Source organism: Cannabis sativa, chromosome 1, assembly GCF_029168945.1.
Source record: "Cannabis sativa cultivar Pink pepper isolate KNU-18-1 chromosome 1, ASM2916894v1, whole genome shotgun sequence".
Taxonomy (NCBI): domain Eukaryota; kingdom Viridiplantae; phylum Streptophyta; class Magnoliopsida; order Rosales; family Cannabaceae; genus Cannabis; species Cannabis sativa.
The window spans coordinates 72408691-72480779 of record NC_083601.1 but is presented as its reverse complement, the minus strand read 5'-3'; the positions used below and the strand labels follow the sequence as shown (position 1 = coordinate 72480779).

The window sequence follows — 72089 nt, the reverse complement described above, 5'->3', positions numbered from 1 at the left end:
ATCTTGTTCATAGTGGATTTGACAAGATCAATCTCTGCAAAGAGTTAATATGCCTATATCCACTGAAAGTAGTTCATCTCATTCGCAGATGGATGTACATTCAGGGGTGGATATGAGTTTTTCGTTGTATTCTTAAAACGATAACTCTAGATTATACCTTATGCAAAGAAATTTGAAATGTTTAAAAATTTCATTAATTTCTAGCAATGGTTAATACCATTAAGGTAAGTGGTTAAAGATCTTGCGAACTGATAGGGGTGGAGAAATAGTTAGTAGATATGCAGTTCAAAGATCATTAAATTGATTTTTGAATTATATCCAAACTTACCTCCCCAGAAATTTCGAGTTGCATATTGATGATTAGTTACTAGTCGTTGCCTAAATCCATCTATGGTAATACAATTTCAGAATGATGTAATGGTTGGGTACTTAATGTAAATCATTACTAGATTCATGGATCACCTAATCAAAATCTTAAGAAAAGCTAGAACTGTTAGCCATGGTTTGTTAGCTATTCTAAGTGATTAGGGGTGGACCATCCCATTGTCAATAGATAAGAAAGTGTTTGTTCAAACAAATACTACTTTTCTAAGAAAATGACTAAGTCTGAAAACAAGTAGCAAATAAAGGAGATATTTATTTCTTGATTCCAAAAGTGTTCTATCATCTTATATAACATATGATGATCCCACTGCCTCTGTTGTCTTGTCACAACCAAAGAGGTTAATACCATTTTCTTAGACATAATTCACGGTACCTTGTCGTAGTGGGAGAGTTTCTAGGAACTCACCTTCTTATGACTTGGGAGACACTAGTGATTAAAATCCATTGTGAGTTTAAACAAGCAATGGATTGTCGAGATAAGAAACTAAGAAGAAAGCCAATAGAACTATGGTTTAATCCATTCACATGGAATAACCTAAAGTTTTCTATTACAAGGACATAAAAGGAAATTTTAGTTAATAAGTCTATTCTATGGACTTAACAAAACTTCCTGTTCCTAGTATTATAGGTTTGAGTTTATCTAAACCTATGGCTTGTGGTATACCTGGTAATTACTTACTCAAATGCAAGCAACTTATTTTAGTAAGATGCTGAAGCATTTTCTTTCTAATGGCAATCTATAGAAGCTTCACAACTTCTTAGGTATAGATTTTATTTATCTAAGGAAAAGTCTTAACTATTCCAGAAAAGATAAAGCCATGAAAGAATTTCTTATATCAACAGTGAGAGGTCTTAGATATGCTTTTGTATGCCTTAGACCAGACACCTGCTGTTGAGTGGGAGTAATGAGTAGGTATCAGATTAATCCAGGAGAAGAACATTGGAAGACAATCAAGTAAATCCTAAGATTAAGAAGAGGAACTATATGTTAGTCTATAAGAGTGTGTTTAAAACTCTTAGACTACACCACATCAGATTTCGAAATTTGCCTATGTGCTAGTAAATATTTCTGATAAGATGGTGGTTACTCTGGGGGTGGAATAGTGATTTTGGAGAAGTGTAAAAACCTATCTGAAGTCTCTAGGTCTACCAGAGAGGGACTGAATGTTAAGGTTGCAGGAAAGGTACTTATTTAGCCTAAGGAAAGTTCTATACATTTTTGGCATCATTCCAAATTGCCTTAAACTACTAGTGTTAATTTCCTGATTAACCAAAAGTAGTTGCCAAAGATATAGAATCCAGTATCCCAAGAGAGTAGACATATAGAGAGGAATTTCACATTATCAATGATTTTGTGATTAAAGGAAGAGTGATGGTGGAGAAAAGGTTGTGTTTAATTCAACCTTTCACATCCTATTACGAGGAGTTTACTACTACTACACTTGATTTGTATATCAAGGTGTTGAGATTATTTGAAACGCACTTTTTGTTTTATATTAGTGCAAGTGGGAGTTTGTTGGGTTTTATGCCCTAAATAAAACTCATTTCAATATAATCAGATTTACTTATTAATATAGATCAGAAATAACATTTAATGTTGCATGGTTCACATGATTTATTTCATGATTATATGTACATAATGTATAAATTCATCTGAAACCCTTTTCACATACTTGATCCTGTTTATTGTGCCGTCAACACATTGGAAAGTAAACATGACTATGTGAATAAAGTTTCCTAGATTTATCAGACACAGGGTTTTACTGATATGATAATCTACAACAAGAGTTTACTTGTATTTGGAGAAATACTATGTTCTTTCCAGAACATTGGTTAAAGTAAAGCTCAGGTTGGATGCATGGAGTATGCATCGGAAGGGACCGATATTGAACTTTGACTTAGATTTAATTAAACTTACCGTAAAATCTATTCAAGTCAATATCGCCTAGTTGATCCTAGATCAAATGATCTTAATCCTGTTATGATTAGGCTCAATCTCGAAAGGCTATTCGTGTTCCTTGAATTGTTAGTTAAGCCTACTTTTAGGTCAGGGTGATACGTACTTTTTGGGAACACGGTAGTGCAATTGAGTGCGAGCGCTAGCATAAACATGGAATCTATAGCTTCTATCTGGCAAATAGTAAGCAAAGGAGGATCTCCTTCGAGCTTGACCAAACGAAAAATAAATGGTGGAGATCTCATTTCACATAAGCTGAAATATCATTTATACGGGGTCAAGTGTTTTAAGGATAAAATACATAGTAGGGTGTTACGGTAATTTAATCCCTTTACTGTGTAGATCATTCATATAGAGGATAATTGATCAAATTAGGATTATAACGATGGATAACTAATGATGTGTCTATATGGTGGAACATATAGAGCATTCTATATACTGAGAGTGCAATTCTAAGTTCTATGCGTGAATTCAACGAAGAATTAATAAGATAGTGAATTTTAGTGCTAAATTCTTGATCTACTTATTGGAAGCTCGGTTATATAGACCCATGGTCCCCCCACTAGTTGAGATAATATTGCTTGTAAGACTCATGTAATTGGTTTTGATTAATCAATTATAATTCTCAAATTAGACTATGTCTATTTGTGAAATTTTCACTAAGTAAGGGCGAAATTGTAAAGAAAGAGTTTATAGCGGCATATTTGTTAATTATGATACTTTGTATGGTTCAATTAATAAATATGATAAATGACAATATTATTTAATAATTATTTATAGTTATTAAATAGTTAGAATTGACATTTAAATGGTTGAATTAGGAAATTGGCATTTTTGAGAAAATCAGATACAAAAGGTGTTAAAATTGCAAAATTGCAAAACCCAAGGCCCAATCCATAAGGCATGGCCGGCCACCTATTGTGTGTGTTTTAAATTGATTTTTTCATTATTTTAATGCCATATAATTCAAACCTAACCCTAGTGGAATGCTATAAATAGATAGTGAAGGCTTCAGAAAAATAAGACTTTTCTTCTGACACTTCTGAATCAGAAAACCTGAGCCTCTCTCTCTACCTTGGCCGCCACCCTCACTCTCTCTTCTTCCTTGATAATTTCGACTTACCTTAGTGATTAGAGTAGTGCCCACACACATCAAGCAATACCTCAATCATAGTGAGGAAGATTGTGAAGAAAGATCATCAGCAAAGGAGTTTCAGCATCAAGGATTCAGAGAAAGAGATCCAGGTTCAGATATTGATAATGCTCTACTACAGAAAGGAATCAAGGGCTAGATATCTGAACGGAAGGAGTCATATTATTCCGCTGCACCCAATGTAAGGTTTCCTAAACTTTATATGTGTTTAATTTATCGTTTTAGAAAGTTCTTATTTAGGATGTTAATAAACATACTTGTGAGTAGATCTAAGATCGTGGTAAAATAATTTCCAACAGTTTCCCATTCTCCAAAATTGCCAATTAATAGATAATATGTTGTCATTTATTTTATTTATTAATAAAAACTAATCAAAGTTTCCCAATTAATAAATATACTCTTTAAACTCTCTATTTACTGTTTTACCCTTAATAAGTGATAAATTCACAAATAGACATAGTCTAATCTTGAGAAATATAATTGATTAATTAAAATCAATTAAATGAGTCTTACAAGCAGTATGGTCTCAACTAGTATGGGGACCACGGGTCTATATAACCGAGCTTCCAATAAGTCGAACCGAATTTACCAAGTAAATTCCCTAACTTATTAATTCCTTATTGAATCCACTCTTAGAACTTGGAATTGCACTCTCAGTCATATCAAAGGGTCTATATGTTCCACGATATAGATACGTCATTAGTTATCAATTGTTATAATCCTAATGTGATCAATGATCCTCTATATAGATGATTTACATTGTAAAGGGATTAAATTACCATAACACCCTACAATGTATTTTATCGTTAAAACACTTAACCCTGTATAAATGATATTTCAGCTAAGTGAAATGAGTACTCTCCCATTTATTTTCGTTTGGTTAAGCTCGAAAGAAATCATCCTTTACTTTCTATTCGCCAGATAGAAGCTATAGATTCCATATTTATGTTAGCGCTCCCACTCAATTGCACTACCGTGTTCCCAAAATGTACGTATCACCCTGACCCAAAAGTAGGCTTAACTAACAAATCAAATAACACGAATAACACTCATGAGATTCAACCTAATCATATCAGGATTAAGATCATTTGATCTAGGATCAACAGGTGATATTGAATTGAATAGATATTACAGTAAATTCTAATATATCTAATCAAAGTTCAATATCGGTCCCTTCCGATGTATACTCCATACATCCCATACTGTTAAACTTTGCCAATGTCCTGGAAAGGACATAACACTTTTCCAAGGTGTAAGAATACCTATCGCTGATTATACCATGTCAGTCTAAATCCAGTGTTCTGACAAATTAGGGAATAAACTTTCGAACATATAATTAAGATTATATTCCACTGTGCTGACAACACTATAATATTTAACATATTCATATGTTCTGGACTTAAATAGAATTCATACATTATATATATATAATCATGAAATAAATCATGTGAACCATGCAACATAAAATGTTATTTCTAATCTTTATTAATAAGTAAATCTGATTATATGAAATGGGTTTTATTTAGGGCACAAAACCCAATAAACTCCCACTTGCACTAATATAAAACAAAATGTGCATTTCAAATAATCTCAACACCTTGATATACAAATCAAGTGTAATAGTAGTAAACTTCTCGTAATAGGATCTGACAGGTTGAATTGACCACAACCTCTTCTCCCCATTACTCTTCCTTAATCACAAAATCCTTGATAATGTGAAATTCCTCTCTATAAGTCTACTCTCTTGGGATACTTGATTCTATACTTTTGGCAACTACTTCTTAGTTATTAAGAACGGTGCCACAAATGTATAGAACTTTCCTTAGACTGAATAAGTACCTTTCCTGCAACTTTGACATTCAGTCTCTCTCTGGTAGACCTAGAGACTTCAGATAGGTTTTTACACTTCTCCAAAATCACTACTCCACCCCCAGAGTAATCACCATTTTATCAGCAGACTTTCTAGCACAAAGGCAAGTCTTCAAATCTGATGTGGTGTAGTCTAAGAGTTTTAAACACACCCTTATTGACTAACATATAGTTCCTCTTCTTAATCTTAAGATTTACTTGATTGTCTTCCAATGTTCCTCTCCTAGATTAATCTGATACCTACTCATTACTCCCACTCAACAGTAGGTGTCTAGTCTAAGGCATACAAAAGCATATCTGAGACCTCTCACTGTTGATTTAAGAAATTCTTTCGTGGCTTTATCTATTCTGGAATAGTTGAGACTTTTCCTTAGATAAATAAAATCTATGCTTAGAAGTGGTGAAGCTTCTATAGATTGCCATAGGAAAGAAAGTGCTTCAGCATCTTATTAAAGTAAGTTGCTTGCATTAGAGTAAGTAATTACCAGGTATACCACAAGCCATAGGTTTAGATAAAGTCAAACCTATAATACTAGGAACAGGAAGTTTTGTTAAGTCCATTGAATAGACTTATTAACGAAAATTTCCTTTTATGTCCTTGTAATAGAAAACTTTAGGTTACTCCATGTGAATGGATCAAACTATATTTCTCTTGGCTTTTCTTCTTAGCTTCTTATCTTGACAATCCATTACTTGTTTAAAACTCACAATGGATTTTAATCACTAGTGTCTTCCAAGTCATAAGAAGGTGAGTTCCTAGAAACTCTCCCACTACGACAGGGTACCGTGAATTATGTTTTAGAAAACTTAATGGTATTGACCTCTTCGGTTGTGTCAAGACAACAAAGGCAGTGGGATCATCATATGTCAAATAAGATGATAGAACACTTATGGAATCAAGAAAAAAATATCTCCTTTATTTGCTACTTTATTTTCAGACTTAGTCATTTTCTTAGAAAAGTAGTATTTGTTTAAACAAACACTTTCTTATCTACTGACTATGGGATGGTCCATCATATGTCAACGACTAGTAACTAGTTATCAATATGCAAATTGAATTTCTGGGGAGATAAGTTTGGATATAATTCAAAAATCAAATTAATGATCTTTGAACTGCATATCTACTAACTTTTTCTCCACCCCTATCATTTTGCAAGATCTTTAACCACTTACCTTGATAGTTTTCACCATTGCTAAAAATTCATGAAATTTTTCAAACATTTCAAATTTCTTTTGCATAAGGTAAAATCTAGAGTGATCGTTTTAAGAACACATCGAAAACTCATATCCACCCATGAATGTACATCCTTCTGGAAATGAGATGAACTTACTTTCAGTGGATATAGCCATATTGACTCTTTGCAGAGATTGATCTTGTCAAAACCACTATGAACAAGATACAAAAGCCATAGATTTAATTGGTTGTGTCTTTTGATGACTTAAGTTTAGTTACATCAAAGAGTTCTTAGAATAGTGCAAGTGGATTCTGGTCACAGAATACTAAACTCATACAGTTTGAATCCATTGAAAGAAAATGGTTATTAAACACTTGCGAAAGTGTAACTGTATGATGAGTAATTCTTTCTTGGACCACCACTACTAATCTAACTCTAAGTTGATTTGCCCATACAAGTAAGAGATTTCTAAGATTGAGGATTTATATCATTTTGGGATAGAATTTCGGGAATATAATCATATGCGTCATTTAATATCTTAAGAGAAAATATAAAATGACATGAAATGATTTATAGACAATTCATCCAATGATATGTTATTGAGCTAATTCGAAATGAATAAGCTAAGAGGAATTAGGATAATTTCGTTTTAAATAAGAATCCAACGATGCTCCGATTAGCGAGAGTCGAAGTAATCTTATTTATACAATCTTCTTGTTTCATATTGTAAAATACTAGTCTAAGGTGTCATCAATTGACGAACATCTAGATGTTGCATAGACAATATTTATCTTTCGAGATCTAACACTATTATGTTTGTCTAATGGTGAAAATGTTGGAAATTCTTTTACCAGGATCTTAGATTTACTCACAAGTATGTTGATTAACACCCTAAATATGAACTTCTAAAACGATTATGAAATAAACACATATAAAGTATTAGAAACCTTACATTGGGTGCAGCGGAATAATATGACTCCTTCCGTTTAGATCTCTAACCCTTGTATCCTTTCTGTCGCAGAGTATTATCAAGATCTGAACCTGGATCTCTTTCTCTCCTTCTTTAGTGCTAAAACTCCTTCTTGTTGAATGTCTTTCTTCACGATCTTCCTCACTATGATTGAGGTATCACTTGCTGTGTGTGGGCACTACTCTAATAACTAAGTGGTTCAAAATTTCGAGCAAGAAGAAGAGCAAGGAGTGGCGGCTAGGGTTTAGAAAGTGAAGGCTCAGGTTTTTCTCAGAAGGAAAGTGTGAAAGTTAAGTGTAAATTTCGTGAAGCCTTCACTATCTATTTATAGCATTCCACTAGGGTTAGGTTTGAATTATTTGGCATTAAAATAATGAAAATATCAGATGAAAAAACCTATAAAAGTGGCCGGCCCAGGCAATATGGATTTGGGCCTCACTTTTTGCAATTTTGCAGTTTTAACATTTCTGCATCTCATTTTCTCAAAAACGCCAATTTTCAAATTCAACCATTTAAATGCCAATTCTAATTGTTTAATAACTATAAATAATTATTAAATAATATTGTCATTTATCATATTTATTAATTGAACCATACAAAGTATCATAATTAACAAATATGCCCCTAAAACTCTTTCTTTACAATTTTGCCCTTACTTAGTGAAAAATTCACAAATAGACATAGTTTAATTTGAGAATTATAATTGAGTAATCAAAACCAATTATATGAGTCTTACAAGCAATATCATCTCAACTAGTGGGGGGACCATGGGTCTATATAACCGAGCTTCCAATAAGCAGATCAAGAATTTATAATCTAAATTCACTGACTTATTAATTCTTCGTTGAATCCACGCATAGAACATAGAATTGCACTCTCAGTATATAGAATGCTCTATATGTTCCACAATATAGACACATCATTAGTTATCCATTGTTATAATCCTAATTTGATCAATGATCCTCTATATGAATGATCTACACTGTAAAGGGATTAGATTACCGTTATACCCTACAATGTATTTTATCCTTAAAACACTTAACCCTGTATAAATGATATTTCTGCTTATGTGAAATGAGTACTCCACCATTTATTTTCGTTTGGTCAAGCTCGAAGGAGATCGTCCTTTACTTACTATTCGCCAGATAGAAGCTATAGATTCCATGTTTATGTTAGCGCTCCCACTCAATTGCACTACCGTGTTCCCAAAATGTACGTATCACCCTGACCCAAAAGTAGGCTTAACTAACAAATCAAAGAACTTGAATAGCCTCTTGAGATTGAGCCTAATCATAAAAGGATTAAGATCATTTGATCTAGGATCAACTAGGCGATATTGACTTGAATAGATATTACGGTAAGTTTAATAAATCTAATTCAAAGTTCAATATCGGTCCCTTCCGATGCATACTCCATGCATCCAACCTGAGCTTTACTTTAGCCAATGCTCTGGAAAGAACATAGCATTTCTCGAAATTCAAGTAAACTCTGTTGTAGATTATCATATCACTAAAACCCTGTGTCTGATAAATCTAGGAAACTTTATTCACATAGTCATGTTTACTTTCCAAAGTGTTGACAACACAATAAACAGGATCAAGTATGTGAAAAGGGTTTCAGATGAATTTATAAATCAAATAAACAAGCAATTGATAACATGAACCAAAACATACACAAATGAATGAAAAATACTTCTGTTTCTTTATTGATGTTGAATAAAATGGATTACATTGAAATGGAGTTTTATTTAGGGCATAAAACCCAACAAACTCCCACTTGCACTAATATAAAACAAAAAGTGCATTTCAAATAATCTCAAGACCTTGATACACAAATCAAGTGTAGTAGTAGTAAACTCCTCGTAATAGGATCTGAAAGGTTGATTTAAACACAACCTTTTCTCCACCATTACTCTTCCTTAATCACAAAATCATTGATAATGTTAAATTCCTCTCTATATGTCTACACTTTTTGGGATACTGGATTCAATACCTTTGGCAACTACTTTTGGTTAATCAAGAAATAACACTAGTAGTTAAGGCAATTTGGAATGGTGCCAAAAATGTATAGAACTTTCCTTAGACTGAATAAGTACCTTTCCTACAACTTTAACATTCAGTCCCTCTCTGGTAGACCTAGAGACTTCAGATAGGTTTTTACACTTCTCCAAAATCACTATTCCACCCCCAGAGAAATCACCATCTTATCAGCAAGATTTTCTAGCACAAAGGCAAATCTCGAAATCTGATGTGGTGTAGTTTAAGAGTTTTAAATACACCCTTATTGACTAACATATAGTTCCTCTTCTTAATCTTAAGATTTACTTGATTGTCTTCCAATGTTCCTCTCCTGGATTAATATGATACTTACTCATTACTCCAACTCAACAGCAGGTGTCTGGTCTAAGGCATACTAAAGCATATTTGAGACCTCTCACTGTTGATTTAAGAAATTCTTTCATGGCTTTATCTTTTCTGGAATAGTTGAGACTCTTCCTTAGATAAATAAAATCTATGCCTAGAAGTCGAAAAGCTTCTATAGATTTCCATTAGAAAGAAAATGCTTCAGCATCTTACTAAAGTAAGTTGCTTGCATTAGAGTAAGTAATTACCAGGTATAGCACAAGCCATAGGTTTAGATAAACTCAAACTTATAATACTAGGAACATGAAGTTTTGTTAAGTCCATTGAATAGACTTATTAACACAAATTTTCTTTTATGTCCTTGTAATAGAAAACTTTAGGTTACTCCATGTGAATGGATCAAACTATAGTTCTCTTGGCTTTCTTCTTAGTTTCTTATCTTGACAATCCACTACTTGTTTAAACTCACAATGGATTTTAATCACTAGTGTCTTCCAAGTCATAAGAAGGTGAGTTCCTAGAAACTCTCCCACTACGACAAGGTACCGTGAATTATGTCTAAGAAAACTAAATGGTATTGATCTCTTCGGTTGTGACAAGACAACAGAGGCACTGGGATCATCATATGTCAAATAAGATGATAGAACAGTTTTGGAATCAAGAAAAAAATATCTCCTTTATTTGCTACTTTTCAGACATAGTCATTTTCTTAGAAAAGTAGTATTTGTTTAAACAAACATTTTCTTATCTATTGACTATGGGATGGTCCACCCCTAATCACTTATAATAGCTAACAAACCATGATTAACAGTTCTAGCTTTTCTTAAGATTTTGATTAGGTCATCAATGAATCTAGTAATGATTTACATTAAGTATACAACCATCACATCATTCTAAAATTGTATAACCATAGAAGGATTTAGGCAACGACTAGTAACTAATCATCAATATGCAAATCGAAATTTCTTGGAAGGTAAGTTTGGATATAATTCAAAAATCAATTTAATGATCTTTGAACTGCATATCTACTAACTATTTCTCCACCCCTATCATTTCGCAAGATCTTTAACCACTTACCTTAATGGTTTTAACCATTGCTAGAAATTTATGAAATTTTTCAAACATTTCAAACTTCTTTGCATAAGGTATAATCTAGAGTGATCGTTTTAAGAATACAAAGAAAAACTCATATCCACCCCTGAATGTACATCCATCTGCGAATGAGATGAACTTACTTTCAGTGGATATAGGCATATTAACTCTTTGCAGAGATTGATCTTGTCAAAACCACTATGAACAAGATACAAATGCCATAGATTAAAAATGTGTGGTTGTGTCTTTTGATGACTTAGGTTTAGTTACATCAAAGAGTTATTAGAATAGTGCAAGTGGATCCTGGTCACAGAATACTAAACTCATATTCCATACAGTTTGAATCCATTAATAGAAGATTGATATTAAACACTTGTGAAAGTGTAACTGTATTGTATTCTGGAATTAGAAATATAAGAAAATTTCTATTTGGATTCTAAAATTAAAGTCAAAGACTTAAATTTGTACCAAATATAATGAGTAATTCTTTCTTGGACCACCACTACTAATTTAAACTCAGATTTGCCCATACAAGTAGGAGATTTCTAAGATTGAGGACTTATATCATTGTGGAATAGAATTTCGGGTTATAATCATATGTCATTTAATTTCTTAAGAGAAAATAGAATGACATGAAATGATTTATAGACCATTCATCCAATGATATATTATTGAGCTAATTCGAAATGAATAAGCTAAGAGGAATTAGGATAATTTCGTTGTTTAAATAAGAATCCAACGATGCTTCGACTAGTGAAAGTCAAAGTAATCTTATTTATACAATCTTCTTGTTTCATATTGTAAAAATACTAGTCTAAGGTGTCATCAATTGATGAACTGCTAGATGTTGCATATACAATATTTATCTTTCGAGATCTAACACTATTATGTATGTCTAATGGTGAAAATCCATTAGGGATTTATCTCATTAGATAAACAAACCAAGTTAGATCAAAAATAAAGATTCGAAATTAAACTACAATTTAATAACAGAAAATAACTTAGTTCAATATAAATTCATACACAATTCAGAAATTATTAAACATATAGCAAGTAGGAATGACAAGTGAAAATACTAAAACGTACAACCCTAAATAATTTCCAAGGTTTTCAACAAACTGATATCAGTGTCCCGTTTAGGCGAGAGTCAAAGCTACCATCCATTGAAAAGAGTTGTCAGCTCATCTAAAATGTTAAACATTCTAGCAACCTTTTATTCGATCAAGATTGGAATCCAACGTTGTCCCGTTTAGGCGAGAGTCAAGGTTATTCTATCTTATGAGCTTCTACCATTGTTTCATATTTTGCAAGTCAATACAGTCGCCACCATTAGGGTGATCCATACAATATAAAACACATACAAACCTACTTATCTTTCGAGATTAAACGGTGCGAACTTGCTAATGAACGTTCCTCCATTAGGGAGGATTACTCACTAAAACAAACGCTATGTAAAACCAACAATGGAGATCGAATATCTTAATAATAAAGCTCATTCTTTAAAATGTATTTTCATTATTATTTATAATAAAATATATTCATTAAATGTCGAATTTAGAATTAAAATTCTAAATTAGAATTTAATTTAATATTTATAAAATTATACTTAGATGGTGATTGAAATAAATTGAATTATTTCCATCTCAGTAGTAATTTTGTTATATAAATATTAAGAAAATTATTTAAGTTGTATTAATTTAAATTAATTTGCAACTCAAAATAAATTTTCATGAGAATATATTTATTGTATTTTGAAAAAGAAAGTATAAAAACTTTATATTTTCGAAATACTTAAGTAATAATTACTTAGAAAAATACTTCAAGCAAAAATATCACCTATCTAGATTTTCCTTTGACTAATTAATTCAATTTCTAATAATATACTATAACTCATTTATTTTAAACTAGGAAACAAAAGCCGCGCGTTGCGCGGTCTTAAAAAAAATCATAAGCTATAATTACTATTGAAAAAAGTTTATTTTTTAAATGTGAATTTTTTACAAAGTTATATTATAGAAAAAACTGAAGTTTCTAAAAAATAATAAAAATGCATTGAAAAAATATGATTTATCTTATCATTCTTAGTCTTACATATATGAATTTTTTTAATTATTAACAATTAATTTATTAAAATATCTTTTGAGAAAAGTTTTTAAGGTGTATTTTTTCTTAAAAATCGACGATCACTATATTTTAAAACAAAATTAATAGTCACTAATAACACACATATTTTTTCACTGATAAATTAATAAAAAAATATATAAAATATTATTTAAACTTTCAATAATAAGTTACAATTATTAATATTAATTATTACTTAATTTTTTTAATAATAGACATACAACAACTTAATTAATTAATTAGCATTATTCATAATTTGTAATAAATATTAAAATTACTACAAAAATAGAGAGATTAGCAAAAGAAGAATATACCGCCACCTCTTTAATTAGTTTTTTTTGTTGTGGGAAAATTATTATCATATTATTGTTGCATTTATTTTTAAATAAATATTATAAGTTGAATGATCATATAACTTTACTTTTTACTTAATTAAATTATTATTATTATTATTATTTTAAGACAAATCAATTATTTAATTATATTATTTATGTGAAATTAAAAATTGAAATTATCAAAAATTATGAAAAATAAGATATTTGAAAAATAAAATATCATCTCACCTCTCTATATTATCATTGTTTTTTTTTTCACTTTCGAGAGTATTTTTTGTTTTTAACAATCCTATTAGAGATGAATTATTATTGTTCAATTAATTTTTTTAATGCTAAAAATGAGTATCATGATCACATAATCAATATTAAAATAATGTCAAGACATTTATTTTATTACAAATATAGAACAATTAGCATTTATTAACACAAAATATATTTTAAATAAATAAATTAAAAATAATATTTTCCATCATGTACTTGTTGTAGTTGCCTCTATTTTTAGGTATGATCATTATTATTTTGCATCATCTACACTATTGAGAGTGGTATAACATTCTCTATGCATTAATAAATCATCTCAATATTTAATGAGAAAAAATGTATTGTAAGACTAAAAAATTATACAAATAGTAGGAAAGAGAAAAACTGAGAAAGTATCTAATATTACACTATATATATGTAATATTTATACATGTGTATAAAAAATGGAGTAAAAAATGATAAAAAAAAAACACAAATGTATTGTTAAAATATTTACATAGAGAAGTGAAAGGTATGAATACTTGACATTATAAAATGATGAAAATAATAAAAAAAAAAATGAATAAATATAAAAAAAAAAATAGAGAAAACAAATAATTAGAAAGAAACCTCATATAAAATGCTATTTTTTTTTTAGCATATATGATCATCCATGGCAACTTGTTCCAATTTTTCTAATCCTCTTCTTAAAATTCTTTTCCCTTCCCATCTTCATATATGTGTCAAAGTGTTTGTATTTTTATATCTTCAACTCATCTATATATATTATATGGAAATATGAGGAGGTATAACCAAAGGTCTCTTAAAATAAATTTTGTAATTATAACATGAATTTATTGAATAATTTTTTTTCTTTTGAAGAATGCCAAAAGCTTTATTTATCATAAAATCAATGTAAATATTAATGTAAATATGAATTAACAGATAATTAATTAAAATAATTAGAAAATGAATAAAAATTTGAGAAAAAATGAGAGAATAGAAAAATTAGCTCTTTGAAAAGTTAAAGGATTACATTATCTATCCTAACATTAGAATTGTATAATTATATATATATAAATATATAGATAGATATATAAATATAGCTATATGTATATACTTTTTTGCAATATAAATATGTATGCATATATTTTGAATTGTTAAAGATTAATTAATTATATAAGTTTATAAAATTACTATACATATATCATATTTTTTGGGTGTAATAAAATATCTATATATATAGATGAGAGTATTAATAGTTTAAAAGAATACTAATAGATTATAAAAAATTAAGAATGGGGAGGTTACATTATTTTTTTCTTATTATTCAACAGAAAAAAATTAGAAAACATAACAAAATAGAGAAAATACAAGAAAATACAGATAGTTTAGCTTAGAATAAAATTCTTTAAACTATGGTTTTCTTAAATTAATTTCAAAATAAATGAAATTAATTATGTTGCTAATCAATTTTATTAGGTTAAACTAATTTAATTAACCTAGTAAAGTTATTCAAATCAGGCAAATAGGCCTTCACAATAGGGGTAGTTCATGTGAGAGGGTGCTGGGTTCAGTATGTCGTACCCACTACTATGGCTCCCAACTCTCACACAAGGCCCAAAAGAGAGGAATTTAACCTTAAAATGAACAACTGTTATTAATTGAATAGGCCCAAAAACTAAATGGGCCTAAATAAAAACTATCAAAAAGTATGGTATTTTATTTAGCAACAACCTATATGCATCTATAACAAAATTAAACATATAGGCTCACAAAGGCACACATTTGGATGGATCCTATCATATTGCTAGGTCATACACAGATGAAAGAAGATTGTAAATTTACCTGTTACAAATTATTTACTTGACCAATGGAGCCATGAGTTAAAATCAGATCATTGGATCTGTCAACAAGTTAACCATGGCTATTTGCAATCAAGCAATAATAGGTTTTATAAAACTTACAAACAAGCTAAAACACATATTCCTGCAACAAGGTTAGCTGGATAGTTAGATGTAGGATTTATTTAATTTTAAATAATTAAATTTCAAAAATAAATTAAATAAAAAAAAATATTTATTTTCAAAAAAAAATAATAATATAATAAAATTTATATATATTTTCGAAATTAATGAAATAATATCTAAAATTAAACCTAAAATTTTGAAAAGTTAGGTTTCAACTAACCTAAATATCATTCCAAAATTTGCTAACTACTTTTAAAAAATTAATGTTATTTTATAAATTAAATATTCAATAAAAATAAAAAAGATACATAAATATCTTTTTCAGATTTTATGATTTAATTTAAATAAATAAAATAACAAAATTTAAAAGTTAGCAAAATATCTTACTTCTATTTAAAATTACATGATTATAGTTATCTTATTTTAAATTTAAATAAGGTAAAATTATTTAAAAAAAATATTTAATTTAAAATTTAAAATCTGACCTTAAATTTAAAAATAAGATAGATAATTAAGCAAAAAAGATAGATATTTACTATTTTCAAATTCAAATTATACTAATATCATTAATTAATTTAAAAAAAATTAATTAATTTAATTATGATATTTAGAATTGAATTAGGAATAGTAAATGTCTAAATAAAAAACTACACAAAAAATCGGAAGTTAAATCCCTGAAATAGCATGAAAAATCGAAGAAAAACGAAAAAATTGCGAGCTGTACGGACAGTATGCATTGCATACTGTCCGCGCGCGCGCATTAGGGTGCTTGACCGAGAGACGACGGCGCCGGAGGCTGCATGCAGCCTATTCCGCGCGCGCGAACCTCAGTTTCAGACAAAATCTTGTCTGCGCGCGTGCTATCCGAGGGATGCCCCTCATGCGCGCACGTGGCTAGTTGCTCCACCCTCATATTTTTCGAAACTTCAAAAAATCATAACTAATTCAAATTAAATAGAAATTGAATTCTGTAAAAAAGTAAATTGCTTAATTTTTTCCGGAGTATCCAATAAAAATAATTCCAGAGACAGATATTCAATTATTTTTCACGAAAATTCAGAAACATCAATCAATCATCAAACAACACTCAAAACAACATGATACCATCCAAAACACAAACAAATCGTTTTAAGTCCAAATTTCTTGCAAGCAAATCAATTACCATGGCTCTCAGCCCAGTTGTTGGAAATTATTTTACCAGGATCTTAGATCTACTCACAAGTATGTTGATTAACACCCTAAATATGAACTTCTAAAACGATTATGAAATAAACACATAAAGTATTAGAAACCTTACATTGGGTGCAGCGGAATAATATGACTCCTTCCGTTCAGATCTCTAAACCCTGTATCCTTTCTGTCGCAGAGTATTATCAAGATCTGAACCTGGATCTCTTTCTCTCCTTCTTTAGTGCTGAAACTCCTTCTTGTTGAATGTCTTTCTTCACGGTCTTCCTCACTATGATTGAGGTATCACTTGCTGTGTGTGGGCACTACTCTAATCACTAAGTGGTTCGAAATTTCAAGCAAGAAGAAGAGCATGGAGTGGAGGCTAGGGTTTAGAAAGTGAAGGCTCAGGTTTTTCTCTGAAGGAAAGTGTGAAAGTTAAGTGTAAATTTCCTGAAGCCTTCACTATCTATTTATAGCATTCCACTAGGGTTAGGTTTGAATTATTTGGCATTAAAAAAATAAAAATATCAGATGAAAAAACCTAAAAGTGGCTGGCCCAGGCAATATGGATTTGGGCCTCACTTTTTGCAATTTTGCAGTTTTATCATTTCTGCATCTCATTTTCTCAAAAACGCCAATTTTTAAATTCAATCATTTAAATGCCAATTCTAATTATTTAATAACTATAAATAATTATTAAATAATATTGTCATTTATCATATTTATTAATTGAACCATACAAAGACTCATAATTAACAAATATGCCCCTAAAACTATTTTTTTACAATTTCGCCCTTACTTAGTGAAAAATTCACAAATAGACATAGTCTAATTTGAGAATTATAATTGATTAATCAAAACCAATTATATGAGTCTTACAAGCAATATTATCTCAACTAGAGGGGGGGCCATGGGTCTATATAACCAAGCTTCCAATAAGCAGATCAAGAATTTATAATCTAAATTCACTGACTTATTAATTCTTCGTTGAATCCACGCAGAGAACTTAGAATTGCACTCTCAGTATATAGAATGCTCTATATGTTCCACCATATAGACACATCATTAGTTATCCATTGTTATAATCCTAATTTGATCAATGATCCTCTATAGGAATGATCTACACTGTAAAGGGATTAGATTACCGTTACACCGTACAATGTATTTTATCCTTAAAACACTTAACCCCGAATAAATAATATTTCAGCTTATGTGAAATGAGTACTCCACCATTTATTTTCGTTTGGTCAAGCTCGAAGGAGATCGTCCTTTACTTACTATTCGCCAGATAGAAGCTACAGATTCCATGTTTATGTTAGCGCTCCCACTCAATTGCACTACCGTGTTCCCAAAATGTACGTATCACCCTGACCCAAAAGTAGGCTTAACTAACATATCAAAGAACACGAATAGCCTCTTGAGATTGAGCCTAATCATAACAGGATTAAGATCATTTGATCTAGGATCAACTAGGCGATATTGACTTGAATAGATATTACGGTAAGTTTAATAAATCTAAGTCAAAGTTCAATATCGGTCCCTTCCGATACATACTCCATGCATCCAACCTGAGCTTTACTTTAACCAATGCTCTGGAAAGAACATAGCATTTCTCCAAATGCAAGTAAACTCTGTTGTAGATTATCATATCAGTAAAACCATGTGTTTGATAAATCTAGGAAACTTTATTCACATAGTCATGTTTAATTTCCAAAGTGTTGACAACACAATAAACAGGATCAAGTATGTGAAAAGGGTTTCAGATGAATTTATAAATCAAACAGACAAGCAATTGATAACATGAACCAAAACATACACAAATGAATGAAAAATACTTCTGTTTCTTTATTGATGTTGAATAAAATAGATTACATTGAAATGGAGTTTTATTTAGGGCATAAAACCCAACAGAAAATCCATTAGGGATTTATCTCATTAGAAAAACAAACCAAGTTAGACCAACAATGAAGATTCGAAATTAAACTACAATTTAATAACAGAAATTAACATGGTTCAATATAAATTCATACACAATTCAAAAATTATTAAACATATAGCAAGTAGGAATGAAAAGTGAAAATTCTAAAACATACAATCCTAAATAATTTCTAAGGTCTTCAACAAACTGATATCAGTGTGCCGTTTAGGTGAGAATCAGTGATACCATCCATTGAATAGAGTTGTCAGCTCATCTAAAATGATAAACATTCTAGCAACCTTTTATTCGATCAAGATTGGAATCTAGCGTTGTCCTAGGCGAAAGTCAAGGCTATTCTATCTTATGAGCTTCCACCATTGTTTCATATTTTGTAAGTTAAATACAGTCGCCACCATTAGGGTGATCAATACCATATAAAACACTTACAAATATACTTATCTTTCGAGATTAAACGGTGCTAACTTGCTAATGAACGTTCCTCCATTAGGGAGGATTACTCACTAAAACAAAAGCTATGTAAAACCAACAATGGAGATCGAATGTCTTAATAATAAAACTCATTATTTAAAGAAAGTTGTATTTTCTTCTGAAACTTATTTTAGTTTATTTATTTTAAATATATATTTATTTAATTAAAATTTTCAATTTAGAATGAAAAATTCTAAATTTAAATTTTAATGTAATTATAAATTATACTTAGATGGATATGAAAATAACGTGAATTATTTCCATCTTAGTAATAATTTCCATAAATATTTAGAAAAATATGCAATTTAAGTTGTTTCAAAATTAATTTAAATTAATTTACAACTCAAATTTAATTTTCTATAAATATATATTGCATTTCGAAAAATGAAGTGTATAAGAATACTACTTTCGAAAATGCTTTAAAATAAAATAAAAATAAATCCTGGAAAAATTATCTTAATTTTATGTTAACCCAAAATTAATTAATAAAATTAATTTACAACAAAAATATAATTTTCCTATTTAATTAAATATTTAAGAAAAAATTTCAAATATTTAAGTATCATGATTAAGAATCAACTTAAATATTAATATTCTATTTAATTAAATATCACTAGAAAAATACTTCAAGCAAAACAGATAATAACTATCTAAACTTTCATAAACTAATTAATTCAATTTCTAATTATAATACATTTTAGTTCATTCATTTTAATTAATCATTAAATAAAAAAAAATCATTGATTTAAGTTGGTCCAAAATTAAATAAATAATTTTCAACTTTACTCTATTTTTCAAATAAAAATCGAAATTTCTGCATTAAAGAAATGCAATTTCGAAATTGTTGGAAAAAGATTAATAAAATAAAATAAAATATATTTTGAAAATTATTCAAATTTAGGTTATTCTGAAATAAGATTCCAAACTTAAAATAATTTTCCACTTTAATTAAATAACATGAAAATAACAATATTTAAGTATCATGATGAAAATCAACTTAGATATTGAAATTTTTAATTTAATTAAATGTATTAAATTCAAGAAATAAATAATTAAGTATAGAGGAAACTTAATTATTAATTCTAGTTTAATACTAGAAAAATATACTAAACTTAGATTGTACCAAAATTAATTATGAAACAATTAATTTCACAATCAATGATATTTTCCTAGAATATATATCATTAACTAAGTGTTTTTCTAAAATTAACTTTAAAATATTAAAATGAAAAATAAATTTCATATATTTTAAAAGTTAATTATGTTGCTAATTCAATTTTAATTAGGTTAGACTAATATAATTAACCTAATATAATTATTTAAATAAGGCAAATGGGCCTTCACAATTGGAGTAGTTCATGTGAGAGGGAGCTGGGTTCATTATGTCGTACCCACTTCTATTGGCTACCAACTCTCACAAAAGGCCCAAAAGAGAGGAATTTATCCTTTAAATAAACAATTGTTATTCATTGAATAAGCCCAAATCTAATTGGGCCTAAATAAAATTACTAATAAATTTTATTTTAGCAACCTAGTCCATTTACTTAGTAAAACTTAAATGGGCTTCCTATATGCATCTAAGCCCAATAGTAAACATAGAAGCTCACACAAGTCAAATAATTTGGATGGGCCCTATCATGTTACTAGGTTTACACAGATGAAAGAAGTACAAAATTTACCTGTTACAAATTATTTATAAGATCTATTGACAATTGAACTATGATTAAAATCAGATCATTGGATCTGTCAACAAGTTAATCATAGCAATTTAGATCAAATAAATAATAGGTTTGTTAAAAAAAAATTTGAATAAACAAACATTGTCCATGTAACAGATGTGAAATAAGATATTAATATAATTAAATTATTATTCTTAAACTAACCAACTAATTTAGGGTTGTTAAAACAAATCCTAAAATCTCAAAATAAAGAAACTAATTTTAAAATATCTAGGTTTATTTGAATCAAATTAAATTAAATATCTTGTAAGATCAATGATTTCAAAGAAAGAATCTTCAATATCACTTTTAAATCTTATAATTTAATAAAATAAAGTAATAAAATAAACCAATTTTTAAATAGATTTGGTTAGATAATTATTATTTTAGGAATAAAATAATAAATAAATAATGATTTCCATAATTATATGTCAAAATATCTTAAATTAAGAATATTCAAATTTCTACAAAAATATCTAAGTTATTTAAATATTTAAGATATGATTTATAAATTTCCAATAAGGAAAAAAATGATATATATATATATAGAAAAATATCATTTTTAAACTTATAATTTATAAATAATTAAATATTTAACAAAATAACAAATTTTGAATTTTGAAAATATAATGGTAAGTGTATTTATAAAAATATCTATGTTAATTTCAAATTTATTAATTATTTAATTTGTCATATAAAATAATTATAATATAATATTTTAAATAAAAAGACAATGTTATCTTTTAATTTAAAATATGTTAAATATCAAAATATTTAATCTTATAATTAAATAATAAATAAATATTAAAGAAGTTAACAAATTTTTAAATCTCACCATAATAGGAAATATTTAAAATTGGAAATATTCGAAAATGGAAATATTTAAAATTAGAAAAATTCCAAATTGAAAATATTTTAAAATTAGAAATATTTCAAATTGGAAATATTTAAAATTGAAAAAATCAATTTTTGGGAAACAATCCCATAAAAAATTGGATTTTTGGGGAAAAAATCTAAAAAATCGCAATATGGGGAAAGGCAGCCCAGGAGGCTGCACGTGCAGCCCAGGAAGGCTGCACGTAGCCTCCTACGCGCGCAAACAAGGGGAGCTGCAGGGTGCATGGGCGGCAATCGTGGGCGAATGCAGGGTGTATGGGCGGCAATCGTGGGCGGATGCACCTGTCACACGCGCGCGCAAGGGGGGGTGGTGACCGAGGGTCTGGTGCGCATGAGCACCACCCTCGACACCATTGTTTCCCGATTTTCCAAAATTCATAACTTTCTCAATTTTTATCGGAATCGAGTTCCGTAAAAACGAAAATTGCTTAATTTTTCACAAGGAATCCAAATAAAATATTTTTAATGGAAAAATTTCGTACAACACAAACTTTCATCACATAAACACATAAACCAACATGAAACCATCCAAATCAACACAAAACATATAAAATATCGTTTTAATTCATATTACATGAAAGTAAATCATTACCATGGCTCTGATACCAGTTGTTGGAAATATGTTACCAGGATCTAGATTTACTACCAAGTATGTTTGATTAACATCCTAAAATGAATTCTAAAATAATAAAATAAACACATAAGAGTTTAAGAAAACCTTATATTGGGTGCAGCGGAATATTATGACTCCTTCTATTTAGATCTCTAGCCCTTGATTCCGTTCTGTAGCAGAGCATTATCAAGATCAGAATCTGGATCTCTTTCTTTTCTTCTTTGATGCTGATTTTCCATAGTCTTACATACTATGATTGAGGTACCACTTGATGTGTGTGGGCACTACTCTATCACACAAGGGGATTTCAAAAACAGAGAAGAAAGAGAGAGAGGCAGTGGCGGCTTCAGAGTGTTTGAGTGAAAGAAAATAATGCAGTGATGTGTGTGTGAAACCTGAAGCCTTTACCTTCTATTTATAGAATACCACATAGGGTTAAGGTTGAATTACTTGGCATTTAAAAATGAAAAGGGCCGGCTATGGAAACAAGCCTCTCACTTTTGCAACTTTCCTATTTTATCATTCATAGTTTCCCATTCTCCAAAATTGCCAATTTTCTCATTCAACCACATAAATGTCAAATCTAATTATTTAATAACTATAATTAATTATTAAATAATATATTGTCATTTATTTTATTTATTAATAAAAACTAATCAAAGTTTCCCAATTAATAAATATACCCTTTAAACTCTCTATTTACTGTTTTACCCTTAATAAGTGATAAATTCACAAATAGACATAGTCTAATCTTGAGAATTATAATTGATTAATTAAAATCAATTAAATGAGTCTTACAAGCAGTATGGTCTCAACTAGTATGGGGACCATGTTGGAATTTATTTTACCAGGATCTTAGATCTACTCACAAGTATGTTTATTAACACCCTAAATATGAACTTTCTAAAACGATGAAATAAACACATATAAAGTTTGAGAAACCTTACATTGGGTGCAGCAGAATATAATGACTCCTTCCGTTCAGATACCTAGCCCTTGATTCCTTTCTGTAGCAGAGCATTATCAATATCTGAACCTGGATCTCTTTCTCTGAATCTTTGATGCTGAAAATCCTTTGCTGAAAGTCTTTCTTCACGATCTTCCTCACTATGGTTGAGGTATCGCTTGCTATATGTGGGCACTACTCATACACTAAGAATTTCGAAATCTCAATGAGGAAGAGAAAGAGTGGGTTCGGCCAAAGATAGGGAGAGAGAAGGCTCAGTTTTTTCTGAATGAAAAAGTAGAAAATTTAAGTGTAATTTTCCTGAAGCCTTTACTATTTATTTATAGCATTCCACTAGGGTTAGGTTTGAATTATTTGGCATTAAAATAATGAAAATATCAGTTTAAAAATTCAAACCAAGTGGCCGGCCATGTACAGTAATGGGCCTTACTTGGATTTTGCAGTTTTCTCAATTCTGCATCTAATTTTCTTAAAAACGCCAATTTTCTAATTCAACCATATAAATGCCAATTCTAACTATTTAATAACTATAAATAATTATTAAATAATATTGTCATTTATCATATTTATTAATTGAACCATACAAAGTATCATAATTAACAAATATGCCCCTAAAACTCTTTCTTTACAATTTCGCCCTTACTTAGTGAAAAGTTCACAAAATAGACATAGTCTAATTTGAGAATTCTAATTGATTAATCAAAACCAATTATATGATTCTTACAAGCAATATTATCTCAACTAGTGCGGGGACCATGGGTCAATATAACCGAGCTTCCAATAAGGAGATCAAGAATTTATCACTAAAATTCACTAACTTATTAATTCTTCGTTGAATCCACGCATAGAACTTAGAATTTCACTCTCATTATATAGAATGCTCTATATGTTCCACCATATAGATGCATCATTAGTTATCCATTGTTATAATCCTAATGTGATCAATGATCCTCTATATGAATGATCTACACTGTAAAGGGATTAGATTACTGTTACACCCTACAATGTATTTATTCCTTAAAATACTTGACCCCGTATAAATGATATTTCAGCTTATGTGAAATGAGTACTCCACCATTTATGTTCGTTTGGTCAAGCTCGAAGGATATCATCCTTTTCTTACTATTCGCCAGATAGAAGCTATACATTCCATGTTTATGCTAGCGCTCCCACACAAGTGCACTACCGTGTTCCCAAAATGTACGTATCACCCTGACTTAAAAGTAGGCTTAACTAACAAATCAAAGAACACGAATAGCCTCTCGAGATTGAGCCTAATCATAATAGGATTAAGATCATTTGATCTAGGATCAACTAGGCGATATTGACTTGAATAGATATTACGGTAAGTTTAATAAATCTAAGTGAAAGTTCAATATCGGTCCCTTCCGATGCATACTCCATGCATCCAACCTGAGCTTTACTTTAACCAATGCTCTGGAAAGAACATAGCATTTCTCCAAATGCAAGTAAACTTTGTTGTAGATTATCATATCAGTAAAACCTATGTCTGATAAATCTAGGAAACTTTATTCACATAGTCATGTTTACTTTTAATGTGTTGACAACACAATAAACTGGATCAAGTATGTGAAAAGGGTTTCAGATGAATTTATACATTATGTACATATAATCATGAAATAAATCATGTGAACCATGTAACATTAAATGTTATTTTTTATCTATATTAATAAGTAAATCTGATTATATTGAAATGAGTATTATTTAGGGCATAAAACCCAACAAACTCCCACTTGCACTAATATAAAACAAAACGTGTGTTTCAAATAATCTCAACACCTCGATATACAAATCAAGTGTAGTAGTAGTAAACTCCTCGTAATAGGATCTGAAAGGTTGAATTAACCACAACCTTTTCTCCACCATTACTCTTCCTTAATCACAAAATTATTGATAATGTGAAATTCCTCTCTATATGTCTACTCTCTTGGGATACTGGATTCTATACTTTTGGCAACTACTTTTTGTTAATAGGGAAATAACCCTAGTAGTTTAGGCAATTTGGAATGGTGCCAAAAATGTATAGAACTTTCCTTAGACTGAATAAGTACCTTTCCTGTAACTTTAACATTCAGTCCCTTCCTGTAACTTTAACTTTAACATTCTGGAATTAGAAATATAAGAAAATTTCTATTTGGAATCTAAAATTAAAGTCAAAGACTTTAATTTATACCAAATATAATGAGTAATTCTATCTTGGACCAGCACTACTAATACAAACTCTAAGTCAGATTTGCCCATACAAGTAGGAGATTTCTAAGATTGAAGATTTATATCAATTGGGAATAGAATTTCGGGATTATAATCATATGCGTCATTTAATTTCTTAAGAGAAAATATATAATGACATGAAATGATTTATAGACCATTCATCCAATGATATGTTATTGAGCTAATTCGAAATGAATAAGCTAAGAGGAATTAGGATAATTTCGTTTAAAATAAGAATCCAACGATGCTTCGATTAGCGAAAGTCAAAGTAATCTTATTTATACAATCTTCTTGTTTCATATCGTAAAAATACTAGTCTAAGGTGTCATCAATTGATGAACAGCTAGATGTCTCATATACAATATTTATCTTTCGAGATCTAACACTATTATGTATGTCTAATGGTGAAAATCCACTAGGGATTTATCTCATTAGATAAACAAGCCAAGTTAGACCAACAATGAAGATTCGAAATTAAACTACAACTTAATAACAGAAAAGAACACGGTTCAATACAAATTCATACACAATTCAGAAATTATAAACATATAGCAAGTAGGAATGACAAGTGAAAATACTAAAACTTACAATCCTAAATAATTTCCAAGGTTTTCAACAAACTAATATCAGTGTCCCGTTCAGGCGAGAGTCAAAGCTACCATTCATTAAATAGAGTTGTCAACTCATCTAAAATGATAAACATTCTAGCAACCTTTTATTCGACCAAGATTGGAATTCAGCGTTGTCCCGTTTAGGCGAGAGTCAAGGCAATTCTATCTTATGAGCTTCCACCATTGTTTCATAATTTGCAAGTCAAGTATGGTCGCCACATTAGGGTGATCCATACCATACAAAACACTTACAAACTACTTATCATTCGAGATTAAACGGTGCGAAATTGCTAATGAACGTTCCTCCATTAGGGAGGATTACTCACTAAAACAAACGCGGTGTAAAACCCACAATGGAGATCGAATATCTTAATAATAAAGCTCATTATTTAAAGAGAGTTATATTTTCTTTGATTCTCTTTATTTAATCTATTTATTTTAAATATATATTTATTTAATTAAAATTTCCAATTTAGAATAAAAAATTCTAATTGTAAATTTTAATTTAATATTTATAAATTTTACTTAGATGGATATGAAAATAATATGAATTATTTCCATCTTAGTAATAATTTCCAATAAATATTTAGAAAAATATTCAATTTAAGCTGTTATAAAATTAATTTAAATTAATTTACAACTCAAATTTAATTTTCTATAAATATATATTGCATTTCGAAAAATTAAAGTATTCAAGGATACAATTTTCGAAAAATGCATGTTAAAATAAAAAATAAATCCTGGAAAAATTATTCTAATTTAATGTTGGCCCAAAATTAATTAATTAAATTAATTTACAACAAAAAATATAATTTTCCTATTTAATTAAATATATAAAAAAAATTCAAATATTTAAGTATGATGATGAAAGTCAACTTAAATATTAATTTTCTATTTAATTAAATACACTAGAAAAATACTTCAAGCAAAAAAATATCACCTATCTAGATTTTCCTTTGACTAATTAATTCAATTTCTAATAATATACTTTAATTTATTTATTTTAAATTAATCAATAAATGAAAAAATCATTGATTTAAGTTGGTCCAAGAATTAATTAAATTAAATAATTAATTTACAACTTAATCAATTTTTCAAGATAAATTCAAAATCATCTTGAATTATGAAATGCAATTTCGAAAATTGATTAATTAAGATAAAGAAAACATATATATTTTTTGAAAATTATTTAAATTTCAGTTGAAAAAATAAATTTCAACTAAAAATAATTTTCTATTTAATTAAGTGTCATGAAAAAGAAATATTTAAGTATGATGATGAAAATCAACTTAGATATTTAATTTTCAAATTAATTAAATGTATTAAATTCAAGAAATAAATAATTAAGTGTAGAGAAGGCTTAATTATTAATCTCTAGTTTAATACTAGGAAAAATATACTTAAAATAAATTGTACCAAAATTAATTATATGAATAATTAATTTCACAATGTATAATATTTTCCTATTTAATATTAGAAATAATAAGTAGTCTAGAAATAACTATCTAGAAAATATCTTTTTTGACTAAGTATCTTTTCCACAAAATTTGAAAAAATATCAATTTAAGTTGTATTAGAAAAAATCTAGAACTTAAATATTTTCAAATTTCAATTTAATTAAATATCAAAAATTAAGTTGTAACCACTTAATTTTAAAAAAAAAAAAATATATTCCATTTTAAGTTAATATTCGAAAAGATATTAACTTAAAAAATATTTAAAATATTCAATTTTAAGTTAATATTCGAAAATATATTAACTTAAAAAATATCTAAAGAATCTTAATAACCAATGCCTAAAATTCCTTAACTTAATTTTGAAATTTTAAATCCAAAAGATATTCAGATTTAAGTTGGTTAGTTGAAGATAACTAAATATCAACTTAAATAGGAATATTTAATGAAAAATTTAAATTCAGCTCCAGAAAGAATCTAGATGGTTATAATTCTATATTTAATTAAATACAAGAAAATACACATAGTTTAGCTTAGAATAAAATTCTTTAAACTATGATTTTCTTAAATTAATTTCAAAATAAATGAAATTAATTATGTTGCTAATCAATTTTATTAGGTTAAACTAGTTTAATTAACCTAGTACAGTTGTTCAAATCAGGCAAATGGGCCTTCACAATTGGGGTTGTTCATGTGAGGGGGTGCTGGGTTCAGTATGTCGTACCCACTTCTATGGCTCCCAACTTTCACACAAGGCCCAAAAGAGAGGAATTTAACCTTAAAACTAAATGGGCCTAAATAAAATCTATCAAGAACTATGATAATTTATTTAGTAACATTAACCTATATGCATCTATAATGAAATTAAACACATAGGCTCACATAGACACACTTTGGATGGGTCCTATCATGTTGCTAGATCATACACAGATGAAAGAAGATTGTAAATATACCTGTTACAAATTATTAACTTGACAAAGGGAGCCATCAGATCATTAGATCTGACAAAAAGTAACCATGGCTATTTGCAGTCAAGTAATAATAGGTTTTGAAAACTTACACACAAGCTAAAACACATACTCCTGCAACAAGGTTAGTTGGATAGTTGGATGTAGGATTTATTTAATTTTAAATTAAATAATTAATTAAATAAAAAAAAATCGAAAAATAAAAAAAATTTAAAAAATAAAAAAAAAATCGAAATTTAATTAAATATTTAAATTTAAAATTAAACCTACAATTTTGAAAAATTAGGTTTCAACCAACCTAAATATCATTTCAAAATTTGCTAACTACTTTTAAAATTTAAATGATATTTTATAAATAAAAGTTAAATAAAAAATTAGAAAAGATAAATGAATATCTTTTTCAGATTTTAAATGTAATTTAAATAAATAAAATAACAAAATTAAAAGTTAGTAAAATATCTTACTTCTTTTTAAAATTACATGATTATAGTTATCTTATTTTAAATTTAAATAAGGTCAAATTATTTAAAAAAAATTAATTTAAAATATTTTAAATCTGACCTTAAATTTAAAAATAAGATAAGATATAATCAAATTTAAAAAATAAGATAGATTGTTAAGCAAAAAAGATAGATAATAACTATTTTCAAATTCAAATTACACTAATATGTTGAATTAAATTTAAAAAATATTAAATTAATTCAAAATGATAATTAGAATTGAATTAGGAATAATAATAGCATAAATACAGAACTACACAACAAATCGGAAGTTAATTCCATGAAAAAGCATGAAAAAATGAAGAAAAACGAAAAAAATTGTGAGTTGTACGGACAATTTTCGCGATTGCAGGAAAATTTCAGCACAACTCCGATTTTTTTGAAATTTCAAAAAATCATAACTAATTCAAATTAAATCGAAATTGAGTTCTGTAAAAAAATAAACTTGCTTAATTTTTTCCATACTATCCAATAAAAATAATTTCGGAAACAGATATTCAATTATGTTTAACGAAAATTTACAAACATCAATCAATCATCAAATAACACTCAATACAACATGAAACAGAATCAATTAAATCCAGATCATATGTTTATTCACAATTACAGTATCGTCAACACAGTGGAATGTGATTGTGATCATATGAATCAAAAGTCTTGGTCCCTGTTTCATCAGTGTTATTGGATTTACACTAATGTGATAATCAGCGATGATGTGTACTTACACTTGGAGTAAGTGTTATGTTCTTTCCAGGACATTAGTAAAGTATACTAGTTTCGAATGTATGGAGTATACATTGGACTGGACCGATATTGCAACTAAGTTAAGATATTACAAACTTACCGTTATACATATCTTTCCAAGTCAATATCAGTAGTTGATCTTAAGATTAAAAGAATCTAAATCCTGATATGCTTAGGCTCAACTCAGGAGTACTATTCATGTTCTTTGATTTATTAGTTAAGCCTACTTTTAGGTCAGGGTGATACGTATATTTTGGGAACATGATAGTATGATTGAGTGGGAGTGCTGAACATAAATATGGAATCTATAGCTTCTACTGGTGTATAGAAGTCAAGTGATGATTCCCTTCGAGCTTAGCAAATAGAAGTAAATGGATGAGCTCTTGTTTAACTGACTAATTATTAGATCACTAAACACCATTTACAGGTAGCTAAGTGTTTTAAGGGGCAAAATACATTGAGGGGTGAGAACGGTAAAGAAATCCCATCTCGATGTAGATCATCTATATAGAGGATCTTTAAATCACAATAAGATTATAACAATGGTTAAATGAGATAGCGTATTGATATCGTGGAACATACAATATGCTCTATATAAATCTGAGAGTGAAATTCTAAGTTCTAAGAGTGGATTCAACGAAGAATTAATAAGTAGGAATTTACTTGGTAAATTTGGTTCACTTATTGGAAGCTCAGCATATAGATCCATGGTCCCTATTCTAGTTGAGAACATTCTGCTTGTAAGACTCATTAATTGATTCGTGATTGATCAATTATAATTCTAAAGTTAGACTATGACTAATTTTATGAATTTTCACTAAGCAGGGGTGAAATTGTAAAGAAAAGAGTTTCTAGGTTTATTTATTTATTAATGGACTTTATATGTCTAATTAATAATTAAATTAAATGACAATATTATTTAATAATCTATTTTAGTTATTAAATAATTCGTTTTGGCATTTAAAAGGTTAGAACTGGAAAATTGGCGTTTTGGAGAAAATAGAGATAAAATTTGATAAAACTGCAAAATCAAGTGGGGCCCACTATAACACCATGGCCGGCCACTTAATGAAGTTTTTCAAATTAATATTTTCATTATTTTAATGCCAAATAATTCCTAACCTAAACCTAGTAGTTGCCTATAAATAGAAAGTGATGGCTTAGTCAAATAATATGCTTTCACACGCTTTCATTAGTAATCTGACAGAAAATTCTCTCTTCAGAAAAACTGAGCCTTCCTCACTTTCTATACCTGGCCGAAACCTATTCTCTTCTTTTCCCTTCATCAATTTCGAACCCTAGTGAAAGAGTAAGTGCCCACACACAGCAAGCAGTAACTCAATCATAGATTGGAAGACTGTGAAGGATCAAACTTGAAGAAGAAGGACATTCGGGCTCAGATCTTGATTATACTCTGCTACAGAAAGGATACAAGCGTTAGAGATCTGAGTGGAAGGAGACATTAATTCCGCTGCATCAATGTAAGGTTTTCTTAACTTTATATGTGTTTAATTTATCGTTTTAGAAAGTTCATATTTAGGGTGTTTAAACAACATACTTGTGAGTAGATCTAAGATCCTGGTAAAATAAATTTCCAACAACTACATCCTTATGTTTCTTGGTTTTCTTCCACCTGGACAGTGACAACTCATAATTTTGCAGGGACCGAATGAGTTCATCAAGATCAAGTTCCTCAATGTTTCTCATTTCTTCAAGTGAGGTTACTTTGGATATAAATCTTCTAGGGAGAACTCCAAGAACTTTTCGAACGCGTTTTGAATTTGAGTAGGGTTTCCCCAGAGCATAGGACTCATTGGAGATATCACACAACTTGGCATGAAATTCAACTACTGACTCGTCTTGCTCCATGGTCAGATTTTCAAAAGCCTTGACCAAGGCACGCAACCTTGATTTCTTGACAGCATATGTTCCCTCGTTTTTAATTTTCAGCTTCTCCCATGATTCCTTTACAATTTCACAGTTAGCAATGACATTTAACTGGTTCGTGGAGACAGCATTAAACAAAGCATGTAAGGCCTTTGAGTTGAAGTTAGCCCTTTCTATTTCGTTTGTGGTCCATTGGCTCATGGGCTTAGGGATAACTATTTCATTCTCCATTAACGTTGGTTTTGACCACCCTTCTTCAATGGACATCCAGACTCTTTCATCAACAGCTCTCAAGAAAGCCCGCATCTTCGTCTTCTAGTTTGGATAGTTAGCACCTTCCAACATCGGAGGTTTTGAGGTTGATCCTCCTTCCCTAAACATTTCCATTTTGCATAGAAGAAAAAAAAAAGCACACTCTTGTACTGTAGTTCTTCGAGAAGGAACTCAGTGTTGGAAATTATTTTACCAGGATCTTAGATCTACTCACAAGTATGTTGATTAGCACCCTAAATATGAACTTTCTAAAACGATGAAATAAACACTTATAAAGTTTGTTAAACCTTACATTAGGTTGATTAACACGTATGAACTTTCTACTCACAAGTATGTTGATTAACACCCTAAATTATTTTAATATGACTCCTTCCGTTCAGATATCTAGCCCTTGATTCCTTTCTGTAGCAGAGCATTATCAATATCTGAACCTGGATCTCTTTCTCTGAATCTTTGATGCTGAAACCTCCTTCTTGCTAAAAGTCTTTCTTCACGATCTTCCACACTATGATTGAGGTATCACTTGCTGTGTGTGGGCACTACTCATACACTAAGAATTTCGAAATCTCAATGAGGAAGAGAGAAAGAGTGGGTTCGGCCAAAGATAGGGAGAGAGAGGCTCAGTTTTTTCTGAATCAGAAGTGTAGAAATTTAAGTGTAAATTTCCTGAAGCCTTCACTATTTATTTATAGCATTCCACTAGGGTTAGGTTTGAATTATTTGGCATTAAAATAATGAAAATATCAGTTTAAATTCCCTACAAAAGTGGTTGGCCATGCTTAGTGGATTAGGGCCTCACTTTTTGTAATTTTGCAGTTTTACCTTTTCTGCATATGATTTTCTCAAAAACGCCAATTTTCTAATTCAACCATTTAAATCCCAATTCTAACTATTTAATAACTATAAATAATTATTAAATAATATTGTCATTTATCATATTTATTAATTGAACCATACAAAGTATCCTAATTAACAAATATGCCCCTATAAACTCTTTCTTTACAATTTCGCCCTTACTTAGTGAAAAATTCACAAATAGACATAGTCTAATTTGAGAATTATAATTGATTAATCAAAACCAATTATATGAGTCTTACAAGCAATATTATCTCAACTAGTGCGGGGACCATGGGTCTATATAACCGAGCTTCCAATAAGTAGATCAAGAATTTATTACTAAAATTCACTCACTTATTAATTCTTCGTTGAATCCACGCATAGAACTTAGAATTGCACTCTCAGTTATATAGAATGCTCTATATGTTCCACCATATAGACACATCATTAGTTATCCATTGTTATAATCCTAATGTGATCACTGATCCTCTATATGAATGATCTATACTGTAAAGGGATTAAATTACCGTTACACCCTACAATGTATTTATTCCTTAAAACACTTGACCCCGTATAAATGATATTTCAGCTTATGTGAAATGAGTACGCCACCATTTATGTTCGTTTGGTCAAGCTCGAAGGAGATCATCCTTTGCTTACTATTCGCCAGATAGAAGCTATAGATTCCATGTTTATGCTAGCGCTCCCACTCAATTGCACTACCGTGTTGCCAAAATGTACGTATCACCCTGACCTAAAAGTAGGCTTAACTAACAAATCGAAGAACAAGAATAGCCTTTCAAGATTGAGCCTAATCATAACAGGATTAAGAACATTTGATCTAGGATCAACTAGGCGATATTGACTTGAATAGATATTACGGTAAGTTTAATAAATCTAAATCAAAGTTCAATATCGGTCCCTTCCGATGCATACTCCATGCATCCAACCTGAGCTTTACTTTAACCAATGTTCTGGAAAGAACATAGCATTTCTCCAAATGCAAGTAAACTCTTGTTGTAGATTATCATATCAGTAAAACCCTGTGTCTGATAAATCTAGGAAACTTTATTCACATAGTCATGTTTACTTTCCAATGTGTTGACGGCATAATAAACGGGATCAAGTATGTGAAAAGGGTTTCAGATGAATTTATACATTGTGTACATATAATCATGAAATAAATCATGTGAACCATGCAACATTAAATGTTATTTCTGATCTATATTAATAAGTAAATCTGATTATATTGAAATGAGTTTTATTTAGGGCATAAAACCCAACAAACTCCCACTTGCACTAATATAAAACAAAAAGTGTGTTTCAAATAATCTCAACACCTCGATATACAAATCAAGTGTAGTAGTAGTAAACTCCTCGTAATAGGATCTGAAAGGTTGAATTAAACACAACCTTTTCTCCACCATTACTCTTCCTTAATCACAAAATCATTGATAATGTGAAATTCCTCTCTATATGTCTACTCTCTTGGGATACTGGATTCTATACCTTTGGCAACTACTTTTGGTTAATCAGGAAATTAACACTAGTAGTTTAGGCAATTTGGAATGGCGCCAAAAATGTATAGAACTTTCCTTAGACTGAATAAGTACCTTTCCTGCAACTTTAACATTCAGTCCCTTCCTGGTAGACCTAGAGACTTCAGATAGGTTTTTACACTTCTCCAAAATCACTATTCCACCCCCGAGTAATCACCATCTTATCAGAAAGATTTTCTAGCACAAAGGCAAATTTTGAAATCTGATATGGTGTAGTCTTAGAGTTTTAAACACGCTCTTATAGACTAACATATAGTTCCTCTTCTTAATCTTAGGATTTACTTGATTGTCTTTGTTGACCGAGATTTTCGGCAACTATTAAAATATGATTATAATAAAGAGCTGTAAGAAAGTGAGATGAAGGTTTTTACGTGGTTGGGGCGTTAATGAGCCTTAGTCCACGAGTCTCTGTTATTAATGGATGTATTTAATACAGATTCCACACTTGAGAGAATGTCTTTCTCTTAAATACAGAGAATGTTCTTGGTGAGTATTTTCTCTTTTTTGCTCTTTTGCAAACCAAGAATCTCCACACCATTAAATGAGCTTTGAGGGGGTATTTATAGTGTTTTGGTGGGGTAATCCCTGGAATTGTTCTTACACATGTATCTGTAAGTATCCATAAAGTTGGGCATTTCCAATGAATATACCATGGGTGATGCATGGTCAAATCCCTAGGTGCTGTAGGGTTTTTATGAAGAATGTCCTTTTTGCCTTGTGATTGACGTGACTCTTCACAGAGTAGCCGTCGCTAGACTTAAATGATCATTACTGTAGCGCTGCTGTTTGGGGGTTGTGCCGTCAGACTTTATTGCGTGTTACAGTCCCAACACGCTTCCTCCCATGCAGCATTAAATGCGACTTAATTGCTCGGGAGAGACCTGACATATCCCGGAGAGCCTTCACGCTATACTAGCTTCCCGGAGTACCTTGTACTCCGGGTGCCTCCTCCGGGACCCATGCTAACAGCGCTTCCTTGTGGCGCACAAAGACTTAGCAAATGTTTACAAGTTATCTGATCCACGTGTCCCCTCTCGACTGGTCCACGTATTTTGGGCGAATTCTGGAGCAACAGTCTTCCAATGTTCTTCTCCTGGATTAATCTGATACCTACTCATTACTCCCACTCAACAGCAGGTGTCTGGTCTAAGGCATACAAAAGCATATCTAAGACCTCTCACTGTTGATATAAGAAATTCTTTCATGGCTTTATCTTTTCTGGAATAGTTAAGACTTTTCCTTAGATAAATAAAATCTATACCTAAGAAGTTGTGAAGCTTCTATAGATTTCCATTAGAAAGAAAATGCTTCAGCATCTTACTAAAGTAAGTTGCTTGCATTAGAGTAAGTAATTACCAGGTATACCACAACCCATAGGTTTAGATAAACTCAAACCTATAATACAAGGAACAGGAAGTTTTGTTAAGTCTATTGAATAGACTTATAAACAAAAATTTCCTTTTATGTCCTTGTAATAGAAAAATTTAGGTTACTCCATGTGAATGGATTAAACCATAGTTCTATTGGCTTTCTTCTTAGTTTCTTATCTTGACAATCCATTACTTGTTTAAACTCACAATGGATTTTAATCACTAGTGTCTCCCAAGTCATAAGAAGGGGAGTTCCTAGAAACTCTCCCACTACGACAAGGTACCGTGAATTATGTCGAAGAAAACTAAATGGTATTGATCTCTTCGGTTGTGACAAGACAACAGAGGCAGTGGGATCATCATATGTTATATAAGATGATAGAACACTTTTGGAATCAAGAAAAATATCTCCTTTATTTGCTACTTTTTTTCAGACTTAGTCATTATCTTAGAAAAGTAGTATTTGTTTGAACAAACACTTTCTTATCTATTGACAATGGGATGGTCCACCCCTAATCACTTAGAATAGCTAACAAACCATGGTTAACAGTTCTAGCTTTTCTTAAGATTTTGATTAGGTCATCCATGAATCTAGTAATGATTTACATTAAGTATACAACCATTACATCATTCTGAAATTGTATTACCATAGAAGGAATTAGGCAACGACTAGTAACTAATCATCAATGTGCAAATTGAAATTTCTAGGGAGGTAAGTTTGGATATAATTCAAAAATCAAATTAATGATCTTTGAACTGCATATCTACTAACTATTTCTCCACCCCTATCAGTTCGCAAGATCTTTAATCACTTACCTTAATGGTTTTAACCATTGCTAGAAATTAATGAAATTTTCAAACATTTCAAATTTCTTTGCTAAAAGGTATAATCTAGAGTATCGTTTTAAGAATACAACGAAAAACTCATATCCACCCCTGAATGTACATCCATCTGCGAATGAGATGAACTACTTTCAGTGGATATAGGCATATTAACTCTTTGCAGAGATTGATCTTGTCAAATCCATTATGAACAAGATACAAATGGCATAGATTAAAAAAATGGTAGTATCTTTTGATGACATAGGTTTAATTACATCAAAGAGTTCTTAGAATACTGCAAGTGGATCCTGGTCACAGAATACCTAACTCATATTCCATACAGTTTTAATCCATTAATAGAAGATGGATATTAAACACTTGAGAAAGTGTAACTGTATTGTATTCTGGAATTAGAAATATAAGAAAATTTCTATTTGGAATCTAAAATTAAAGTCAAAGACTTAAATTTATACCAAATATAATGAGTAATTCTATCTTGGACCAGCACTACTAATACAAACTCTAAGTCAGATTTGCCCATACAAGTAGGAGATTTCTAAGATTGAGGATTTATATCAATTGGGAATAGAATTTCGGGATTATAATCATATGCATCATTTAATTTCTTAAGAGAAAATATAATGACATGAAATGATTTATAGACCATTCATCCAATGATATATTATTGAGCTAATTCGAAATGAATAAGCTAAGAGGAATTAGGATAATTTCGTTTATAAATAAGAATCCAACGATGCTTCGATTAGCGAAAGACAAAGTAATCTTATTTATGTAATCTTCTTGTTTCATATTGTAAAAATACTAGTCTAAGGTGTCATCAATTGATAAACAGCTAGATGTTGCATATACAATATTTATCTTTCGAGATCTTACACTATTATGTATGTCTAATGGTGAAAATCCATTAGGGATCTATCTCATTAGAAAAACAAACATGTTAGACCAACAATGAAGATTCGAAATTAAACTACAACTTAATAACAGAAAATAACATGGTTCAATATAAATTCATACACAATTCAGAAATTATAAACATATAGCAAGTAGGAATGACTAGTGAAAATACTAAAACATACAATACTAAATAATTTCCAAGGTTTTCAACAAACTGATACAGTGTCCCGGTAGGCGAGAGTAAAAGTATCATTTATTGAATAGAGTTGTCAGCTCATCTAAAATAGAAACCATTCTAGCAACCTTTTATTCGATCAAAATAAGAATCCAACGTTGTCCCGGTAGGCGAGAGTCAAGGTTATTCTTATTTTATGAGCTTCCACCATTGTTTCATGTTTTATGAGTTTATCTCTAAGTAGTCACCGTATGGGAGAGTCTAAATAGAGACGAAAACTCACAAAACACTTATAAAATGAAATCTTACGGTGTTAAATGCGTTCAACGAATAACCATCCATAAGGGGACGAAGTCTAGCGTCTCGAGGTTATATTGAAAACATTTAACTTTTGTAAGACCAACAATGGAGATCGAATATCTTAATAATAATCAAGCTCATTATTTAAAGTGAGTTGTATTTTCTTTGATTCTCTTTATTTAATTTATTTATTTTAAATATATATTTATTTAAAATTTCCAATTTAGAATGAAAAATTCTAAATATAAATTTTAATTTAATATTTATCAATTTTACTTAGATGGATATGAAAATAACATGAATTATTTCCATCTTAGTAATAATTTCCAATAAATATTTAGAAAAATATTCAATTTAAGTTGTTACAAAATTAATTTACAACTCAAATTTAATTTTCTATAAATATATATTGCATTTCAAAAAATTAAAGTATTCGAGGACACAATTTTCGAAAATGCATGTTAAAATAAAAAATTAATCCTGGAAAAATTATTCTAATTTAATGTTGGCCCAAAATTAATTAATAAAATTAATTTACAACAAAAAATATAATTTTCCTATTTAATTAAATATATAAGAAAAATTTCAAATATTTAAGTATGATGATGAAAATCAACTTAAATATTAATTTTCTATTTAATTAAATACACTAGAAAAATACTTCAAGCAAAAATATCAGCTATCTAGATTTTCCTTTGACTAATTAATTCAATTTTTAATAATATACTTTAATTCAATTTATTTTAATTAATCATTAAATGAAAAAATTATTGATTTAAGTTGGTCCAAAATTAAAATAAATAATTTACAACTTTAGTCTTTTTTTCAAATAAAATTCGAAATTCCAGCATTTAAGAAATGCAATTTCGAAATTTGATTAATAAAATAAAGAAAAATATATTTTGAAAATTATTTAAATTTAGTTGAAAAAATAAATTTCAACTAAAAATAATTTTCTATTTAATTAAGTGTCATGAAAAAGAAATATTTAAGTATCATGATGAAAATCAACTTAGATATTTAATTTTCAAATTAATTAAATGTATTAAATTCAAGAAATAAATAATTAAGTGTAGAGAAGGCTTAATTATTAATCTCTAGTTTAATACTAGGAAAAATATACTTAAAATAAATTGTACCAAAATTAATTATATAAATAATTAATTTCACAATGTATAATATTTTCCTTTTAAATATTAGAAATAATAAGTAGTCTAGAAATAACTATCTAGAAAATATCTTTTTTGACTAAGTATCTTTTCCACAAAATTTGAAAAAATATCTAATTTAGGTTGTATTAGAAAAAATCTAGAACCTAAATATTTTTCAAATTTAAATTTAATTAAATATCAAAAATTAAGTTGTAACCACTTAATTTGAAAATATTCCATTTTAAGTTAATATTCGAAAAGATATTAACTTAAAAAATATCTAAAGAATCTTAATAACCAATGCCTAAAATTCCTCAACTTAATTTTGAAATTTTAAATCCAAAAGATATTCAGATTTAAGTTGGTTAGTTGAAGATAACTAAATATCAACTTAAATAGGAATATTTAATGAAAAATTTAAATTAAGCTCCAGAAAGAATCTAGATGGTTATAATTCTATATTTAATTAAATACAAGAAAATACATATAGTTTAGCTTAGAATAAAAAATTCTTTAAACTATAATTTTCTTAAATTAATTTCAAGATAAATGAAATTAATTATGTTGCTAATCAATTTTATTAGGTTAATCTAGTTTAATTAACCTAGTACAGTTACTCAAATCAGGCAAATGGGCCTTCACAATTGGGGTGGTTCATGTGAGGGGGTGCTGGGTTCAGTATGTCGTACCCACTACTATGGCTCCCAACTCTCACACAAGGCCCAAAAGAGAGGAATTTAACCTTAATAAGAACAACTGTTATTAATTGAATAGGCCCAAAAACTAAATGGGCCTAAATAAATTCTATCAAGAACTATGATAATTTATTTTAGCAACATCAACCTATATGCATCTATAATAAAATTAAACACATAGGCTCACACAGGCACACTTTGGATGGGTCCTATCATGTTGCTAGGTCCTACACAGATGAAAGAAGATTGTAAATATACCTGTTACAAATTATTAACTTGACCAAGGGAGCCATCAGATCATTAGATCTGGCAAAAAGTATAAAATTAAACACAGAAAGAATTTTCATGGTTATAATTCTATATTTAATTAAACACAAGAAAAATACATTTAGTTTTCTAGAATATTATTCATCAAACTATGTTTTTCTTAAATTAATTTCAAGGAATAATGAAATTAATTATGTTGCTAATCAATTTTATTAGGTCAAACTAATATAATTAACCTAGCACAGTTATCCAAATCAGGCAAATGGGCCTTCACAATTGGGGTTGTCCATGTGAGGGGGGGCTTGGTCCAGTATGTCGTACCCACTTCTATGGCTCCCAACTCTCACACAAGGCCCAAAAGAGAGGAATTTAACCTTAAAACTAAATGGGCCTAAATAAAATCTATCAAGAACTATGATAATTTATTTAGCAACATTAACCTATATGCATCTATAATGAAATTAAACACATAGGCTCACACAGACACACTTTGGATGGGTCCTATCATGTTGCTAGATCATACACAGATGAAAGAAGATTGTAAATATACCTGTTACAAATTATTAACTTGACCAAGGGAGCCATCAGATCATTAGATCTGACAAAAAGTAACAATGGCTATTTGCAGTCAAGTAATAATAGGTTTTGAAAACTTACACACAAGCTAAAACACATACTCCTGCAACAAGGTTAGCTGGATAGTTGGATATAGGATTTATTTAATTTTAAATTAAATTATTAATTTCGAAAATAATTAATTAAATAAAAAAATGATAATTTTCGAAAATTTAAAAAAAAAAATATTTCAAAAATTTGAAAATTTAAAAATAATTTAAATTTAAAATTAAACCTACAATTTTGAAAAATTAGGTTTCAACCAACCTAAATATCATTTCAAAATTTGTTAACTACTTTTAAAATTTAAATGTTATTTTATAAATAAAAATTAAATAAAAAATTAGAAAAGATAAATGAATATCTTTTTCAGATTTTAAATGTAATTTAAATAAATAAAATAACAAAATTTAAAAGTTAGCAAAATATCTTATATCTATTTAAAATTACATGATTATAGTTATCTTATTTTAAATTTAAATAAGGTCAAATTATTTAAAAAAAAAGATTTAATTTAAAAAATTTAAAATCTGACCTTAAATTTAAAAATAAGATAAGATATAATCAAATTTAAAAATAAGATAGATAATTAAGCAAAAAGATAGATATTAACTATTTTCAAATTCAAATTACACTAATATCTTGAATTAAATTTAAAAAATATTAAATTAATTCAAAAAGATAATTAGAATTGAATTAGGAATAGTAATAGTATAAATATAGAACTACACAAAAAATCGGAAGTTAATTCCATGAAAAAGCATGAAAAATCGAAGAAAAACGAAAAAATTGTGAGCTGTACGGACAGTTTTCGCGAACGCAGGAAAATTTCAGCACATCTCTAATTTTTTTCGAATCTTCAAAAAAATCATACCTAATTCAAATTAAATCGAAATTGAGTTCTGTAAAAAAGTAACTTGCTTAATTTTTTCCATACTATCCAATAAAAATAATTCCAGAAACAGAATCGCAATTATTTTTCACGAAAATTCACAAACATCAATCAATCATCAAATAACACTCAATACAACATGATACCATCCAAAAAATAAACAAACAATCGTTGTAAAGTCCAAATTTCTTGCAAGTAAATCAATTACCATGGCTCTGAGGCCAGTAGTTGGAAATTATTTTACCAAGATCTTAGATCTACTCACAAGTATGTTGATTAACACCCTAAATATGAACTTTCTAAAACGATGAAATAAACACGTATAAAGTTTAGTAAATCTTACATTAGGTGCAGCGGAATAATATGACTCCTTCCGTTCAGATATCTAGCCCTTGATTCCTTTCTGTAGCAGAGCATTATCAATATCTGAACCTGGATCTCTTTCTGTGAATCTTTGATGCTGAAACCTCCTTCTTGCTGAAAGTCTTTCTTCATGATCTTCCTCACTATGATTGAGGTATCACTTGCTGTGTGTGGGCACTACTCATACACTAAGAATTTCAAAATCTCAATGAGGAAGAGAGAGAGAGTGGGTTCGGCCAAAGATAGGGAGAGAGAGGCTCAGTTTTTTTGAATCAGAAGTGTAGAAATTTAAGTGTAAATTTCCTGAAACCTTCACTATCTATTTATAGCACTCCACTAGGGTTAGGTTTGAATTATTTAGCATTAAAATAATGAAAATATCAGTTTAAATTCCCTACAAAAGTGGCTGGCCATGCTTAGTGGATTTGGGCCTCACTTTTTGTAATTTTGCAGTTTTACCTTTTCTGCATCTGATTTTCTCAAAAATGCCAATTTTCTAATTCAACCATTTAAATGCCAATTCTAACTATTAATAACTATAAATAATTATTAAATAATATTGTCATTTATCATATTTATTAATTGAACCATACAAAGTATCATAATTAACAAATATGCCCCTATAAACTCTTTCTTTACAATTTCGCCCTTACTTAGTGAAAAATTCACAAATAGACATAGTCTAATTTGAGAATTATAATTGATTAATCAAAACCAATTATATGAGTCTTACAAGCAATATTATCTCAACTAGTGCGGGGACCATGGGTCTATATAACCGAGCTTCCAATAAGTAGATCAAGAATTTATTACTAAAATTCACTCACTTATTAATTCTTCGTTGAATCCACGCATAGAACTTAGAATTGCAATCTCAGTTATATAGAATGCTCTATATGTTCCACCATATAGACACATCATTAGTTATCCATTGTTATAATCCTAATGTGATCACTGATCCTCTATATGAATGATCTATACTGTAAAGGGATTAAATTACCGTTACACCCTACAATGTATTTATTCCTTAAAACACTTGACCCCGTATAAATGATATTTCAGCTTATGTGAAATGAGTACTCCACCATTTATGTTCGTTTGGTCAAGCTCGAAGGAGATCATCCTTTACTTACTATTCGCCAGATAGAAGCTATAGATTCTATGTTTATGCTAGCGCTCCCACTCAATTGCACTACCGTGTTCCCAAAATGTACGTATCACCCTAACCTAAAAGTAGGCTTAACTAACAAATCAAAGAACACGAATAGCCTTTCAAGATTGAGCCTAATCATAACAGGATTAAGAACATTTGATCTAGGATCAACTAGGCGATATTGACTTGAATAGATATTACGGTAAGTTTAATAAATCTAAGTCAAAGTTCAATATCGGTCCCTTCCGATGCATACTCCATGCATCCAACCTGAGCTTTACTTTAGCCAATGTTTTGGAAAGAACATAGCATTTCTCCAAATGCAAGTAAACTCTTGTTGTAGATTATCATATCAGTAAAACCCTGTGTCTGATAAATCTAGGAAACTTTATTCACATAGTCATGTTTACTTTCCAATGTGTTGACGGCACAATAAACGGGATCAAGTATGTGAAAAGGGTTTCAGATGAATTTATACATTATGTACATATAATCATGAAATAAATCATGTGAACCATGCAACATTAAATGTTATTTTTGATATATATTAATATGTAAATCTGATTATATTGAAATGAGTTTTCTTTAGGGCATAAAACCCAACACTCAGATATGGTTTGTGGTGACAAGATCTGTCCTCGAACACGTATCAAGAGATTATTTACAGAATCAAGAATCAGACAAGTCTAGGATCTAACATTAATTTTTAGAAAATTTTAAGCTCTAATACCAATTGAAAGAACTACTTGTCAATTTTCAAGATTCTTATTACCGAGTTGTTTATCACTGGATTGATTAATTTCAAATCTTGCATTCAAGAATTGGATTGAGAATAAAGCAGTAAAGCACACAATGATTTACAAGCTTCATCTGCACTGAGAACACATCTTAGCCGACAAGTGCTTGGGTTTCCTGAACCAGGGTAATCACTTCAACTAAATCCAAAAGATTCGTATTACAATATCCAGTTCACTTTAGGAATTTAATACAATCTTTACAGCAATTAGTAATGAATTACCAACAACAATCAAGAATCTTGATTGTAAGAACACAATCACTTGTGCAACTACTGAGTTTTTCTTCGACACTTCTCTTCAATCTGAAATCCCTTCAGATTTGATGACGAAGATGACACTGAAATCCCTTCAGTTTGAACTCAGCAACGTCAGGCTCTGATCTGTCTGCAATAGATCTCCATCTTCAAGCTCAACAATCAGACCTGTAAAATCAACAACAAGAAAAGCAAGATACAACTCAGACTCTCACGATGAACCTGAACTAATCAAAGATATCAATTCAATAGATGATTAGTTTACAGAACGAAAAAGACTATTTATACGCAATAGTTCAGCCTTCCTAACACAAACTAACACCAACCGTTAAGTCGTAACAGACTCACACGGACTATAACAGTAAGCAGGTGTGCAGATATAAAGACTAAAATCACCATATACGACTAGACTTTCTATTAAAATAATCTGTCAAAATAACGACAACTTACATCTATATTCTCTTAAACCAACAAAAATTATTACATAGCCACATTTTATATCTTTATATATTAAAAGTGCCTATTTAACGGCAATTCTTGGTTTAACGGGAATTCTTAGTTTAACGATTCTTTTATTTTTTTTAACCCAAAAATAAATAATTTTTTATTTTTTTTAGCGGGTTCTTTTAACGCCGTTAACTTTTTTTCTTATAAAAATGTATATATATAAAAAAAAAATCATCTCAATCGTAGCTCTGTTTGCTCTGTTTATTTACATAAATGAATTGTTTCTCTTCTTAGGGCTACCATCGATACCTTCTATCTCACGCACGATCAACTCCAGAAGTAGCTCTGTTTGCTCTGTTTACTCACGCACGGTTCGCCGACTTAATATGTACAACACGAGACCCAAGCGTGATCGCAAAGGAAAGGTTTTAAGGAATGAATTTCAGTCTGACGAGCTGCCATGTACCCGAATCCAACCCGACCGCCGATGGTTTGGTACGCAATTGTCCTACTTTTGTATATTTATAATCATGGCGCACTGGCAGTTTTCGGGTACTGTCTTTCTTGTTATAGAATACAGTATTGGGCTTAGATAGAGTGAGAAATTGGGTTCTGGGTACTTACCGAAATTGTTGTTTGTGCTTTGTGGAAGTACTTACTCTTCCCTGTGAAGAGTTCATTATATTTGGATACCAGTTATTGTGCGAAGGAATTGTGTTTTTTAATTTTTATTTTGCATTTTATAGGAAATACCTGTGTTGTAAATCAGAAGGAGCTCGAGTTTTTCCGTGAAGAACTTCAAAGCCGAATGTCGAATAACTATAATGTTATTTTGAAGGAGAGAAAACTGCCTTTGTCTCTCTTGAATGATCACCAGAAGGTACGAATGATGCCTTTCTCTAGCATTATTTTTCATTCTGTGAGGGCATTGTAAGATAGCCATTGCCTTTTTGAGGTATACTAATGGTAATGTTTAGATTTTCTATAGTAACATTATATAGCAGTATATATTTAACATAATTTTGCTCTTTTGATATTTGTGAAGCAAGCGAGAGTTCATCTGCTCGACAAAGAGCCCTTTCAGGATGCTTTTGGACCAAAGACTAAGAGGAAGCGACCAAGACTCTTAGCTGCTGATTATGATTCTTTACTCAAGAAAGCTGATGGTTCCCAGGGTAATTATTGCTATAAGCATTCTACTCTTTATTAGATTCTATTAAGTACTGATTGCTTTTCCTTTCATTTGAGGATAATTTTTTTTTTGTGGTAATGTGTAGATGCTTTTGAGGAGAAGCATGGTGATGATGTCAATGTTGACGAAGGTGAAGGGGATGGATTCAGAGACCTGGTTCGACATAATATGTTTGAGAAGGGTCAAAGTAAACGTATTTGGGGTGAACTCTACAAAGTGATAGATTCTTCGGATGTTGTTGTCCAGGTGTGTGTACTTCACTCTAGATTGTTAACTTAATTTGATTTTAATTCAATTAGTGATGTAGAAGCATTGCCAGTTAGTTTAGTGTCAGTTCCTGCTTATTAGTGATGTAGAAGCATCATCAGTAAATCACTGTATCTTAGTGTACTATATTAGATAGTTTTCTGCTGTCCTACCATATATGATCATCTTAAAAAATTGCTAATTCATATTGAATGATTTTTTTATCCTTCATTCTTTCTCTAAATTTCCTTCTCATTTTTCATTTTACAGGTTTTGGATGCGAGGGACCCACAAGGAACAAGTGTCGCCACTTAGAAAGGCATTTGAAAGAGCACTGCAAACACAAAAACATGATTCTTTTGTTAAACAAGGTCTGTTTCTCATCTCGTGTTCCTTTTTTTTTTTATTATTATTAAATTCCCCTGTAACTTCTTAAAATATTAATAGTTGGTCTCCTCAGTGTGACTTGATTCCTGCATGGGCAACAAAAGGATGGCTGAGCTTGATTCCCCTGTTGTGTTTTTTTTTTTTTTTTAATATGAATTTGAATTAAAGTAATATACGTGTATATTAAATAAATATAAATATACATGTGTTTTCTATTTAAAAGTTATTTGAATGTTATTCAAATTATTGTTATTTTTTTTATTTTATTTTTTTAAGAAACTGAATATTTTTAGTTATACTCATAAATATCATCATGAAATAAGGAAGCAGTTTTAATTTGAAAATTGTTAATTTTTTGAATTTGAACTTGGGGATGTGATATTAGGTTAATCATACCTAATATCTCTGCCCGCTCATCTCTTCTTCTCCTCTCTCCATAGATTTGCTCTCAGGTCTCAATTCCATCTCACTGTAATGCAATTTTTAATAATCTCACTTTCATATTTATAATGTTTAGATTTAATTAACTAACACTAAAACTCTCTTTCTTTATCATCGTCTTCTCCTCTTCTTTCTCAATCAAGGTCAATCCTGAAGCCTCCACTCCAATTTACTCGCTCCGTGGCCTCGACAACTTCAAGTTCTTCTCATTGTCTTTCTACTGGTACTGGTAAGAGTACTCTGTCTTCATTGTCTTTTTACTTCTCAACACCTTATCGTCTTTTTACTCTATTCTCAAATTTGCTGGATTCTTTCCAATTTCGTTGACTTTATGTTTGCTGGTAATTAAAGTTTATTGCAATTTTTCTATAATTTTCAATTGCGTGGGTACTGATTTTGCTGCCCTTTTATATTTTAAAGTTATTTGTTTTGTGAAAAAAATAGTAATAATAATAATTTGTTTATATATGTGTAAGTATTTTTGATGGCCAGTCTGCTGAGTATTTTGTCTTCTGGGTTTTGATGGCCAGTCTGCTGATTTTGCTGCCCTTTTATATTTTAAAGTTATTTGTTTTGTGAAAAAAATAGTAATAATAATAATTTGTTTATATATGTGTAAGTATTTTTGATAGACCATTACTTTTTAACCAATAATAGCTAATTAATTAAAGAATAAGTTAGTTCAATAAGGAATCTCATGCATATATATAGCACAATATATATGTATAAAAGTTTTAGAATAAGTTATAATGTATAAATTTATATTTAAGGGTATATTTAAACTAAATATATATATATATCTTTATATATAAGTACTGGGGTGACTATTCAATGGTTACATTTTTATTGTAACTATATGGTTACATTTTTCTTTAACCTGTAATAGCAGGTTACTAATAGGTAGACTTTCCTTTTTTAGATTTAATTAATTATAATTAATTATTTTCTTAAAATAATTAATTAAATAGACATTCCTTTTTTAGAATTATTTAATTATAATTAACTATTTTCTTAAAATAATTAATTAAATATTTAACAAGACCTCTTTTAGTAATTAATATTTATATTTAAATCCTTACTTGAATTATTTTAATAATTAAGCCATTTAATTATAATATTTACAAAAAAAAATTATTTTTTTTACAAAAATTAAACTTCTTTTGACACAAATTAAAATTCTCTTCTTATAATAAATTTTCAAATAATTAATTATTTTTAAATGATATTTAATTATTTTGTTACAATTATATGAACTAAGTATGAGACCTCAAGCTAATCAATCGATAACAAGTGCAGCCATTTTTTTTCTAAAAAATCCTTCAACTAATTTCATTTTTTACTTTTTAAATATTTAAATAAAAAAAAATTAAATAATTATGTGTAATAATTTAAAATTAAGATTACAAGTATAATAAAATTTAAATTATGAAATTATATGTGTATAATTTTAAATTATAAAAAACTTTGCTATAAAATTTTAAATAATTTAACTATAAGAAAATAAATTGCTAAAAGATCCTTATATAGTAATAAATTGCAAAAAATTAATTAATAATTATAATTAATTTAATTTTAAAATATGATTAATCTTAATTAAAGTTTTATAAGGAAATAAATAATTAGGTTACTTTCAGGTTACAAGTTATTTTTTATTTATTTTTATTTAATTTCCAAATTAATCACAACCATTAAATAGTAATCCAATGGCTTAAAAAAATGTAACCATGATGGTTACAAAAAAAATGTAACCATTGAAACCTCTTCCATAAGTACTGTGTTTATTTAATAGAAATCGTTGATATAATAATTTTTTTTATTAAAAATAATACCATAAAATTAATCAATTAATTATTTTTTTTAAAAAAATGAAATATCTAAATTTAATTTATTTATTAAAATATAAATTAGATAAGTATTTTTTAATATAAATCTTAATTTAAATTTGAATTAGATAGTAGTTAGGATAAGTGGGTTTCCCTGGCTATATATTTTATTTATATATATATGTGTATATTATTGCCTAACTCACTGAGTGTGTCATTGCCTTTTATAAGAGAAAATTAAAAAAAAAAAACACAATTGAGTCTCGGTCTTTCTGTGTTTCTTGCTTCCCCTCAACCTGATCACCGCATACAATTATTTCTTTATTATTATTATTATTATTATTAAGATTATTACTACTATTTTTTTTGTAACTAGATTAACTTCTTTATTAATTAAATTTATTATTATAACATTATATTTTTTTTAATAGTTATAGACAATTTTATATAATTTTTATTGATAATACTCACTATTTATAATTCTTAATAAATAAAAACTATACTAAAATTATAAAAAGTTGAAAAAAAAAACAAATAATTAATAAAACTATAAATACTCAAGTCAACGAGTTTGAGTTATATTTTAAAAAAATTGTAATTATTAACAATATATTATGTTAATATTTTTTTAAAAAAAATCGTAAATTTAATTTGTTTATTGTTTTTTTTTTTTCAGGAGTTTCGTATCTATAGACTATAATTGATTGGTTAAACTAATTATATAAAATTTATTTTCCTATATATTCAAACTTTTTTTTGGTAAGAATTTCCAATTCAAACTTGGAAACTAATTCAACTGTTTACAATTATATACTGTTTAGGTATCCGAACCCAAAGCATATGGCGCAACGGAACAATACTCATCATTTCTCGCGCAGTGAATAATTATATTTATATTGCTATGCGATATTAATTATAAACTATACTACGCGCGTACTTTACATTCCGTAAATGTTTTTGATTAATTTCAAGTATCTGGATTTAATTTTTTACTGATAAGAAATGTATATATTATTACCTTTCTTGGTATAAATATATGTATGTATATATTCTAGAAATCAAAAGTATCTTCACTAATATTACTGGCACGAATCATCATCATATATATGATATGGCACAACACATGGCTGACCCTGTGATCCCCAAGCAGCGATACAATGTGTGTGATTGAGTTTGGATAATGGATATTTGCCATTTTTTATTAAGAGTGACCTTTGTGTAATTTTATTTACAGGGAAGAAGAAGGAAAGCCAATTACATCACCAAGTCACAGGGTGTCAAGCATTTTCAAGTCAATTTACCTCTTTTCAGGTCAGTATATTATTCTCAAATTCACTGATGTTGTGCCATGTCTTTTGAGCATTTATGTTGGAATTTGTATAAGTTATGTGTTCATTGTATGAGTCATTTACGTTTTGGGTATCATTTGTGTTGGGTGGAATTTGTTTTTATTCGATTTCACTATGTTATATTTGTTAATGTATGTATTGTGATATATACAATGGAAAACGCTTGGAAAAAATGAAAAGACCAAAAGATATATACTTTAAAGTTAATAGAACATCATAATTATTATACTGACCTTAATATTTTATTGATGTAGAATGATATTTGACGTCTCAAACCTACATTTCCTTGATTGACATAATGACAGATGGTATACCATACTTACAAAATTTAAATTCAAATCTACATAATATTAAACAACAAATTTCTTAAAACATTTATGTATTGCGATTTGATTTTTTGAAGATCAAAACACACGAGCTTCTAAAAGAATCTCATATAGAGAACTGCCAGAAGATAAGAAGGAAGAAATACGTAGGAAACAACGAGAGAGATATGCTAAACAAAAAGCATTGAAAAACTACCAAATTGATACGACTAATTCAAGTTATTTGAATCGTAACAATTTACCTTTATGTACTGATGATCATGCGGCATCTACAAGTACACAACATTCGTATTATCATGTTGATAATATTAACAATGATCGACAACATGGAGATGGTAAGATTGTACAGATACCATACTTAAAAATTTAAATTCAAATCTACATAATATTGAACCACAAATTTCATAAAACATTTATGTATTGCGATTTGGTTTTTTGAAGATCAAAACAACCGAGCTTCTAAAAGAATCTCATATAGAGAATTGCCAGAAGAGCAGAAGGAAGAAATACGTAGAAAACAACGAGAGAGATATGCTAAACAAAAAGTATTGAAAAACTATCAAATTGATACGACTAATTCAAGTTATTTGAATCGTAACAATTTACCCCCATGTACTGATGATCATGCGGCATCTACAAGTACGCAACATTCGTGTTATCATGCTGATAATATTAACAATGTTCGACAAGATAGACATGGTGACAGAGTATCAAAGAGATAATGCAATCATCATACTAACTTAAGCTCTACTGACAAGAGATCTTCTTATCAAGTTCTGGATTCTTCAAATGGATGCAGTGGTAAAAATAGTCTCTACCAAAATTTATCTTCCGAAAATAATGGGAGATTTGATCAGGTATATACTGAACACCGCCTTCTTTTTTCTAATTGATCTTACCTTCGGTTTTTTCTCAACAGTCCACCTAATAAAAATCCCACACAGATACATTCAGTTGATCTCGAGAACTCAATTAGCCACACAATTATGTCAACAACTTCTAGAAGTAAGTGTTATTCCAACATCACAATATTTGTTTCATATTAGTATACATTCATAATAACAAAATATCAGTATGCTACTTTAACCTAATTAAACCGTTCATCATGATAGGTCAATCGCAAAATAGGGTCACTCGATTTCGAGATTTGCTACAAAATGTGCCATCTGAAGCATTTTCACTTCCGTCGGTCCCCATATGCATACACTGTAAAGCAAAGAGATTTATCCATGAAACAAATGGATTCTGTTGTGCAGATGGAAAGATCTATCTGGCCACAAATGAAGTTCCAAATGAACTTTTTGCATTATTAACCTCCACCACAAGTGATTCTGCACATTTCCGGACATATATTCGAACTTATAACAACCAATTTGCATTCACATCTTTGGGTGTTAAATATGATCACAATCTCTGCCAAAGAAACAATGGAATATACACTTTTAGAGCACAGGGACAAATCTACCACAACATCACAGATTTACTTCCTTCTGATGGTCGTCCTTCTAATCTCCAATTATATTTCTATGACACGGAACATGAGTTAGATAATCGACTATTAGATTCACAATACAGAATGCTCCCAACAGTCACAAGTCAACTCATCCATATTCTTCGCATCAATCCGTACTCTATTTTCTTTCGTTCACTTGGTGATATGCCAGATTTGGAAAGACAAATAATACATGTTAGGAGTGACGCTGGCCTAGATCAACGTGTATTCAATGCCCCTACTTCCTCACAAGTAGCGGCAATATGGGTTGAAAATGACAACGAGAACCAAATTGGAAGGCGTGATATCTTTGTATATAACCATTCCGGTAGACAATTTAAAGTTCAATATTACTACGGGTGTTACGACTCACTGCAATATCCATTGTTATTTCCGTACGGTGATAATGGTTGGCATAAAGGGATTGAAAGGGTTGGAGAAACCCAATCAAGATCCGTCGAACAAACTCAAACAACAAACCCTCGACGATCATCAAATGTAGAAGAATTATTAGCAGCAGAAGAAGCAGGTAAACAATCCTTGAATATGTATAAATATTTATATATATTTAAATAAATAGGTACAAATCACTCAATGTTCACATCTAACTATATTATTATACTCCCTTCAATTCAAATTGATGCAGTATCAATCCAAGAAACGAAAGAACCAAAGGTTTCGTGCCGTGAATATTACTGCTTCAAGTTCCAAATACGAGAAGATGAAAGATCGATTTTGCTACTCTTTAGTCGGCTACTTCAACAATATGCAGTAGACATGTATGTCAAGATGGAGACTTCAAGATTGGATTATTACAGAGGCCAGCAAATGCACATACGAACAGAATTATATCAAGGTATAGTTGACACAATTACGCTGGGAGAACGAGACGCTTCTAATGTTGGAAAGCGAATCATACTCCCTTCATCTTTCATAGGAGGACCAAGAGACATGAGGAAGAGATACATGGAGGCAATGGCGTTGGTACAACGCTATGGTAAACCTGATATTTTTCTAACGATGACATGCAATCCAAACTGGAAGGAAATCACAAATGAATTATGTCAACACGAGGAGAGCCACAATAGACCTGATCTGGTTGCACGAGTTTTCCATGCAAAACTAGAGGAATTAAAGGACAGGTTATTCAAGAAAGAGATATTCGGCAAGGTCGCAGCATATGTTTACGTTATTGAGCACCAAAAAAGAGGTCTTCCACATGCACACTTTTTAATTATATTGAAAAGGGATTGGAAAGTCCATGCTCCTGAATCCTTCGATGAGATCGTGTCAGCAGAGATTCCAGATAAAAACTCTAACATCCACTTGCACAAGGCGGTTGTAAAACACATGATGCATGGACCTTGTGGGGATTTGAACAAAACAAATGTTTGCATGAAGGGGGAGAATCCACGTTGCAAAAATAATTTTCCAAAAAAATATGCTCCATTTACGTCTGTCGGAAATGACTGTTTCCCTATTTATAGGCATTCAAATAATGGTGTGACCGTAAAGGTCAGAGGGACAACATTAGACAATCGTTGGGTTGTTCCCTACAACCCATATCTCCTTGCCACATTTGACTGCCACATTAATGTAGAAATTTGCTCTACAGTGAAGGCGGTAAAGTATCTCTATAAATACATTTACAAAGACCATGATCGTGTTGCATTCAACTTGGTCTCCGAAACAAACAACCAACAAGTTGATGAAATACATCAGTTCCAGACAGCTCGATGGATTGTTGCCCCCGAAGCAATGTGGAGAATATACGGATTTATTGTAAATGAGATGTCCCCAGCAGTATATAGCTTGCATTTACATCTCAAGAATCAGCATACGATTACATTCCGAGGAAATTCTGACCTGTCAAACATTGCTAATTCGGAACATTACAAAAAATCTATGTTAACAGAATTCTTTGAATTAAATAAAGTAGATGAAAATGCAAGGATGTTACTGTACAAACAAATTCCTGAATACTATGTTTGGAACAATCAAAACAGACGGTGGACTCCACGAAAAAAAAAAAAGACAGTAATAGGACGTATTGTAACAGCAAACCCATTAGAAGGCGAAAGATATTTTTTGCGGATACTGCTAAATCACATAAAAGGCCCGTTATCTTTCGAAGATATCAGGACAGTACATGGCGTATTGGCGCTAACATATCGTTATGCAGCAACAATGCATGGATTGCTACAGAGAGATAGTTGCTTAGAAGACTGTTTACACGAAGCATCCCTTTATCAAATGCCTTCCAGTTTGAGGCGATTGTTTGCAACAATATTAGTCTACTGTAATCCGAACAATCCCAGAGAACTTTGGGAACATTTTGAGGAACAAATGTCACTCGATATCAAAAAAACAGAAAATGATACACAAAACGTAAGATATCAAGTATTGCGGTCGATATCTTCTACAATTGAGTCTATGGGAAAAGACATTAATTCATACCAACTGCTTGACGAAGACATCATCTTTGATAATGACGAATTTCAATCCAGAGAAATTAACGATGAATTGAATGTAGAAATTCCAGAGGAAGATGTTACAGCGTCAGAAAGACTTAATACTGAGCAACAACAAGTGTACAATGCAGTAATGGATAGTATTTCATCAAAAAAAAAAGCAATGCATTCTTCGTGGACGGGCCCGGTGGGACAGGTAAAACGTACCTATACAAGGCGTTACTTGCAGCCGTACGATCTAATGGTGTCGTGGCACTCGCAACTACTTCATCAGGTGTGGCAGCATCTATTCTTCCGGGAGGTCGTACAGCTCACTCTCGTTTCAAGCTTCCCCTCGATGCCGATGGAAAAAGCACATGCTGTGTAAGCAAACAGAGTGCACTGGCCAAACTACTTTGTGCAGCAAAATTAATTATATGGGATGAGGCCCCAATGACCCGAAAACAGCACATAGAAGCGTTGGATAAAATGCTACAAGACATTAACGATACAACCTTACCATTTGGTGGAAAGGTAATTGTTTTTGGAGGAGATTTTCGCCAGGTGTTACCTGTGGTACAAAAAGGAACGAGACAGGAGCAGATAAATTCCAGCTTGGTATATTCATACCTGTGGCCTACTTTGACTAAATTTCGACTAATTCAAAACATGCGAGCCAGGCTGGATCCGTTGTTTTCGGACTACGTGTTGTCGGTGGGCAACGGCACGCCACCAAACACAATCAATGACATAATAAAAATACCACATGAAATGCTTGTACCGTATGATGACGACAACAGTTCCTTAAATATCTTGATAGAAGACGTTTTCCACAACATTCAGCAATATCCAGAAAATGTGTCTACCATGATGAACCGTGCAATACTAACACCAAAGAACAGCTTTGTCGATGAAATAAATTCGTTGTTAATTGGACGATTCCCAGGAGAAGTCCACCTATACTATAGTAGGGATGAGACGGTAGATAATACTGAGCAATCGGTAATGGAGGACTTCTTAAAAACTCTAACTCCGAATGGATTACCCCCACATGAATTAAAACTCAAAAAAAATTGTCCCATAATGCTGCTTAGAAACATTAATCCTTCTGAAGGTTTATGCAATGGAACACGTTTAATATGTCGGGCATTCGACCAAAATGTCATAGATGCTGAAATTGCCGTGGGACACCATATCGGAAAAAGAGTGTTCATTCCAAGGATACCATTCCTGCCAAATGTGGATGAAAATAGTGGTTTTCCATTCAAACGAACACAATTCCCAATCAGATTGAGTTTTGCAATGACTATAAATAAGTCCCAGGGACAAACATTGGATTACGTTGGGATCTATTTACCACAACCTGTTTTTTCACACGGTCAGTTATATGTAGCAATATCACGAGCAAAGACGTCATCAACAGTTAGAGTCCTGATCCGACCTGTGTCAACTTCGCAACAAGATAAGAACTCGACTAAAAACATCGTGTACACAGAGTTATTAGCATTATCTTGTTTAAGTTAATCTCTTCAAACAACTTGCAAAGTGACCGAGTAATTATCTATCCTAAACTCATGCATATCAATCTAAGTACTTTTTTTTATATGAATTATAATTGCTACCATATTAACATTATATTGCATTAATAATTTATTACATTTGAAATGCTACTTATACACAATAATTTTTAATATTATTTAATTAACAATTAACGAAATATAATTATTAAATGTGCATTTCAGATGCTGACTCTACACCAATCAGTTGATGATATCACTCCAACCACAGTTGGATGGAAAATAAAAATGACAGTTCTACAAAAATTTCCACCACGAACAAGCATGAGTTCACCAGTCCGATATCAGAAGCTGTATTTATCTGATCCAAAGGTAAATTTATTCCTCTTTTTTTCAATAATATTAGTTGCACATTGCTAGACAAGTTTTAATTTGAATAGTTATCTAATACAAAATCTAATTGCATGTCTTATATTGATAAACTTCACACAGGGGACGAGAGTAGATGCAGTAATTTTCGCAGAAGATATTGAAGCTTTGGAGGACACTTTGCATGAGTTACACACCTACCACATCAGTGATGCCCGTGTCAACAGAACCCCTGCCAGATACCTTAAAAATGGCACAAATTACAATTTTAGCTGGACGCTGAACTCAAAAACACAAGTTGTTGAGGTCCAAGATGAAGACAAACAAATTTCTAAGCCAGTCCATGAGTTCGTTTCGTTTAAGAACTTGTCATCTGACAAATACTCCAACACACCACAAGGTAACTTCGGATCCCAACGATATACCAACATGACAAATGATTTACGAAGTTTTAACTAACATCACATTCAATTTTTAGATATCATAGGAGTAGCTGTCAAGATAAACCCAACAAAAGTGGTGAACACAGTGTATGGACAGCGAACCATACAAGAAATTTATCTAATCGATGACAGGTATATATAATATAACATACAAATATATAATGATAATCTTCATTGGAGCACTCATAATAATTTCATATGGCACTACTACAAAAACACCCTTTAGAGGGGGTTTTTAAGCCCTTTAGGCGTCGGTTTTCGCGAAATTCGCTACCGACGCCTATCAAGGCGACGCTAAAGGGTTTATATGAACCGACGCCATATGTACCCCTATGGCGTCGGTTATTAGCTAGGAACCGACGCCATAGGGGTATATATGGCGTCGGTTCCTAGCCAATAACCGACGCCATAGGGGTTGTAGGAACCGACGCCAAAAGTGAGCAGATTTCAGTTTTTTTCATTTTTTTTAATTTAATTATATAATTTTAATTTTATATTTATTAATTTATATATTATTATATTTAATTTAAATTACATATTTATTTAATTTAATTATATATTAATTACATTTTAAATTAAATAGTAATTAAATTTGGGTAAAAATTTAATTTGATTTCATAAAAATAATTAAATATTACACAAACATGTAAAATTAGTTAAAAATATTAATAAGTTAATAAATCTAATTACAAGTTAATCTATAAAAATTACATAATGAAGAAAAATTCTTCGACCTTTGAACCTCAATCGTCACCGTGAATCACCGCCATCAATTGTTCGATCCACTTTCGCTGTAGTGGTAACAATTCTGTTTTTGGATCGTATTGCTTCTTACCCCCAAACTGTTAAAAAAATTAAAAATTTATATTAGTTTATGTATATGTATATTATATATTTGTTATTATAAAATTTATATACTATGATCAATAATTAAAACTTACAGCTTTTTGATCTTCTATGTAACGGTTGGGGTTGGCACGTGCGACGATGTCAGTGATATATTTCAAAACATAAAAACCGCATTCTTGGCTTTTAGGTTGTCTTGGACAGTTTGCTTGTGAAATTCCTTGCCACGGGCCAAGATACTGATGTGCGTCCCCTATATACATGAATGCCCTGTTTGGGAAAATTATATTAGCATTTCAATTCGTTAGTTAATTTAAATTCGTTACATAAGAAGTCATTAAATAATTACCTTCCGATCATTTGTTCTATTTCTTCGGGAATTGGGCGGCCTTTTACAGGGTTTAAATGGATAATTTTCCTTGGCGCAACCACCACTAGCGTCCAATGCATCCTAGAAAATTATATTGGAATATAAGTAAGATAGTATAAAAATAATTTGAAGACATAATATAGAAATGAACAATTAGCACTAAAGAATTTAATAAAGTTTACCCGATATTCCAAGGAATAAAGAACATTTGGTGGTTGTTGTTCATTAATGATAACCAATTAGCCAATCGTCTTGCCGCATCGTCAAAAGATTGACTCGTTCTTCATCGCCGATCCCATGCACCTTGTGAGAAGCTACGGGTCGTAAAACTTGAAAATTTTTCTCAGACCGTTGATGCTCTCCCATATGTGCTCGCCAAAAAAAGTGTTAGTGCCTTATAATAATTTAACTATAATTTGATATAAGGTTAATTAGATTAAAGAAGAGTATACATCATTCCAAACAGCATTCCCTGGTTGCCGATGTAGTTACACGTAGCAACCTGCTGCAAATCCTCTCCAGATAAAATGATCTGGGTACGCGGTGCAATGAATCCTCGGGGGACAGAAATTGTGATTATATCACGTTTATCTTTGAGCCTTAGGAATTCATGAATCATCCATTTTAGCGAATTAGGGATCAACGCCATCTTCTCTTCCGTGAACAACTCATCTTCCCGTGCACCACGGCGTTGTGGAGAAAGCATCGGAGCTTTCCCCTTTGACGCATCACGTCTTGAGGGCGGTTGAGCGAGTGGACCCTAAACAAAACAGAACATAATATATATATATATATATCAAATTTTATCTAAATTCTACTGAAATTTCTAAGAAGATAACTAACGGTTGTAATTGAATGACCCCAAAAATTTTGAACATGGCTGTATAACGACAAATAACACATATATAACGGTATGTTTGTTCATCCATCCCACCGCAACACATATATTCGCAGAACCTACTTCACTACGGATGAATATTGAAGATATTCAAACTCCACTAATCATTAATAATTAATTTCAGTTGAGAAGTTACCTCGGTTGTTAAAATTAAGTGTTTAGGCCAAGGAAGGAACATCTGGTACACGTCCCTAACATATCTGAACTCTTCAAGTGGGACTGGGATTTCAGCGTCCTCTTGCAGGATTTCCGAAACCATGATCCGAGCATGTGAATCATCGTAATCCTGGCAGTGAACTTTGATCTTACCCACATGCTCGTACAAATACCCTCGGGCCACAATATTGTCGATGTTGTCAGAGCAGAGATGTACTTGCTGATTAAGGGCCGCATGGTCATCAAAATTGTATAGGATACCTTGGTCGTTGAGGGAAATGAACTCCTCAGCATAAATTTGTGGTTGTACCTCATCCTGAGGAGCGTATGGTTGTGGAACATACGCCTCACCAGCCACCTCTCCTTCTTCCTCTTGTTCGGCAGCGTTCCTCTCCGTCGCTTAAGGGATTGGACTTCGGCTTTTAATTGTTCAATCTCCTTCGCTTGCCGAGCCACAACATCAGACACTTCCCTTTTCTTCCTGCCGAACAGTTGAGATGCCCTGGTCAGGAACCTACAAATCATAAAATGCAAATTAGCAACGATTTCATTTGTGTAACTAAATAAATAACATTTGAAGTAATAGCATACCCGGCGGCCCGACACGCTCCGGGATGCTGCGGTGTCCGAGCGCCTGCGTGAGGATATCGTTTTGGCCCTGGACCTGAATTTGTCCCTGACTAAGCTTCTCCTCTAATTGAGCCTAATGCACGCATATATTCAAGCAATTAGTATATGAATTATATACACTAACTCATGAGTAGAACTCAATTAAGGATTAATATATACTTACTATCTTCTCGGCAATTTCCTTGTCGTAATCAGTGACAAGTTTTCTACTCTTGGTGCGAGATTTAATCCAAACACGGTGGCGGGGAGGATCTGCAACTTCGAGGTCCTTTTTCTACATAACGTTATAACAATGAAATGAGTACCAATTAAATTGTATAGCACATTATAGCACATTAAATTTTTAGTATTACTTACCACAGCTTCCCGTACGTTCACCATTCCACTCCGACCACTTCGATGTCTGGATTGAATTTTTGAGGAACGTTCACGTTGCACCTTACTCAATTCCTACAATGCCAAAAAAATACATTAGATACATGTACTTGTATTTAAGAGTTTATCTTAGTGTTAATATAATTAGCGTACCGGAAATTCAGGAGTTAGTCTACTTTCAACAAATTTGCACCAATCGGCGGCGTCGATCTCCGGTGCTTTTCGGGGACTTGTGCTAGTCGTCCCAGATCATTCTCTTTCAACGCGGGCATTATGATGTCTTTTGTCATCCTATTCTTGAAGTCTTTCATTAACTTCCCAGCTAGGATGAGACAATCATGTTTGAAGGTGTCCGGCACAATGAACCCCGTCTATTTTGAAGGAAAACAAACACGGTTAGAGTCAACATTTGGAGTAATAGAAAAACAAATCAAAATTCTAACAAATAATAGCTTACCTGAATGTCTTTCCAAACTTTATTTTTCAGAGTCTGGTTGACTTCTTTCCAATTTTTATAAGCCAACCCTATTGTCTGCCGACATCTGACTCCCAGAGTGGATACGAGCTTCGCGTAGCTTTTTCCACAGTATTGACCTTTATCATTAACTTCGAGGGCCACTCTTTTGCCCTGATCCATTAGTTTGGATATTTCATTCATTTGCGTCGGCCCTCGTGTAGGTATTGTGGTTGGACACTCATTTTCTGCTCCCGAATCAGATCCTGATTCCGAGTTCGCCATGTCTACACCATTAACAAACAAACTTCAAAGTTAGCTATATATATAACAAGTAGTGTATATGAAATATTAAAAGCATAAACAATATGTTAATGATTTAGGAGCATTCACAACCACAATATAAAGTAAGCTATATATCAAGTCATTCCCGAGTTGGAGTATGTTAATGGAAGTAAGTCTCGTTCGATTTCTTTGGGTTTCTATTTTAGGTTAACAGAACAATGAATCAATGATTTAAGCATAAGAAATGTGTTTTTTGCTTTAATTTACTTTTATTATTTTTATCTGTTATTGCATTTGTATTCTTCTTCCATAATTAAGTAACTTTTTTTTTTATTACTATTATTATGCGTAATGATGAATGACATTTAGCTTAAGGATTGTGATTTTAGTAAAGTGTTAAACATGTTGTGGACCATGTAGCTAATCATTACAATGGTCATCAATTATACCCAAAAAGAAGATGATTGAAATGATATTGGGATTTTTTTTTTTTTATTAGTTATGGCAAAGATGAATTTTTGGGCATGTTTGATTCCAATTTTGAAAGAAATTTTAAAATTAAGGTCACCATTTTCACTAGATTAGTAAGCTAACATAACAAATGGTTAGATTATTTTTTAGTGACCTAACATCTTATTACTATGTTATAGCTAATTAGTTCTTTGGGTGATGTAAATATTAATATTTTTTTAGTAAGATTTATCCTAATTCTACCGAAATTTCGGCAGCACAACGGCTGTAATTGGACGTTCCCAAAAATTTTAAAAGTGCCTAAAATAACAAACAAAACAGATAACCAATACAAAATTTATCCACCCATCCGACCGCAGTACATGTATTCGCAGAACCTACTTCACTACGGATGAATATTTAAGATATTCAAACTCAACTAACATGCATTGATAATTAATTATATAATAAGAAAAAGTTAGTTAAAGTATATACCTATCAATGCAAGCTCAAATACACTACACACAAAATTATACCGAACCTACAATATAAACAAATACAACGAAATTGCAAAAATAATTATTTCATTACTTATAACTAGTTATTAAAAATAGTAACAAGTTACTTAGTTACTAAATTATACATACATATATATATAATCAATTATATATCACACTATTATCTCAAAAAAAAATTATTTCCCACACTAATTTAATTTTAAAATTTTTATTTCTAAACTATACACACACTAATATACACACATTATATACACACATATTCAATAAAATATAAAATTACATATATATACTATATGTTGAGCTTTAAATTTTTACCTAATAACCGCAATCCAACGAGCAATTCCGTAAAAAATTCGGGCACTATACACATACAACACAACAATATTACCATTAAAATTAAAAAACCCAAAAAATAATTTACAAAAACTAAAAATAAAACAATGTACATTATAAAAATGAATAGAAACTATATTTATACCTTAAAAGAGGTTGAGATTCAATGTTTTCTCAACAAAAAATGGTGGCCGGAGTTATACCCACTATTTTTGTATAGGTTCGGATGACAGTGAAATAGGGAAAAAAATTAAAACTTTTTGGGTGTATAGGATTAAGTATCGAAAATAGAAGATTTTGCAACAAAAATGGGCTGAAATGGTTGAGAAATGGGGGAGAAAAGGGCTGGCGGAGGGGTGGTTGGTGAGGGTTTTCTCTTCTCTCTGGTGGTGGCTGTGCTCTCTGGTTTGGTTCGCGTGAGGTGAATGAGGAAGACGACATAGGGTTGGCATATATAACCCTATGCCGTCGGTTATTATAGAATAACCGACGGCATAGGGTACACGTGTCCGCAAACACGTGTACCCTATGCCGTCGGTTCCTATAAAGCAACCGACGGCATAGGGCTAAACCTAAAAAAAAAAAAAAATTATTTCCCAACCGCCTCTAAATGGTATAATGCAATTTTATACCTACGGTTTTTATCAAAAAACCGCCTCTAAATGTCAATTTCGAAAAAAACGGGTATTTTCACACCCTTTAGCTTCCCTTTTTATAAGTGGGAGTGAAAAAACAGCCTCTAAAGGCCAAGATTGTAGTAGTGTGGATTTAAAATTATGATACATAGCAAAACTAATAATTACCATTACTATTTTCAATTACAGTTGTAGCTTCCACCCGATATGTTTAACTCTGTGGGGTGCTTTGGTACAAGATATTAGTGAAAAATTGTCTGAAGTTACTGGAAACAACCCAATAATAATGGGAACAAAGATGATTGTTCAAACTAAGAGAGGTACTTATATACTAACTACCACCGTATATATTTCTATCAATTTCGTACATTTAAATATGCTGAAAATATTATTACATGTCGTGTGATTTTTGTAATAAGAAACTTATGTTCTACAACGACAACGAAGAAACAGATTGTGAAAATCCAAAATGCGGAAAAAGATGTCTTCCTACACCACGGTAAGCACATTATAACTAAATTAATACTTGAACTTCTTGCATATTCATACTAACCGTTACATATTCTGTATAAATTATTAGTGCAAGGACATATGTACAACTCGACGATGGTACAGAGTTGCTAGATGCTGTGATGTTCGGTGATGTTGCAGAAAACATATTCTCATGTACTGCAGTTCAATTAAGATCATATTCGGACGAGGTAACTATAAAAAAATAAATATGTAAAATTTATACATTTTCGTATATAGAAATACATTAAAACTTATAACTAATCATTTTTTTTCTTCAGAAACATAAGTTGTTTGTCCAAAAAACTACAAGGCAACTATCAGCCAAAAAATGGAGAATTCAGTTGTACGTAGATGCAAACCGAACAATGAGTTCAAAGTACAATCAGTTCACCATTCAAGCAGTTGAACCAATGGAAGATTAGGCAGAAGTTGCTATTTTTCTTTTACAGTAATTTTATTTTATTTAGTGTTAAGACTTTTCTTGGTGCCGAGCTTCTTTCACTTTCTATTGACTTGTTATCTACGGATTTACATGGAGTATTGTATGCAAGTATTTCATATACCCAATTTTCTAGAAGTAAATAATAAGTATCATTTTATTTTGATTTATATATACCTAATTATATTTTACCAACCAATTATAATAGCACAAATATTAATTTGCTAAAACAAATCATTCGTGTAATCATACCTTCACATACAATCTAAATAAGAAGAAAAAAAAAAGTAAACTTTACCTAAAACTAATATTAATTTTGATTTTTTCTTATCTAAATATATTTAATTTTGATATTTGGAAATTGGAAGAATAAATTCTGATGAAAACCAAATAGTGATTATAGTATATAGACTCACATATATTAATTAATGAAAAATTAAAATTCTCTTCTGATCAAAAAATTTAAAATTCTCTGCTTTAATTTTAATTATCTGCATATATTCTTATCCAATTGTGATAAGTGCTGAATCAAACTACTTGCACTCTTATCCTTTTATACAAGAAAAAAAAAAGTATAATTTGATTAACAAAAAACGTCGACATTTGCTATAGAAAAGGTCAAATAGTTGAGAGCAATCGTATTCAATTCGATGTCCCCCACTATGAATTACTAATATGAATTTGTCTTACATACACAAATTGTTTGATTAAGTTATTAATTAGCCTTAATAATTAATTAATACATACAGGATTGCCGTCTTAGACTCTTAATGATCACGTAAAAAGCCGATCACACATATCCACACGTTACATAATTCATATATATACTGTTATGATAATTATTTAATTAATCATATATTTATTTTGAATTTGATAAGCAATATATAGTCTATACCACTAAATGTTTATTGCTATTTGCCTTATTAGTAATTATTATAGATATTTGTTCTCAGCAATCTGGGGTCGAAAAAACAAGTTTGAGAGGGCTAGAAAATGGTAGTCATTTTACATGTAATTATTATTGTATATATAAATATATAACTAATGACGTACGTGTATGCAACTTGTGATAATTGGCTATGCCAAGTCTTAAAAAAAACAGAACTAATTAACAAACAAAAAGGAGTGATATAACTAATTGATTGAGATGATTGATGCATATAGAGATTAATGACGAGGTGAGATAAGATTAACTAGTATGAAATTTGAATAAAGTTATTGGTTAAGACATTATTATTTAAGATATTTTAAGGAAAAAAAAAACAATAATTTACACCACTGCCGCGCTAGCTTTAATTGACTAAATAAATATATAAATATAAATAAGAGTTATTATCAATCAAAAAATATATAAATAGTATTCACAATCAATCAAAAAATATAACGGAAGAAAAGAAATAATGATGAAAATTAATATTTGTAATATATTATTTTTTTGGAAATGAAATGATGATATGTTGTTTATCTTTTTTTAAGAAAATGTAATTAAATTAATTAAATTATCTTTTTAAGTTAGTTATTTTGTATCATATTTTTAAGGAAAAATTGTAATTATATATTTAATTTTAAAAAATTAAATAAAAGTAAATAAAAATCATTATCCTTGATATATTCCTTGGAAAAACCATGGGAAATTTCTTTTATTTATGATTTAATCAAGTTCTCTTATTTTTAATTTTTAGAGCATCTTCAATGTACTTTTTAAACACACTCTTTAATTAAAGTATGCTTGCATGAGTTACAGTCATATAAGAAATGACTTTCTATAATAGAGAATAGATAGTAAATTAGTATTTTAATTAAAAACAGTATTATTTTTTTATTATTTTATAAAAATTGATTTATATTTGATAAATTTAAATTATAAAATACTATTAAAATATTTAAATATTAATTAAAATAAGAAGCATGATTGGTATATATCAAAATTTTACAAAAATTTTAATTACCTTTTGATGGAGCTATTTCGATCTTTGTTATTAATTAATTATAGGGATATTGGCGGCTAAACTACTTAAACTTTACGGTTTATAACACTTAACCACAAAAACCGAATTTTTGGCGGCTAAACTACCTAAACTCTAGTTCCGTTTTGGTCTGCACACCTCCGTCAAAAAATCACAGTTAAGTGCCACGGTGGACTGTCCACGTGTACACACTTGTACACATGGCAAGTTTTTAGTGGTCCACGTAATATTAGTTTTAAAAAATAATTATAAATATTTAAAAAATTAAAAAAAAAATCAGAAAAAATTAATTATTTTTTTTTTATTTTTTTACTTTTCATAATTTAAGAAAATTATTAAATTAATTTTTTTTTCTTTTTCTTCTTCTTTCTTCTTCTTCTTCTTCTTTCTTCTTTCTACTTCATGAAATATATATACGAAAACCCTCCTCAGCCAGCTATCACACCCAACACAACCCCAGTCGTCCCCAACACCTTATCAAACGCCGGCCACTGTATTTTCCTAATCTCCTCAGCCACTCTGTCTTGAAAACCCTCTCCTCTTTCTCCGCCGCCTTCCTCTCCTCCATAGCCTTCTTTATCTCCGACCCCAATGGGCAAAATCTGGTTCGACCTCGACTGGTTCAGAAATCTTCATCCTCTCACAAGGCTGCAAGGGCATGAAAACAGACCCCCTTTGAAGAGTCCGATTCGGATCCCGGACCCGTATCGTTCAAATCCTCAAAGCTCGAAAAAGACGAGACATGTGCCCTAGTGTCGCAAACTTCGCAGTTGGAATTTTTATGGATTGTGGAAAGTACAAGCTTTGCAAGACCATTTCGGGGTAGAAGCAAGAGAAGAGGAAGATGATGATGATGGCAATGACGACGATTCAGATGAAAAGCAGATTTGGCAAGTGGATTTCTGAGATGAGGGGTTGAGAAAGGTGCATCTTTTGTAGCCCCAAGACATTTGTAGAAACAAGGAATAAGACTGCTAAGGTTTAGTCCAACAGAGCAACAATGGAAAAAGGTTTTGGGTAGTAAAGCTAACATTGAAGAAGGGTTAGGGTTTTGCGAGAAGACGAAGGAGATGAAGAAAGGAAGAGGAAGAAGAAGGAGTGGGTGGGTGTAGGTTTTGCGAGAGGAGGAAGAAAAGAGTAAATCAAAATAAAAATAAAAAAGAACAAAAAAATGAAAAAAAAAATAAATAAAAGCAGAAAAAAAGAAAAAGAAAAAAAAATAATAAAAAAAATATTTTATTTTTTATTTCTGATTTTTTATTTTTTTTTAATATTTATAATTATTTTTTAAAACTAATATTACGTGGACCACTAAAAATTTGCCACGTGTACACACTTGTACACGTAGACAGTCCACCGTGGCATTTAACTGTGATTTTTGGACAGAGGTGTGCAGACCAAAACGGAACTAGAGTTTAGGTAGTTTAGCCGCCAAAAATTCGATTTTTGTGGTTAAGTGTTACAAACCGTAAAGTTCAGATAGTTTAGCCGCCAAGATCCCTTAATTATAATATGTGCTTCCTATTATCAACCAAATCCCATTATATATATCTGTCCATCTTAATTTTGTTTTTTTTAATAATAAAATTTGGTGGGGTCCATTCATACGAAAACTAACACCATTTGCTGGCTACAGATCATGACTATTGTGCTCTTATATAATTATATTCGAAATCGAAACATGTGTGCTGAATATGAGATGAGATATCACCCCTTATATTATGGAATTAACATATATAATAAGTTCCAAATATTTGCTTGGCTTATTGGCAATGGCATATTCGGGTGTCGAATAGGAGAGAATTTATGAATATTATAGTTTGAGTGATCAAAAGTTGGATATAGAATTAATTTGGGAAAATATATTCATGCATGATTCTCGTGATAAAGGTGAAATATTGTCGTATGGGATATAGAATTAGATTATTTATTTAAAATTCGATACGACACAATTCTTTAGCAGTCGTTATAAGACAAGAGAATACACTTCTCTTTTTTAGATTCTTAGTTTACATGTGATCTTTTAAATGTGCTTAATTCAATTTCTTTTATTCTATTCTGATCTATTTACTTCATTAATTTATTGTAGCTTCCTTGTTGAGATTTTAACCACCAAAAGAAGAAGAAGACACCACTAGCAAAGTATGCACCAAAAAAAAAAATAATAACAATAATTAACAAATTAATTATACAACCACTTAAGGCTAACTCAAATATTCATAGGAAAATGTGTATTTAGAGTTCTTGATTGGAATCTCAAACTATGCAATGTGTAATATGTAAATGCTTAATTAAAATAAATAAATTAATTATACTATTTCTATAAAAATATAAATTAACTAATTATATTCACTATCTGATGATTAATTAATATTATTTGAAGCACTCGGGTATTGAAGTTGTCGCTTCCATGTGATCACATTGGTCTCTGTTTTGAAGTCCTTGGTTTTTTGATGATCACACACCATGATTTCGGCGATGGGATTCTGCAGCGACGTAGGCAGCGACAAGGGGATCTTGTTTTGAGTTTGGTTTAAAATCTGTGTTTAATTTTGTTGCTTCTATTTTTACTGTTAGTAGTTAATTCTAATTAGGTTTTTATGGGGTTAGATTCTTAGTTAATTTACTGTTATTAGTTTATCTAGTAAAATTTTTGTCTTTTGTCTTTTGTCTTCTGTTCGGTTCCGTTACCGTAAGTCTTGTCTTTGTGACATGGTGTGATTGTTTTATGGTCTGAGTTTGGTTCTTGATTATTGGTTTGAGATTGTTTTGGTTTTTGCCATTATTTTTTAGTTTGAGAAGTTTAAGTTTTCTGGTTTGAGTGACTAAGTTTTCTAGGTTGAGATGTTTTATGGTTGTCTGGTTTGAGATGGTTGAAGGCAGGTTTGGGTGGGGTTGTGTGGCTCACGACTGCCATGGTAATATCGTGGAGGCATTTAATCCGGGTCATGTAGGGAGGGTTCAACCTGAAGTTGCTGAGATGGTTGGCATCAAAGAAGCATTAAGTTGGATTGATCGTTACAATTGGGGACAAGTCTCTATGTCATTTTCTTTTGGTCTTTTAGGGCATGATGTTCGTGCCTTGCTTTTATCTTTCGACAATGTTGAATCTCGTTTTGTCAAACGATCTGCAAATAAGCTGGCTCAATGTTTAGCTAGAGATTCTTGTTTCTCTCCAGGTTGTGTGCTTCAGTTGGAGGATTGTTCCTTTGAAGCACGTTCTATTTGTTTTTAACGATTTGATTAATTAATAAAGATACCGATTTGAGTTAAAAAAAATATTATTTGAATAATTGTATTTGTACAAATGATCATTAAAACATATAAACTAATTAGAAAAGAGCAAAACATTTACAACCAACACGAATATATATTAGGAGATTTTATCATCGGGGGTCACTCTATTTTAATGGAGAGGATCCAATCAATTCAATTAAACTAAATTGATTTAATCCAATTATAATTGGATTAGATTTGATATTAAAAGTTGAATTTTAATTAGATTAAATCGATTATTAAGTGTCAATTTTAAAATCTAATTATTAAAAATTGATCAATCCAATTATATTTTATTTTAATTTTTACAATTTTACTGTTGTTGTTTAATTTGTAATACTTAATTGTTTTGTATATTTATTTTTATAATTTTTATTCTTTTTCACTATTTGGGAGTATTGTTATTTTAGTTATTTTAAATTTTTAGTTGCATTAAACTTATAAAAATGATATATTTATGGAGTATTAAACTTAACTGAAGAATAATATTTATTTACTTTTATTTTTCTTCATGATTTTAGGTTAATATAAAAAATAGGTATGTAAGTATTAGATATCTAATTAGAAAACTAGCCCAATTGAAATTAATAATTGGATTGAATGAGATTGAATTTTGAGTCCTAATTAGATTGGATCGGATAATGAATTTTCAAATCTAATTACCAATTAGATTAAATTAGATTAGAAGAAAAATATATGAATTGAATTGGATATTCAACCATACTAATAAGTTATAAGGTCATCTATGTTTTTATAGCATATAAAAAATTATAATTCAATTTTTTACATAACATTGTACATAGTACTTAAAGTATTAATAGTCCATTAATTTTAAAATACTTCTAAATAATTTACCAAACTAGAATTATTTTACATATACATATATATATATATATATAAAAACACACAGGCGCATTAACACCACAAAAAAATAGGTTTATATCGGCGGGCTCGTCCCCGTTATTGATCAATTTCGGCGGGTTTGGCCCACCATAAATTTCAATGATAAGAATATTGGTGGTGAATTTATTTCGGTGGTCCCGGTCCTTCGTTATTTTAGACACTCTCGGCGGGCAAAACTCACCGTTAATTATGATGCAATCTCAGCAGTCTATGTCCGTCAAGATATATAGGTATATTTTTATCCTAATTTAACATTTTTCGATACCTATCTCGACGGGCCCGGGCCCCCGTTATTGGTCAATATCGGCAGTCTAAAGAGCCCGTCGAGGCCCGAGATAGTGTACTGGTAGAAAAAAAAGTAATTCCCCTTACTTGTATAAAAAAATTTACAATTCAAATATAATTTAAAAATAATCTTTCAATACTTTAAATAGATGTATGTAATTCATCTTTTAATATAATAAAGTATTATATAATAATATATATTGTAATTAGTTTAAAAGTTTGACAATAAGTATAATTAGTCATCTATACTTAATAAATTTTAATCTAAATTATAGTATATACTCAGATAAATCATGGCATAGCCAAAAATTTACTATACTATAATATATATTGTGTATCATATATACATTATCATAAAAATATATATTGTATTTTCTTCATGTACCAAAAACAAAAATGCACTTATAAGTAAATACAAAAGTGATATATATTCTTAAGTGAGAGCATCATTTTTGCTCTCACTTATGAGGGCATTTTTTAAACCTTTGATTTTTAATCTAATGGTAATAATTTATTGTAGTTTATTTGATTATCATGAGGTATCACACATAGAATTTTTATTATTTATTTTTAATTCTCTTATAATCTAGGCATGATCTCTTTTTTTTACCTTTCTAAAAAATGAATACGTTAGTTTTTTTAAAAAAAATTCTCCTATATTCAAGGCATGATCTGATTTTGTTAAAAAATTAGTTCTACCCGACTCCCTATTTAAATTGTTTCCAACAAAATTATTTCAACTTCACTCTCTATTCAAATTATTTCCAACAAAAATTATTCAAAAAAAAAAAAGAAATTAGTATTTCTAAAAATAAAACCAAAAGCTTCATCTATTTCTGCCGCCACCACAACTGACACAACCGAAACCACCGAAGCCAACGCCGACGCTAAGACTAAACAGGTTCTATGTGTTAGGCTCTCTCTCTCTCTCTCTCTCTCTCTCTCTCTCTCTCTCTCTCTCTCTCTCTCTCTCTCTCTCTCTCTCTCTCTCTCTCTCTCTCTCTCTCTCTCTCATTTTTTTCATACTCAAAGATTATTTTAATTTTCGTTTAACTTATCATATTTGAATTATTTATAGTATGGAAGCAGTACCTTTGGATAACATATTGAAAACTTTACAAATATTGGGAACATCCTACGATGAGTTGAAAGAAAGTGTCCGTACAATACGATCTGATATGCATACCCTATCTGAGGAGGGTAAAAGGCGAGATGAGGATCGAAAACAATTTCAATCAAAAAATTTAAAATTTTATCTTGGGAGTTTGGATGAGGGTTCAAATGAGCTAGGTAAGAAGAAGAGCAGAGAATTTAGAGTTAAAAATGAATCTGTTATACTCATTAATGAAAATGTAAAGAAACAAGATCATTTCAATCAACAGTATATTGGTGAGAAGTCAACTACTGAGGCTGTTGAATCGAATTTACCAACACCTTCACCTGCAATTGCTTTTTTTAAAAGTGTCAATGGTAAGACTGTTGGGTTTTATGCCCTAAATAAAACTCATTTCAATATAATCAGATTTACTTATTAATATAGATCAGAAATAACATTTAATGTTGCATGGTTCACATGATTTATTTCATGATTATATGTACATAATGTATAAATTCATCTGAAACCCTTTTCACATACTTGATCCTGTTTATTGTGCTGTCAACACATTGGAAAGTAAACATGACTATGTGAATAAAGTTTCCTAGATTTATAGACACAGGGTTTTACTGATATGATAATCTACAACAGAGTTTACTTGTATTTGGAGAAATGTTATGTTCTTTCCAGAGCATTGGTTAAAGTAAAGCTCAGGTTGGATGCATGGAGTATGCATCGGAAGGGACCGATATTGAACTTTGACTTAGATGTATTAAACTTACCGTAATATCTATTCAAGTCAATATCGCCTAGTTGATCCTAGATCAAATGATCTTAATCCTGTTATGATTAGGCTCAATCTCAAGAGGCTATTCGTGTTCTTTGATTTGTTAGTTAAGCCTACTTTTGGGTCAGGGTGATACGTACATTTTGGGAACACGGT

The 72089-nt window shown here is 30.3% G+C and overlaps 4 protein-coding genes across 4 annotated transcripts; 2 read left to right on the top strand and 2 right to left on the bottom strand.

The window, feature by feature from the left end:
• Nucleotides 1-45035: 45035 nt before the first annotated feature.
• Nucleotides 45036-47416, top strand: LOC133033703 (nuclear/nucleolar GTPase 2-like). The gene is made up of 6 exons (XM_061108745.1): nucleotides 45036-45177; nucleotides 45429-45562; nucleotides 45728-45857; nucleotides 45960-46120; nucleotides 46391-46491; nucleotides 46581-47416. Exons 1-5 carry the CDS (start codon nucleotides 45069-45071, stop codon nucleotides 46433-46435), a joined length of 579 nt encoding a protein of 192 aa, XP_060964728.1. The 5' UTR covers nucleotides 45036-45068; the 3' UTR covers nucleotides 46436-46491; nucleotides 46581-47416.
• LOC115714482 (replication protein A 70 kDa DNA-binding subunit B-like) lies at nucleotides 46928-63791 on the top strand. Its single transcript, XM_061108746.1, has 9 exons — nucleotides 46928-46959; nucleotides 47092-47177; nucleotides 50006-50082; nucleotides 56131-56277; nucleotides 56398-56674; nucleotides 56753-56849; nucleotides 62857-63166; nucleotides 63248-63368; nucleotides 63459-63791. Exons 4-7 carry the CDS (start codon nucleotides 56131-56133, stop codon nucleotides 63071-63073), a joined length of 738 nt encoding a protein of 245 aa, XP_060964729.1. The 5' UTR covers nucleotides 46928-46959; nucleotides 47092-47177; nucleotides 50006-50082; the 3' UTR covers nucleotides 63074-63166; nucleotides 63248-63368; nucleotides 63459-63791.
• LOC133029773 (uncharacterized) lies at nucleotides 57341-58145 on the bottom strand. Its single transcript, XM_061101905.1, has 3 exons — nucleotides 57913-58145; nucleotides 57659-57833; nucleotides 57341-57559 (listed from the first exon to the last, which is right to left on the bottom strand). The coding sequence occupies exons 1-3, from the start codon at nucleotides 58011-58013 to the stop codon at nucleotides 57461-57463; spliced, it is 375 nt and encodes a 124-aa protein (XP_060957888.1). The 5' UTR covers nucleotides 58014-58145; the 3' UTR covers nucleotides 57341-57460.
• On the bottom strand, nucleotides 58319-59373 carry LOC133029757 (uncharacterized). Its single transcript, XM_061101904.1, has 2 exons — nucleotides 58968-59373; nucleotides 58319-58693 (listed from the first exon to the last, which is right to left on the bottom strand). Exons 1-2 carry the CDS (start codon nucleotides 59088-59090, stop codon nucleotides 58370-58372), a joined length of 447 nt encoding a protein of 148 aa, XP_060957887.1. The 5' UTR covers nucleotides 59091-59373; the 3' UTR covers nucleotides 58319-58369.
• Nucleotides 63792-72089: the final 8298 nt, after the last annotated feature.

Coding starts and splice junctions, on each gene's coding strand:
- LOC133033703 (XM_061108745.1), top strand. CDS start 45,069: ATGTACAACACGAGACCCAAGCGTGATCGCAAAGGAAAGGTTTTAAGG. Junction 45,178..45,428: donor ACCCGACCGCCGATGGTTTG/GTACGCAATTGT, acceptor TGCATTTTATAG/GAAATACCTGTGTTGTAAAT. Junction 46,121..46,390: donor CTTCGGATGTTGTTGTCCAG/GTGTGTGTACTT, acceptor TTCATTTTACAG/GTTTTGGATGCGAGGGACCC.
- LOC115714482 (XM_061108746.1), top strand. CDS start 56,131: ATGCTGACTCTACACCAATCAGTTGATGATATCACTCCAACCACAGTT. Junction 56,675..56,752: donor ATACTCCAACACACCACAAG/GTAACTTCGGAT, acceptor TTCAATTTTTAG/ATATCATAGGAGTAGCTGTC. Junction 56,850..62,856: donor ATTTATCTAATCGATGACAG/GTATATATAATA, acceptor TTTCAATTACAG/TTGTAGCTTCCACCCGATAT.
- LOC133029773 (XM_061101905.1), bottom strand. CDS start 58,013: ATGCATTGGACGCTAGTGGTGGTTGCGCCAAGGAAAATTATCCATTTA. Junction 57,834..57,912: donor ATAGAACAAATGATCGGAAG/GTAATTATTTAA, acceptor TTTCCCAAACAG/GGCATTCATGTATATAGGGG. Junction 57,560..57,658: donor ACATAGAAGATCAAAAAGCT/GTAAGTTTTAAT, acceptor TTTTTTTAACAG/TTTGGGGGTAAGAAGCAATA.
- LOC133029757 (XM_061101904.1), bottom strand. CDS start 59,090: ATGGTTTCGGAAATCCTGCAAGAGGACGCTGAAATCCCAGTCCCACTT. Junction 58,694..58,967: donor ACTTAATTTTAACAACCGAG/GTAACTTCTCAA, acceptor TGTTTTGTTTAG/GGTCCACTCGCTCAACCGCC.